Here is a 72,089-nt window from a genome sequence, read left to right as displayed (position 1 = left end):
TATGAGGTTACCATCTAAGCCTCTTGGTTAGGTCTGGCAATATCCAAGACCTTTTTATTTTTCTAAAGTGATACTTATAAAATACTTTCTTATAGGAGCTTTCAGCCACACCTCTTCATCTATTGGCCTGCTATTTTGTCATTCACATTTTTCTTCTATCCACTACATCATATAGCACAGGGCAGCAATGGGGCGTCCTGGCACTTGTACTCATACCGCTGTGGAACCCTTCCTGGCTTTCCCTGTGAAATGTCCACTCCTGGGCACCCCCAAGGTGAAGCCAGGCATCCCCAGCGCTGTTGGGGCCGTTGTGGAGATTAAGCAAGCTATTGCCCAGAGTTGCAGAGTGGGACCCATGATTAGAGTAGGCACCGTGGCGAGAATTATCAGGTCAGAGGAAATTGAGCCCACTCAAATATGGTATCTCAACTTATTATGCAGCCCAATACCATCACCTTAAACCTATTCTATTTTAACTTCTTTCAGAATCCTCTTCTCCATCACATAATCCTCAACCGTTTTCTTCCCCTCCGCATTTCTCTTTACAGACAAAGGCATCATACATAATGAAATTCCTATGTATTTCTCCTGTAAGTAGACCAAAATCTAAGATGGAGTTACAATGAGATATGGACTTTAATCAAGAATTCTCTCTCCAAACTTGGATATCATTATGGGCTACCACTCTGTTGCCACCACTCAAACATTATTTTATTTCTATAAACTGACTGCCTTCATCGAAGAGAACTCCAACCTGGACACCTCCCAGTCTGGGTTCCGCAGCAACCACAGCACCGAGACTGCCCTCCTCGCAGCCACCGACGACATCCGCATGTTACTCGACCAGGGTCACACTGCGGCCCTCATCCTGCTAGACCTCTCCGCAGCCTTCAACACCATCCCACATCACACACTCACAGCCAGACTCCACGACGCAGGGATACAAGGAACCGCCCTTGACTGGATCCAATCCTTTCTCTCTGGCCGAACCCAGAGGATCAAACTCCCTCCCTTCATCTCCGAACCCACTGATATCAACTGCGGAGTACCCCAAAGATCATCGCTCAGCCCCACGCTCTTTAACATCTACATGGCCCCCCTCACTGCCATCATCAGACAGCAGGGCCTCAGCATTGTGTCCTACGCTGATGACACCCAGCTCATCCTATCACTCACTAAGAAGCCCGAAGACACCAGACTCTGTTTCCAGGAAGGAATGAAGAACTTGGCAGCCCGGATGAAAGGCAGCTGTTTGACGCTCAACTCAGAGAAGACCGAGGGCCTCATCCTCGGACCCTGCACCTCTGCCTGGGACAACACCTGGTACATGGTGACCCTCCACCCTCTGCAATCCTCCCACCCCTACAGACCATGCACAAAACCTCGGCATCACCTTCGACTCCTCCCTTTCCTTGAACCGCCAGAGTGACTCACCATGCTGAGGTGAATGACTCTCAGGCTAATAGCTGTACAGAATGGCAGCATGGAAAGCTACAATGCTTAAATTACAGCATATCTCAACATGTATATGTGCTATTATACTATTTTTTAATGTGGGTGTGTTCTTTTATTATTTTTGGCTATGTAATGGGCTAAACTCTGACATGCATCAAAGTAGGAGTGCACATGTATCTGTTAAATAAATGCAGAAATATACAAGTTATCATCTCATCTGTTTACAAAACACAAAATAAATATGGATAAATACCAATAAGATAGCCAAAAAAAAAATATATGGATAAATACAGACAAAAATGTTCAAAAAATAAATACCATAAAACCGAGAGCCCAAATTATAACGTATGTATGTTTTGTTGATAAAACCTTTCGGACTTTAGCTGGTGTGCAAGCAGATTTTTTTTTAACAGTCCCAGAAGGTTTGAGGCACAGCACAGTTAGGTTAGCATACATGTGTTCCTGGGCACTACCTCTGGTTTTTCAACCTTTTGGGAAAAAGTTATTAACAGGCCTATGATCTTGCATTACTAAGTATGATGGTGGATTCTACATTAGTGTGTGCATGTCCTTATGGGTCTATGCACATATGGGATTGTTCTCTCTGCTGAGGGCATTGAGAGTCAGTGTGATACTAACGACATGATGAAATGGGGCCAGCAGTTGGATTTTTAGAGTTCTGAGCTTACTCGGTGGAGAACAGGATGGATTTCGATAACCCACATTTCAAAAGGTGATACAGGTGTGAAAGAGGGGGCTACGAGTATAAACCTTGAGTTTGTAGTGCAAAGTGTTTATTTCCAGTCTATTTTATTTCACTTGGTTTAATTGTTCAGAGAGTGTTTTTACGCCAGGTTTAGGTGATTTTCTCACATAAAATAGACGTTGGTTCAATTTATTTGAACTAGTGGAACAAATGACATAGCACCCCTTTACAATACCTGGTTCTCCCTTAAACGGAACCATGAAACTACTGGATTTTTCTATGAGTGCCCTTTCAGCGTCTTTGACGTTTCAGTACATTTAAGTGAAAATCAATCAGAAAAATGCTCTATTTAACACCATTTTTTTTTTTAAAAAAAGGTCTCCAGGTTTGAACGCCCCAAACCCTCAAGAAAAGCGAGTTTGCCTGCACACTGCCTGAATTTGAGTCCTAGATAAATTATACATGCTATAAAACCAGTACATTTCTTTATCTTTCGTGGATGACTATTTTGCTGAGGCCCAAAGCTTGCAAAATGTTATGTTGGCTGCAATTGTCCCTAGACAGGAATGGACAGCTTATTTGGCTATTTCCTACAACGGCTTTCTAAGGTCTTTTTCTCTTTACAACAACCGTGTACTGTTAAAATGTTTAACAAGGGCAACACCATCACTATTTACTCTGCAACTTCTCCATGCCTCTCCTTGGAAAGGTTACCTGCCAGTCTAAGTTCTTCTGTTTTGCATTTGATGCTTTGCTCATTAGCAAGTGTATGTGCCTTCTTTGTATTACAACTGTACTAATCAAATGTTGATAGATGTGTGCTTTTTGAGACCAAAAATATTTTAGCTTTTAGGATATTTTTTTTATATTGGCGAGGGCCAAGCAGCTCCCCCAGCAACAGAGTTTTACAAAAGCAGTGATGAAAAAAGCAAGCATTGTTAAAGCTAAAAGCCTGGCATGCAATGCCCTACCTATTGACTCTACCAGTGCTTGTTTAGTGTTGCGATGCCCATATCATTTGAGTTTTTTGTAAATGAATACAAACGATGCCATGCTGACATGATAACCTGATAATAGCCTGTATCCATGTACCACAGCTATGTTGAACGGGGTTAGAGAGGGAGGGAAGGGGTGTGAAATGGTATATTCAGGGAAGGTACAGAGACATGCTAATGTAAAATGAGGTGCTTATATTCACCAACTGTAAACTGTAATAGTGATATATCCCTAGACAATATGTGCCACTGTAATTGGATTGTTTTGAATACTTGCTCGAACAACCAATAAAAACAGTTTTGACGAAAAAGAATTATGGTGGAGGTTTGATAATATAGGTGAGCATGTGAGACAAGGCTTTTTCAACAACTAATATTACTTTCCGCAAGCTGGAATGGAGACAGCAAAAATATCAACCATACATAAATACCATACATAAATATTTATCTAAATTACTTAAATCCCAACTCCACAGTCAAGTACTTAACCCTAAATATGCTAGGACTTCGGTTAGAACAGTAAAAGAGTTCAGTTCTACAAAAGAAAGGAAGTGAATTTGGCTTTATTTATGAATTTAAAGCAGGCTGCCATTATTTAACATGGGGATTCGTGTGCAATGACTACTTTTGCAGCCTACAGTTTTGTGTTGCAACCTATACTTTTGAATCTATATTTTCATGGGTTATATTTTCCAGTACGTTTTCAAAGGAACCACATGAGGCATCCTTTAAATGCATGCGAATGTCAGAATTCACCTTCTGTTCTTTTACGATTTTGTATTGGTAATAATGTTGGTTCAATTCTCCAGCACACAAATGTCAAATAACATATTTGGATAAAATTGTATTGAACGTCTGAACCACCGTCATGCTCAATGTGTGCAATTACATCAGAAAATTATAACTTCTGGAAAAAAGTAAAGCATTCTACAGATTCAGAGGGCAATTGCCCAAACAGGTGAGTGATGCAAAATAATAAAAGAAAGAGGGAGCTAAATCCTGGTGAATTCTTTTTATTATGACTTTCTAGCCAACCTCATGAAATTCCAGGTGACCAGTTGCAAATGGTTTCTAAGGGAGTTATCCGCAACTGGGCATTGGACTGCATTTTTTTTTAACTTCATACACTATTAAACACATTATCTGAGCATTAAACGCAACTGTAATCAAATGTCATTCTCTGCATAGCAGTTTAATACATGTCCACAATTTTTCACGCCAGATACAAGGTCGAGTAGAAACCATATGTAACTGGTCAACCGAGATTTCCACTAGGGTCGCGTGCGCACATAAAACCTTATGAGCTTTTTCTCACTCAGTGCCCTTGCACATAAATTCGGCTAGGAGTGTCAAGCACAATGGAGCAGTGAGCCTAAATCTCCCACTTCTTACGGATATTCAGAAATATAATTCCAGGGTTGTGCTCAGCATTTATTGCAGATGTGAGATTCCATCAGCCTAAGTGGATATTACCAAGAGCTGAAAATGATTTCTGTAAGGCATTTAAATCCCACATCTAATCTAGACAGGAAAGAGAGCATAACAAAGCTATGTGGGTTGAGGGGAGGAGGGAGGAAGGAAAGAAAATAACGAACAGAGAGCAAGAGTAGATGAGAAACTAGGGGGAAAGGAATGGAAAAAAAGGACTCCGGAATATCATTGGCAGAACACCAATTCATCAAAATAATAGGGGTTAAGGGAAGTGACACTACACGCCCTTTGTAGATCGGGCCTAGAATGTGAAGCTGGTCCCTAGAGGGGACTGCGACTGATGCAAATGGAAGGGGCCGTCATCAAGGGAGGCTCACTGAAACGCGTGCTGATTGGCCTGCGTGTTACAAAGTGCCCAACCAGGGCCACTGGGCATGGGCAGCATTCAGGCAAAAAGAGAGGGCGGCGGAGGGATTCACCATTATTGCCACAATCATCCTCCCACCCACCCCACCAGACAATCGCAGGTGTCGCAGCCGCTAGAAGTTGGCAATGTAAGTAAGAGGGACTGGGGCAGCTACGAGTGCCAAATGACAGCGCATGAGGTCAGAAAGAGGAAATGTCCAACCTTGGGATGCCTCACAGCAGGGACACTGGAGGGCCAACGAAGGGCCAAGTGCTGGTCAGCGCAGGACAGACCCAGCACTTTCAGCACATGCAGGGCCACAGGGCTGCGAGCGCCAGACATTGGTAGCAAGGGAAGCCTCGAAGCAGTGGTGCTCTGTACTATGGGCTGCAGAGAAAGTGACATGAGATGAGTTATAGTGATGGACAAAAGTGATTTATGGCCATTCAATGAATGATACATGATGCTAGTTTTTACGACTCTAAGTGGATTGATGATTACCAAATTACCTGTTATGATGATAATCGCTTGATGTACAAGATGTTTACATGCCTGAGCATATTAATGACCAATGCTTTCATGACAATCTATGCCCCAGCTTATCAAGAATGTAACAAACTGCGGCCGTTCTCACACCAGAAAAAAGGTCTGTGGTGTCTTTTGTGAGCTCGTTAATTGGTTACGCAATGGCTAAAGGGCCCTGAAGAAAGCTTGCCCCGCTGGGTTGGGTTAAACCAATTTGTCCCCTGGCATTACACGAATGGACATCACACAGCCTTCATACTAGATGATGGGCAAGTGTACATTTTTTTAAAGAAAACCTTAGTTAAAAGCTCGAGGGTGCGTTAAGTTAACGAATGTTGGGAGAGGTGTGGCACAGTGGCCAGAGTGGCTCACTCCTGAGCGCAAGGCTCATGGTTCAATCCCCGGCGCTGACGGCAGCTCTTCTTAGCACCATGTGACTCTGGGCAATAGGTCACTTAATCTCCCCAACGGCCCACAGCGCCTTGAGACTCTTAGGGGTGAACAGTTTGCGCTTAACAAATCCCGGATATATAATCAGCTACAGTTATCTGAAAGCATTTTCAGTTTGAAGTTACTATTGCTTAGTTGTTTTACATCAGCAGGGAGTGCAGCAACTGAGTGATTTAACACAAATGGACCAGAATAAGTGAAAATGAGCAATACATTAATGGTGTATTGGGCACCCTATCTGTGAACGTAACCTGGGCCAATGAGTACAAGAAGGGCCTCAGCCAACACTATGGTGACCAAAATGACCGACTGGCTACCTGCCAATGACGATTTCTCTCTTAAGTGGCCAAAAACATATTGGCAGAAAGGAGCAGGTCCCACTGACCCAAACGAAAATAGTAGAAGCCATTAGGGTCTTCTATGTGACCGTTTGGTATGGTGAGAAAGATAAGCAACAACAAATTAAAGAGTGGCCAATTTGAGGGCACATCGGCAATAACCACTACTATCCTCCAGTGGTTAATTTGTAACAAAATAAGTGCCAGGGCCCTAGTCAGGAATTCACTGCAGCCTGCTCCACCCATGGACCCGATACCTCTGCCAATGGCAGTACCAACATAACTACTAACCATCACTCCCCTACAAGCTATAAGACTGTCTTGGGTGACAGGTATTTGCCATTTTTAATGTATACTCAACTAATAAGCAACTGCTTTTGTGCTCATCTCTGAAGTGGCAGACAGTCATGAGCGCAGGTGTTGACAATTAAGTGACAGTGCTGAGCACTGGAAACCATCGGCTCAAATTAAGCACTTCTTTCCTCAGCCCGAGCTCTCAAGATTTCAAGTCCATGCGTACATGCACGTGTTGCTCATGCTGTCCAGATATTTGCTCTCTATTGTGATTTTTGAAGTTCCATGGAGGAAAAGGTGGGCGGGGGCAGGGGAGCACTGCCACACAGCTGTGCCAAACCTAAACTACTGCACTCAATGTTGAGGTCGAGGTTGTAAACTAGGATGACAACTACACATATTTAAACCTAGAAAGGCTATCCAGGGTTTTGGCTTCCAGGACTTCCCATGGTAAAATTACCTGCATTGTCATAAAGTTTCCCCCAAGTCACCCTCCCTGCCCACCTTAATGGGAGACTCAGCCCATCCTTCATGCATTCTGGGGTGCCGGGAGATTCCTCACCTTGCACAAAAGGTTTAACGCAAACTTTAAAACCTTTAGTCGAACCTCCTTAAAAAAATTGGGGCTCAAAGCTGCACTCTCCAAACTCCCTTATCATTTCACCTAAAAGCTTTTCCCCTGTTGAGCTGTCTGAAATACTATGCAGTATACATTTAAATCTGGCAGGGCTAAACCTCCCTTCTCAGGCCTGCGACTCAACTTTTTCCAAGCCAGTCTTGCTCCACAGGAATCCCATATAAAGCTGGATATTTTCACCTGAATCTTTTTGATAATTGATCTTGGGAAAGTAAGGGGAATACAGTTAAATAGATACATACATTTGGCGAGTATTGACATCTTAATAAGGTTCACTCAACCATAGATTGTCAGTGGCAGGTTTTTCCATCATGACAACATGTTATCTATCTCCTTAGCCAAATTGTAAGCCGGTGTTTCTGCCACTGGGTTAGCAATAACAATACCGAGATACTTTACCTCTGAAGATTCTTTCCCCCGCATTCATCTAAAATCCAGCACATTACCCGTCTTCGATTTGTTAACCATGTACCCTGAAAAGCACCAAACTCTGTTACCAACCTCTCCACCCTAGGTATAGTTTGGGTGAGATCAGATGAATAGATTATCAGGTCATCTGCATGCAGCCCAATCTTATTGCTAAAAGGGGGGAGTTTAAAGGGATCACATGGTTATCTTTTCCAGGCATTTGTGCTAACAGCTCAATATAAATATCAAACAAGAGAGGTGACAAGGTGCACCCCTACCTAGTGCCCCTATAAATGTTAAAACTCCTAGTCAAAGAGCCAATAAGGAGAATTCTAGCTGATGAGTTTCATATAATATTCAGAGAGAGTAGAGATAAAACCTGAACTGAATCCCATTATCACCAGGACCATCCATAGGTAAGTCCTGCATACTCGATCGAATGCCTTAGCGGCATCAATTGTGACCACGGTCAAGGGAGTCGAATGAGCGGTGGTGAGACCAATAGCTCCAATTAGTTGCTGCGTAAGTTCTTGAATTTGCCTCTTTGGCACAAATCCTTTCTGATCCGGTTGCAACAATTGGGGGGCTAACTTGGCCAATCTCCCTGCCAATATGCTCATAAAGATTTCATAATCTGCATTTAACAGTGAGATTGGGTGATAGGAATCTGGCTTCCGAGAGTCCTTGACTGGTTTTAAAACCAAAACAGTTGTGGCCTCTTTCCATGAATTTGGAATCCGTCCTCCCCGCGAGTAAATTGAGTTAAATACTAATTCCCATTCGGAAATAATTTCTTACGTTAGGATCTTATAGAGCTCTGAGGGTATTGCATCGGGACCAGCAGCCTTTCCCCTCTTTAATCATTGGAGGTGCGTCCTAATTTCCTCCTCAGTTATCATGGTGTCCATGCATTCTCTACCTTCCTTTGTAAGCACCAAAAGCCCTACACTTTTCAGCCAAGCTCTAAGTCTCTCTGGCATTTCTTTAACCTTGTTCGCAGCATATTCCCGCAAATTGATTACCAATTCCCCAATGAAGTTTCTAGACCTCTCAACCGTAGCCTTCCATGCTAGCAGCGCCCCCGCTTTCTCCCCGTATTCAAATTGTTTCACACACCCGACTTGCCAATGCTCTCTACACCATGCTTCCAATTTGGCCTTATAATTTTTCCTGGCCTCCTCCAACTTGCTTGATAATCTCTCCCAGTCACTATTGGGTCATGCTTTTTGCTGCTGCATCTCAGCTTTCAATGTCCCCACTCTTTCTTTCAATCTATTGAGTTCAACTCTTTCAGCCCGATTTTTACCATATGCCAGACCTTTCAACATCCCTCTAGTATAAGCTTTAAATGTATCCCAGATTATATCCAGAGAGGCTGAGCCGGCATTGACTAAAAATAACTTTACAATAGCTTTTAACAAAGTTGCGACTACGTCTAGATCGAGGAGGATACACTTTTTAATGTTCACCAGGCATTACTTTGACCTCTAAAACACTTAAGTGTTATGTTGACTGCTGCATGGTCTGAGATCTGCCCTGGCAACAGGTTAACTTCTTTTACTTTCCTGGCTAGGGATTTATCGACCAAAATATAATACAGTCTAGAGAAGGGGGCATACTTACTACTATGAAAAGTATAACCCCTTCATGAACCCGTTAAGATTCTCAATAATTTCCACAAAGCCTATATCATGTAGCATGTTTTTAAGTGATTGCCTCGTCATAAGTGGTTGGGCATGGTACTTCCTAGTGGATCTATCTAAAAGAGGATCCAAGAGGGTATTGTAAATCTCCCCCTATAATTAGCAGAACTATTACCTTCACTAAATTCCACCCAAGATTTATTATATATTGGGGAACATTGAGGTTCAGTCCATAAAAACCAACATACATAAACTCTAAATCATCACATCTCAGGATTGCCATAACCCACCACCAGAGCTGCCTGTTTTTGGAGACATCGCCTCAACCCCAGCTCCCCTCCTTATTAAGATGTCTTCTCCCTTACAATCCACTGTCTACTCTGAGACAACATACCTTTCTATACATCTAAATTCAGAGGAGAGGGCTCTCCTCTCACTGGCCATTAAATAAGTCTCTTGTAATATAATGATATGGGGCAAACTATTTTCTAAATACATCATTACCAGTCACTGACAATTTTTAATCCTGAGGCCATTTACATTCCACATTATAAATGGAATCTCCCTACATCTCCCCATCATTGTCTGGGGATATAGGACCCTTATTAAGATAAATTATCATTGGGCAAGTGGTTGAGTCTATTTGGTTAGGTGACATTGAGGACTTATTTTTATTTTTTCTCCCACTGCTCCCCACCCTGTGCCCTACCCCATGGTGTCCCACCACCAACCCACCTTGGGGAACCCTCCCTTTGCTAACATGCTTGGACTAATCTAGTGTAAGGATACACCTAACTCAACCTGAACGGGAGGAAGGGAAACACTTTTTGTTTAATTACCCTCACACACCCTAGTGGTGTCATGCTTCATCATTGGGTCACCCCGACGCCTACAGGTCGGGGTGGTCTCAACCACAGTGTTGGGAGCTCTCGTAATACGTGAAGACCAGGGGGATTAAAGATTAAAAAACCTCAGGCAGACCCCTGGTTTTCCTTTATTCTTGGGTCTGTCAGGTTTGTTAAAAAATCTTAAAAAACGGGAGTGTTATGGTCCTATGACCCTAGTGCCAACATGTTTCAGTCCTCGGTCGGCCGTGTAGGTCCTGGACTTTCTTCAGGGCAAAGGTGACCCCCCCGGGAGATGCAAGAATGGGAGTCCCTATCCTGTCAGTAGAGTGAGAGCAGAGTAGCTGCTCTTCATTTGTTTGTAACAGATTTGTTATATGTTATGTGCGAGGAAATATGCATCGCATAGGACCGGAAGGCTAATTTGGGTGGTCTTAGCCTCTCAAACCGGTTTGGTCCCGGTCCTCGGCTTGTGGCTTGTATTTTGCTGGGGCTGTAGATACCAAGTGAGTCCAGGAATACTGCTGCAGGCTGTGGTAGGTTCTTCTACCCTTCTTGCCGCCCTGTACTGACTTTGCCATTGCAGACCCGAGTCTGAACACAGGCTACCCAGCACCTCTGTAGCTCCCTCACAGCTGTTTCCCAACGTGGGATTTCCCAAGCCTTACAGCTTAGTTCAGCTGAAGATGTGCCGGAGGGTTGCCAGGGCAGGCACATCGAGGATAGAGGGGGGGACGTCATGTGCAGGTAAGTGCCGGTCTGGGGATGGGGGGAGTGGGAGGCAGGGGTAAGCCGCCGACACGAAAGGAAACGCTTTTCTCCCTGGAGCTTGTAGCCATTCAGATAGCGGCTGCTATGTTCCCCGCCCTCACCGTCCTGTCACAAATGTTTTGTGCATGTTGGAATGTTTTGTTGTTTTGGTCTTGTTTAACTTAAATAAGTATTGGCTAGTATTATAAAGTGGTGTGGAGTACTTTTGCAATGTTTTCACAGTGTTACTCTGTGTGTGTATGAACAAATAATTTCCTCATTGCATCTTTAGGTTTGCCTGACTGTTCTGTGCCATAAGCACAGGTAAACTTTTAGTGTGTACTACACTTTCCCTGACTAGAGTCTGGGCCCCTACTTGGACAGGGTGCATACCTCTGCCAACTAGAGACCCCATTTCTAACAGTGGCTGTACTCGATGTGCAATGCAAACTTGGGCAGAAAGAAAAAGTAGGGATCAGCATATATTTCTTGGGGAAATGGTCCAGAGATGATGCAGCAAAAGTGTGGGACCCTTTTTGGATGTTCCTGTCAGGAAGAAGAGTTACAATGATCAAGAAGGCCTGAGCTTGCTTTGTTAGTGTGGGTAACAGGTGAGTACATAATTTCATGAACCCACCTGATCAGTTAAACTTGTCTTCCTCCAGTCGGGCTGAGGTTCAAAGACTCTAAGGTTAACAACAGACAATCACATCACTACTATCACTGAATTAACCAACGTATATGAGTATTTTCCATCAAGTACTTACATCACCAAACTCGTCAATGCGAGCGAAGGATAGGGTGAGCTTTAATCAAGTCAGAGCCATTTGAACCCAAGACCATTGTCGACCACTTGAAGACTACAAACTCTGTAGAGACAGGGTCCTCCTCTTCAGACCAATGCCCCTCCAGAATTTTGCATGTATGTCAATCAGTGTTTAAAATGTAAAATAATAAGTGCCGGTGCTCAAACATGTATGAATTGCTGAATAGCAAGGCTTCCATATGTCTCTTTTTTCAGACACTATACTCTCCATACCCATTTATTTCACTCTTGCAGGTTCTATTTGATCCTTACTTCTTTGTCACAGCTTTTCTTCCTCTTCCTCCTCCTTTTCTCCATTTGAGTTTTTCTCTCTTCTTACTTTGGATCCAAGTCTGTTGTGGAAAAATAAGTCTCAGTCAAAAAAGTAGTCCCCTGTGGGTAACTTTAATCGTCCTCATTCATGCACACAGTCACCTAAAAATATCACCAGAATATAACACCGTCACCATCAAAGGGCCAAGTGCTTCTAGTCTAGTAGAAGGATTATTTCTTGCTTGTTCTCCCAATATTGCACTGACTTGTTAGTCTTTTAACCTTTCTTTTATATTAATCGTCATGTATGATGTTCGTATTTTAATGTAAAGTTTTTAATGCTTGATGCTTTTCTTTGTGCGACCACATGTTTGGTTATTTTTAATAAAAAAAATAGTACACTTGAGTGTTGAGCACTTGGCCCTTTGATGGTGACGGTGTTATATTCTGGTGACATTTTAAGTGCCTGTGTGTATGAATAAGGACAATTTAAGTTACCCAAAGGGGACTACTTTTTTGACTGAGGTCTATTTGGTGCCCCACTCCTTTGGTGTTGAAGGGGCCCCTCTCATTTGTTTGAGATATGAGGAAAAATAAGTGTAAGTCCTAAAAAATGAGTGCCCGGTGGACCCCACCTGCAATCACTGGCTCACATGAAGCACTGATGCCAATGTCAATTAAGTATCAGTCTCTTCACAAGCAATAAATAGCACTAAATAGCATAGTTGATACTGCTACACCAAATTCTCAGCACATGGATATGGAAGACTGGTTAAATGAGTGAGGGATAAACTGATGTTAGTGGGCCAGTCTGTCCCTCTGATGCAAACTAAATATACAACTCTCAAATTTGACCATGTCAATGTGTCCATTTCCCTGTAGATAAAGATCCTGTGGGATGTGTCCACTCAAAGGGTTTTTAACTGGAATCCTCAATGACAACGTTGCTAGGGTCTGTAACTGTTATACTAAGATATCAAGAAGCTTCACCAATATCTGGTGTGAATAAGAGGGTGGTCAGTGCAAGCCCAACAGACACAAGCGTATTCAATTGATATTTTGAGTTTGTAGGAAGCTCAGAGAGAAAAGTTGACGGCCAGGTTTCCAATAATCTAAAAACTGCTACTCAAGGTATAGCATGAATATCAGCCATAGCTTCAAACATGAAGTTCAAAGCTAATGCTTCTCAGCTATTCAAACTTTTGCAGTTAGCTGGGCATCCAAAACGAGAATAAAGAGTGAGAAACACACCGCAGCCAAAAGCACAGTTTCTATGTTAGCAGAAATTATTTCACAGTGGCCTGCATTTACTATGGCCAACTTAACGTGAACAGCCCTTAACTATGGTTAACTATAGCATGGAAATCACTTTGCTCAAACTTAGCATGGAAACCACTCTTCAGATATGTGTATATAATGTGCATTAGTATAACTGTTAAGCTAAACAAAAATAGTGACAATGTTTCACCATTACCAAACATCCCTTACAGGCCTTTCACTCAACTTCTGTTCTTCTGAACCTCAGCTCTTCAACAGATTGTGCACAGTCAGAGCAATAAAGAAGCAAGTGCTTGGTGTGTAATGCATTAAGTGACAGGGATGCCGAATAGAAGACAGGCCAGTCTTCGTTCCATATCATGCTTCTTCCTTCGCCACCCTACGCCTCCTGCCTCTTTATCTCACCGTTGCAGGTTACTTTTTCTACCTTTGTCACTGTTTTGCTACTTTTCTCTTCCTTCTAATTTCTACCTTTTCTATCTTTCTCCCGCTTACTTTTTGTCAAAGACTGTTGATGAAAAATAAGATCTGGTCCCCAAAAGTTAGTGCCACTGCCCACCACCCACAACCAGAGGCATAAATTAAGCGCTGAGCGAAGCTGACAATTGACGGGACAGCAAACAAATCGTACCTCCTTTTACTATGGGCCAGAGGTACCGTCGTGCCTCATATTCCATATATTCAGGCATCTCTGAGAAAGCTTCAGCAATGAGGGGAGAAAGAAGCATACAAGTCACTGAAGCCGGAGTCCAGTCCCTGGCCCAGCATCCACTACACTTAGGAAATAGAGCCACAGAGGTCTCTCTGCTGTCTACAGTTCATTATCGAAAGATTCTGCTTATTAGAATGCCCCCGAGACTACCAGCTCATCTAATGAGGGCCTTTGGGGACCAGGAGCCAATTTATAAATCAGATAATTACCCACATACATCCCGTCAGCGCTGTCACATCACTCAGGTTTATGATTTCTACAGAATAATTACTCATGAATTATGCACACTTCATCGAAGCGGCGGTGGATTCGGTGTGTTGTATTAGGAAACCTTTCATTACGGGAACCAGAAAAAAATGTATGCAGTATTTCCCCACCCCTGCGCTATTTGATCTGCACATTGCCTCCACCTCTCAGCAGGCAATGACAAACCAGCACACCTTTTTCTCCCTCGGCAGCCCTACTTCCCTCGCTCCACAACTTTGTCTGTCCTTCCTCAACAAGTCTCCTTCTCTTCCAGTAGTAATGCAAAGCTTCTCCAGCTTTCAATCCATCTCCCAGCAGCCCTCTTGTATTTCCTCAGCAGCTCTTTTCCTTTCATCGAAGGCTCTTCCATCCCTCTTCAGCAATTCTACGCCCACCGCTTTTAGTTCCTCTTCAAATGTGCTTCCATCCCTCAGCAGCTGACCTCTGTAGTGTCATGAGACTGTGATCTAGGACCCTTGTGGTTTTGGGTGATCTGAACAGGGGAAATACGTAACCTGCTGGGAGATGTTAATGTCTGATTATTTATGGTTATGACATTATGAGTGTGCCGTGTGTGAGCATATGCTGAGGAATAAAGACGTCTGTTACAGAGCTCTGTGTGTGTCGTATTCCTTTGCATGCTCCTAGGCTGGGGAGGAAACTGCATCTGGCAAAGAGTAGGGAAAACGTGCCGCTAAGAAATTAGACTACTCTCCCTGAGAGTTTGCAATGGTATGGCAAACTGCTCTTGTATGCCATGTGTGCCCCATGTCAATACAAAGCAGTCTGAAGTTAGCGTCAGTGGAGTGAAAGCTCCACTCCGGCCCAGACACAGTCGTTAAAGAATTGTGGTGAAAACAACACAAAATCAAGAATAGAGGGTACCCAAGCACACGCAGATATATAGTCACCAAAATTTAAATATGTAAATAAGCATGTAAAACAAGTAAATCTTCGTCTCTGTCTTGTGAGTTTCTTCAATTTTAATATTCTTTTTTTAGAGATGGTTTCACAATCTTCACAGTGGTTCCCAAGCCAACACGTGTTTCGTCGCCTCTAGTAGTATTGTACATGCGACTTGTTCACGGCTATACCCTGTATTATAAGCAGAGTTTAAAGTATGACGATAATTCCAGGTCATACATTCAAGCGACGGGGGGGGCAAGTCTGAGTGGAGTAAAGCTCTTGAGTATCAGCTGTGTTCCGTTCAGTGGCCGCGATGTGTAGCTGCCCCCAAAACTGCGTCTGGCTCCAAATTCGAATTTGGAGCCAGACGCGGTTTTGGGGGCAGCTACACATCGCGGCCACTGCCGTTTCTACCCGGAGACGGGATGCACAAATACGGAACACAGCTGATACTCAAGAGCTTTACTTCACTCAGACTTGCCCCCCCCCCGTCGCTTGAATGTATGACCTGGAATTATCGTCATACTTTAAACTCTGCTTATAATACAGGGTTCAGCCATGAACAAGTCGCATGTACAATACTACTAGAGGCGACGAAACACGTGTTGGCTTGGGAACCACTGTGAAGATTGTGAAACCATCTCTAAAAAAAGAATATTAAAATTGAAGAAACTCACAAGACAGAGACGAAGATTTACTTGTTTTACATGCTTATTTACATATTTAAATTTTGGCGACTATATATCTGCGTGTGCTTGGGTACCCTCTATTCTTGATTTTGTGTTGTTTTCACCACAACTGTTTGGGGAGGCTGGTGGTTCTCCCCTACCCTTTAGCACCGTTACCGATTTGGAACTCCACAGATACCGGGTGCACTCACCACAAGCGCCTATTTTCTATTACAAATACCACTGCACAACACGTAAACAGTCGTTAAAGAAGTTGAATGGCCTACAGAGGGGCACACTCGAAAAGCCTGCCAGAATCTGCTGGTAAAGCTGAAAGAATAGATATTGCACTGTGCCATAATACAGAGACATCATCCATGCAAAGCAAACGCTAACGGCTGTGATAACCAGGTTTGGCAGTACAAACGCACTTACCAGCGAGTGCCACACGACCTTGAATCAGGTGTGATGACCAAGGCCCAGGTGAGAGGCCAATCCTCAGTGGCCAGAGGCATCCAGTGCAAAGAAAGCAAGCAGAATATTTATTTTTTTCAATTGCTGCAGAAGGGAGCAGGAATCATGATGCATCTGCGTTCCTAAAACCACCACTGCCATTCGACAATGCAAAGTTGCAGAATATTGGCCAGGTTGACTGCATGGATCGAGACATTTGGTGACTTCACAGATGCCCTAGAAGAAGTAGATGATAAGAAAATCATTAAGTATTTAAAGAACCTTGCCAATGACGGAGTGAAAGAAGTGCTGAAGGAAATCTCGCAGACTGATGCAATATTGTACCATCAGATCAAAGAACCATTGGGAACCAAGTTCAATCCTATGTCGACTATGAAATGTATATTTACAATCAAGTGAGATAGCAAGCTGGTGAAACGATGGATGAGTTTGTTGAGAGACTTGTCATGCTTATCAAACACTGCAAGTTCAGTGAATTTAATGAGGAAGTAGCCATGAGCATTAGAGTCATCAATGGTTTTCTTTCGGACTCGTTCAGAAGACATATGTTAAAGGAGATACTCAGTTTAGAGAACATGCTACTGGCCGCAAGGGCAGAAGAGCATGCAGATCGACAAGCCACTGATGTGGAAGCTGGAATAGCGCAAATGAATCAGCATTGATCATATAAAGCAGGCACAAGCACAAGATAGATGCACGCAAGTCGACATCTACAAAGTAAAGGTTGTGTTCCGATGTGGTTTTTTTGTTTCCCCAAGAAGGTAAGTGTAGGAAAGTGCTTCTTTTTCCATGGATACTCCCTAAAGTTTTGTCAGATACATGATGCCAACTTGACTGAGTGTACCCTGGGTGCCTGCCAATCAGGTTCCCAGGGCCTGTGTGCTTTCCCAAAACTGCATTTTGTCTCCACAATTGGCACAACTGTGGGCCACATGTAATTCCCTTGTCAAAGGTACCCCCGTTACTAAGGGATTTGTGACCAGAGGTGGTCTCTGATGGCTGCAGCACGTATTATGCCACCCTCAGAGACCCCTCACCTTAACACCCACACACTGCCATTGCAGGCTGCGTGTTTAGGTGCAGACCAAACTGAAGAGTTGACATGGCACACATCCCTGTGTGCCATGCCCACCAACACTGCCTGTGGTAAGGGTAAGTCACCCCTCTAGCAGGCCTCACATCCCTAAAGGCAGGGTGCACCATACCACAGGTGAGGGTATAGCTGACTGAGCAAAATGCCCCTACAGTGTCTGTGCCATTGACAGACATTGTAAGTGCAGTGAAGCCATTTTGAGTACATGGGCTGGACGTTTGTCAACATGACCTCCACAGCTCCATGATGGCTTTGCTGAAGACTGAGAAGTTTGGTACCAAAATTCTAGGCACATTAAACCAACACTGATGCCAGTGTTGGATTTAATGTAAAATGTACTCATATGGCATTATGCCCCCTGAAAAATAACCAGCCCTGGTGAGGTTTGTGAATGGCTACCTGCCATCTGCCACCACCGGACAGGTTTCTGGACCCCTTGGTAGCGAGCCCTCCACTCTGTGGGTCCTGAAACAAAGCACATCCTGGTCAGAGGTGTCATGCCTCCTCTCCAGGATGGGCAGGGTCCACGAAGAGGAAGCTTCAAAGGCTGGCTGCCTTTGTTAGCTACCCCCAGCCACTGCTGCTATCCACAGCTGGCTCCCACCTGTTCTGACCCCCATTTTGGGCAGAAGAATCGGTAGGAAAACCTAGAAAGATAGGGAGGTGTGCCCACCTTTGCCAACCCCACCCCTCAGGTGGGGGAGGCGAAATGAAACAAACATCTTAGCCCCCTCCATCTTGAAGATGAGGGGACTCCCCCAATCAGGACGATTATGCCACTGGAGGGTGGCATAAGAGGGAGTGTGGACACCCCAGAGAAGGGACCCATTGGTCCCAACCTGCACACCCCTGTAACGCCCATAAATCAGAGGTGGGGGGCATGGCCAAGATGGCGGCAGAGTAGCACCATTTTCTTGGGGCTCCGCTCGCCAAGGCCGATACAAGGCATCCACTGGCAGTTGGGGGACCCGAGAGGGGGCCAAAAGTGATCCCAGGCTGCGCTGCTGATGGAGGGCCGGGCAGGCTGGTGAGCGGTCCCTGTCTCCCGTTGAATCCGGCTGCGGCAGCTCAGACGTGGCGATCGGCCGCAAAGACAGTGACAGTGCAGGGATCGCCCTGGGGGACCCGGCGGTGGCAGAGGAGGCCCCGGTGGATGTGACGTCTGTCGTAATTGGAGCTGGCGGAGCCCTGACTACATTGCGGAGTGAGGTGGCACGGGAAGGGATGCCGGTGGGTCCGCTGCCTCCTACAGAACTGTGTGATGGCCTGTCTGAGGCCCGGGACCAGAGACCATGAGGCTGCCATAATCAGTAAGGCCTGGTGTCGAGGCCGGGAGTTGGCAGCGAGGCCCTCCCCTGGAGCTTCTAATCCAAGGAAACTAGCGACAGTGCCACCCTGGCTCTGAGGGGCAAGATCTAGATGGCTGAGGCAGCGGCTGGCGTGCAGCTCCGGGGCAGAGTGGCTGCGCCACATGAAGCGGCCTACAGCAGGTGAGTGCATGGCCTGAAACGTGCGAAGCAGTGTGTGCACATCGGCAGAGTGCGAGAGTGGTAAGGGAGAGGAGCGACACAGTGGCATCAGAGGAGCCGGAGTGAACGGCGGGAGGCAGATGCCCTGCGCGACACAGACTGGGGATGGTCCCCGGCTCGGCTTGACAGTGAAGCGACTTTGAAGGCCAGTCAGCTTACATGCCGAGACTTCAGGGGAGAGCCCAGACTCAGCTATCACCCTCGAGGGCAGTGGGTCCCTGCTTAAGATTGCAGCCTGAGCGACCTAGGCCTTGAGAAATGGTCTCTTTTCTTCTCGCTGCTGCTGGGGGCCCCAGCTGGGACATGATCCTTCTGCTCTGACAGGCCAGTCAAGGGAGGCCTTAGGTGCTAGTGACCGAGTACCGGTGCCACACGTCTGCAGTTGTGCCCACCCCAACTTGGAGCTGGAGGTGCCCAGCTTTGTTGCGGCAGCTGTCGGTGGATTTGGGATTTTGTGGTGAAGCCTCACAGGCATTGTCACGCACTTGGTGGAGTGGCTGTTTACCTGCCGTGACGGGGCCCTGATCTTGCGTCAACAAGAACAATACTACAGGGGCTTATTCAACGATCCTTAGCGGGGTGAGGTCAGACGTGTGACTGAGAGCCCCGTGTGGGGAGCCAGGAAAGACACCATGAGCAAGGATCCACCCATGAAAGACCTGCTCCAGAGAACGGATGGGAAAAAGACCGGCGAACCAGGGATGGATTCGGATGCAGGCCACGCTGCTGAGCCGGTCATGAAAGAATTCAAGAAACAGCTCTTCAGCTCCCTCCAGGATGATTTCGCTAGCCTGTGTCAAGAAATGGCCTCCGATGTCAAGCTGCTCCGGAGGGAGCTCAGCGAAGTGGTGGACAGAGTGGACACCCTGGAACGCAATGGGGACAGACGAGAGTAAGAGCTTACAACCCAGGCCCGGGAACCTGGGCTATACCTCAAGATAGAAAATCTTGAAAACCGGCTCGAGACACTCTAATAGTCGTATTAAGGGCGCGCCACTTCTGGCAGATGGTGGAAAGCTGGAAGAATGGGTTCTTTGCCTCTTTAAACACATGGCCCCGGAGTGGTGAGACAAGGAGGTCACGTTGGATCGCACACATCGGGCCAGACGACCTGCCTCGGGCCCCGGCCAGCCACAAGACATCCTGAGTTGCCTGCATTCCTACCGACAGAAGGAGATTATCATGGCCACCACACAGGATCAATCGACGGTGGAATTCGAGGGCTTCAGGTGGGGCTCTTCCAGGATCTCTCGCCCCTCACCCTGCAGCGGCGTAGGGAACTGTGACCAGTCACATCCCTCCTCTACGAGCAGGGAATACGGTACCGGTGGGGGCACACATTCCGCCTGTCCTTTGTCTGGAATAATGAAACGCATGGTGTGCGGAACTTACAGGAAGCGAAGGCCATACTTGGTGGTGCTCTGACAGTGGCAGTAGATTCCGAGGCGGCGGAGGGAGGTCCATCAACCGGGAAGCTGCAGAGAGTGGGCAGAAGACGGGGCCCTAGGAGGTGCACCCAGAGGAAGCCGTCAGAGGAGGAGCGTCAGCAGGAACGGAACGCCTTGCTCAATCAGTTGCAGAGCTGGGAGAGCTCCGGGGACTGAGGCCATCGATTGCCCCTGGTAGTTGATATCCCGCTTCCTGATGATAACACGAAGGGTCCGAGACCAGCGGTTTGAGATATCGGTCTTGGTGGGGGAGCCCCACCTTCTGGATGGTGATGACCGACTGCCAGACACATGGACCTTTGCACGTTGGTGCGGTTTGTTCCTGTCGGAAGACGTCATTGATGTTTTTCTGTGATTTTCACTTTTTCTCGCTGCTTCTTTCTTCTCTCTTTCTTTTCTTTCTTTCCTTTTCCACCAACAAGAGATCTGCAGCTCTCCCACGGACAGGTAGGGTGCACCTTCGAATTTGGTGGCCAGGTGTGGCAGGTGAGATCGGGGAAGACGGGACCACCTGGGGGCGGTTGGGCTCATTGGAGGTGCGCTACTTGTGCATCTTCCTAGCGTTTCCCCATCCCCGGTGCGCTAGATGCTCTGCCAGATGCCCTGGATTTACCCCATATATACGCAGAGGACCTGCCCCACCAGGATTGAAGACACAGTGCGGCGCTGCGAGGGAAGGAGGGAGTGCTTGGAAGGTGGCCCAGTGGTGGGGTGCGGAAGGGGGGGAGTGAATACCCTCTCACCCTTGGTTTTTCTTTGCGTCAGGCTCGGTCGGTGCGCAGATGTGCCTTCTCATAATGGCCCATGACTCGTCCTCAAGTAGTAATCATGAGGTTCAATGTGCAGGGCCTTAATTCGCCGGCAAAGCAGCAAGCGCTTCTTGCCTTGTTGAGAGTTGCTAAGTGCGATATTTGCCTCCTACAGGAGACCCACCTCATGCGGGCAGACTGGAGGCGACTTCGATCCAAATGGTTCAATAGACAATATTTTTCATCAGGGCCGAGGAAGAAGGCTGGGGTGGTGATCCTCCTGGCCACACATTTCCAGGGGACTATAGTGGGGAACTTTGCAGAAGTCGCTGGGTGCCTTCTGGCCATGCGAATGTTAATGGGAGGGCGAGTGCATACGATAGCCTCGGTCTATAGCCCCAATGAGCCCCACTAAGAAGGGGGACCCCTGAAAACTAATACGGGCAGGTATACCAGGGGAATAGACAAGTACCAAGGAAAACAGAGTACCTGCCACAAATAAATAGTGAGTACGGCCCTACGGGGGGTCCGGATACTTTAAGAGCTTCAACCAACGGGCAAAACCAGGGCACAAGAAGAACAAACAGACAGAGTCTAAACAGGTTAGGATATTTTTAGAAAAGAATCTTTTTATTTCATCGTAATTCGTTGTGTGCATATAGAATTCATTTTTTTGGAGGGAGTTTATAGAGAGGGTTAAAGAAAGTTAACAAAGTAAATTCAACAAGGAGGTAAAGAGGATAATTGGGATAATACAATTTCCAAATAACAAATCATTAAAGGTCCCACGAACCACTCCTTCAGACAATCTTACACTCAGATTCTCTCACATCCAACAATATCAACAAACAACAAACAACATAAATGCATGTAGATTAAAAACATGTACAAAATAGCGATAGTCATTTTAACATATCAAATTGGAGGGAATGGACTTTCTGCAGCCCATGCAGCTAAAAAGCACCAATAGGTACGTTTACAATAACAAAAAATGAGGTGACAGAGTGCCGACGCGCGTTTCGGTGAACAAGCCCCAACAGGGGCTGCACCTTCATCAGGGCGAAGGAGGGCAGGGATGGTGGGACAAGCACACCTATAAACAGACAAAAATATAAAACAATAAGGGGAAAGTTATAACAGGGGTAACCAGTGCGAGTTTTATATACATCTGGGGCTCCAGTTGCAGAAAAACATTAGCAATTACATTGAAGTACAAAATACAATGTTAAACTCTGGACAGAGGTTTATGGAGAATTAATCTTATCAAAATAATTTAGGTCTAGATAGAGTCAATCATAAGTCATGAACTGGTTAGCCACAAATGGTTGAAGCAATAATATAAACATATAAGCGATATAGATATAAATATGGGAACATCAGAATAAGGTGCAAACATGGAGATCTAATCTCCAAACAATGAAACAGGGTGAGAATATATAATAGACATTTAGTACATATGACTCAACATATCATAATAGTGAGGAAAAGATAAAATGAAAATAGAGAGTTATTCTCTAGATAAATGATGAATAAATGCATGCTGGGACAGCAGAAAGAAAGAAACGTGAGCCATAGAGCGTGGTCTCATAACACTTAGAATCTATCAAATTAGGAAGAACAATAGAGAGAGTGCCAAAAAGAATAGTGCTCTCCTTACAACCCTCGGTGATCGTGAGGGTTAAAATGGCCTCCTCAGAGTATAGGAAACCATCAGTGTACTCCTCAAGGAGAAAAGGCCAATACCTAGCGGTCAGTGGATCTCAGGCTAAAAGTGGTAGCCAAGGTCTGGTGATAAGATGATCAAAAGCCGGCCAGCAGTGGCGGGGTTTCTTCACAGAAATAATCAGCGTCTATGAATGTGGGAAAACCTGAAAGTTTACAGAATATATATATGTCAAGATGGCAATGGTTAAATAATCGTTATAAACCCCCTCGCTGGTAGCTATACAACCAATGAGCTGAGCCAACATGTGGGGGAGGAGGGGATCACCTACCCGAATATAATCGAGTATGGTCATCCAATGAGGGAGGTATTCCTTTAGGGCCAGGCAGCGGCTAGCCGCTCGATGACATCCTCCATACGAGGGACCACGTCGGGAGAAGGAGATATCGGCGGGCCGGGCAGTCAAGCCTAAAACGAGGCAGAAAAATAAAATTATAATACCTGTAACGAAACAGGTATTGAAAGAGGGGAACTATTTCAATACGGGCGAGGGGGTTTTTTAAAAGAGGGATTGCCGCCGGCGGCGGGAGGATAGGAGTGCGAAAACGCTGGGTGGACAGGACTTACCCGAGCTACTTCAGTACAGCGATAATCAGGCACGGCTGCCGGCATACGTCCTGGCGGGAGCACGATGAGAGGAATGTCTTCCAAGATAGGCGGGGACAAGCAAGGTATAGCACCTCCTTATAAGAAAGGATAGGGGGGTAAACTGGCCAATAGGTCGCTAGGGGTAGGGTGTGCTAATCAAGAAGAAACAGCAAAGGATGGACATGGAAGGAGGACTAGAGGGGAGGCAAATGCGGAGGGAGGGGAGGCAAATGCGGCGGCCATCTTGTAACGGCCGAAATGGACGTATCTAGAGATAGGAAAATGATAAAACTGAATCAAAAGGACAGGGACGAAAAACGGGAGACCCCACAAAATAGACAGACAATTAAGGGACTAAGATGCAGAGACCCAAATACGGTAATATAAAAGGGTGAAAACCGGGAGAAAGGTCCGAAAAATGAACATGGACCAACAGAAATAGGGAATACATCACGCATATGTGAGAGCTCAGGGATGGCAAGGGGGGACAAACAGGAAAGCTTCTACTAAAGAACTTTTTAAATAATGGCATTCTCCCAGGGACAGTGCTCATTGAGCCCTTTGTTTACTGCATTCAGGAAATAAATCCAGAATACCTCTCTTTTCTTACGGATCTGAGTGGGATCTTTTCCAGGGGGGGTAATGATTCTCTCAAGGATGGACCACTTGAGGTCATGTACAGAATGGTTCATGTCAAGCCAATGCTGAACCAGTGGAGCCGACAATTTCCCATTTCGGATGTTGGATTTGTGTTCTCCTATCCTGATTCTGCACTCTCGCCCAGTTTCTCCAACATATACCAATGGACATGGGCACATGATCAAATATATAATGTTGGAAGTGCGACAATTGGTCATGTTAGATAGTTGGATTTTGCGTTCTGGGGTATCAATAGAGTCTCCTGTGATGGCATTAGGGCAAGCGTGGCAGTTGCCACAGTGGTGATTGCCTAGAATGGGACCAAGATTGGTGATGCCAGTTTGTTGAGGGGAAGGAGCTCCCTGAAGTTTACCTTTGACCAGATAGTTTTTGATGTTCCTGTTCCTTTTAAATGCAAAAATGGGCTTGGGGAGAATAGAATCTTCATTGCCCATGTTAAGAAGAAACCAACACGAGTTTATCGTTTGCCTCAGTTTGTGATTGATGTTTGAATGTTTGGTCACACAGACCAATTTGTCAGCCAAAGATTTTTCTTTTGGGAGAAACATCGACTCTCGATTGTAATATCTGGCCCTTTTGAGGGAGTCCTTAATGAGTTTGGGGGGGTAACCCCGATGGATCAGCTTACTCCTAAGTACACTGGCCTGGTCCAGGAAATCATTGATGTTGGAGCAGTTTCTTCGAATTCGAAGAAACTGGCTGAATGGGATGCTGTCCCTTTGGCAGCGGGGGTGGTAGCTGCCATACTGCAAGAGTGTGTTCCTGGCAGTAGGCTTAGTGAATAGGGACACATAGATTTGATTTTCCCTGTGTTTAATCCAAACATCAAGAAACTCCAATTGGAGATTGTTAGAGTGGGCCGTGAACTTCAAGTTGGTATCAGCCGCGTTAATCCAAAGAAGAAACGTATCCAAAGAGGTTTGATCGCCCTCCCACACAAAGAAAATATCATCTATGAATCGGACCCAAGAGCGAACGTTTTCGTAAAATGGGGCCAATTCATTATAGATATTAGTATGTTCAAAATGTCCCATGTAGAGACAGGCGATGCTAGGAGCACAGGAAGCCCCCATGCTAACTCCCTGGATCTGTTGGAAGTAGCGTTGGTTGAATTCAAAATAGTTCTCATAGAGAACTATTTTGAGACATTCGATGATAAAGGGTGCATTGATGATGTCGGGTTCAGCGGCCAGGACCTCTTGAATCACCGAGAGGTCCCATTCTAGGCAATCACCACTGTGGCAACTGCCACGCTTGCCCTAATGCCATCACAGGAGACTCTATTGATACCCCAGAACGCAAAATCCAACTATCTAACATGACCAATTGTCGCACTTCCAACATTATATATTTGATCATGTGCCCATGTCCATTGGTATATGTTGGAGAAACTGGGCGAGAGTGCAGAATCAGGATAGGAGAACACAAATCCAACATCCGAAATGGGAAATTGTCGGCTCCACTGGTTCAGCATTGGCTTGACATGAACCATTCTGTACATGACCTCAAGTGGTCCATCCTTGAGAGAATCATTACCCCCCCTGGAAAAGATCCCACTCAGATCCGTAAGAAAAGAGAGGTATTCTGGATTTATTTCCTGAATGCAGTAAACAAAGGGCTCAATGAGCACTGTCCCTGGGAGAATGCCATTATTTAAAAAGTTCTTTAGTAGAAGCTTTCCTGTTTGTCCCCCCTTGCCATCCCTGAGCTCTCACATATGCGTGATGTATTCCCTATTTCTGTTGGTCCATGTTCATTTTTCGGACCTTTCTCCCGGTTTTCACCCTTTTATATTACCGTATTTGGGTCTCTGCATCTTAGTCCCTTAATTGTCTGTCTATTTTGTGGGGTCTCCCGTTTTTCGTCCCTGTCCTTTTGATTCAGTTTTATCATTTTCCTATCTCTAGATACGTCCATTTCGGCCGTTACAAGATGGCCGCCGCATTTGCCTCCCCTCCCTCCGCATTTGCCTCCCCTCTAGTCCTCCTTCCATGTCCATCCTTTGCTGTTTCTTCTTGATTAGCACACCCTACCCCTAGCGACCTATTGGCCAGTTTACCCCCCTATCCTTTCTTATAAGGAGGTGCTATACCTTGCTTGTCCCCGCCTATCTTGGAAGACATTCCTCTCATCGTGCTCCCGCCAGGACGTATGCCGGCAGCCGTGCCTGATTATCGCTGTACTGAAGTAGCTCGGGTAAGTCCTGTCCACCCAGCGTTTTCGCACTCCTATCCTCCCGCCGCCGGCGGCAATCCCTCTTTTAAAAAACCCCCTCGCCCGTATTGAAATAGTTCCCCTCTTTCAATACCTGTTTCGTTACAGGTATTATAATTTTATTTTTCTGCCTCGTTTTAGGCTTGACTGCCCGGCCCGCCGATATCTCCTTCTCCCGACGTGGTCCCTCGTATGGAGGATGTCATCGAGCGGCTAGCCGCTGCCTGGCCCTAAAGGAATACCTCCCTCATTGGATGACCATACTCGATTATATTCGGGTAGGTGATCCCCTCCTCCCCCACATGTTGGCTCAGCTCATTGGTTGTATAGCTACCAGCGAGGGGGTTTATAACGATTATTTAACCATTGCCATCTTGACATATATATATTCTGTAAACTTTCAGGTTTTCCCACATTCATAGACGCTGATTATTTCTGTGAAGAAACCCCGCCACTGCTGGCCGGCTTTTGATCATCTTATCACCAGACCTTGGCTACCACTTTTAGCCTGAGATCCACTGACCGCTAGGTATTGGCCTTTTCTCCTTGAGGAGTACACTGATGGTTTCCTATACTCTGAGGAGGCCATTTTAACCCTCACGATCACCGAGGGTTGTAAGGAGAGCACTATTCTTTTTGGCACTCTCTCTATTGTTCTTCCTAATTTGATAGATTCTAAGTGTTATGAGACCACGCTCTATGGCTCACGTTTCTTTCTTTCTGCTGTCCCAGCATGCATTTATTCATCATTTATCTAGAGAATAACTCTCTATTTTCATTTTATCTTTTCCTCACTATTATGATATGTTGAGTCATATGTACTAAATGTCTATTATATATTCTCACCCTGTTTCATTGTTTGGAGATTAGATCTCCATGTTTGCACCTTATTCTGATGTTCCCATATTTATATCTATATCGCTTATATGTTTATATTATTGCTTCAACCATTTGTGGCTAACCAGTTCATGACTTATGATTGACTCTATCTAGACCTAAATTATTTTGATAAAATTAATTCTCCATAAACCTCTGTCCAGAGTTTAACATTGTATTTTGTACTTCAATGTAATTGCTAATGTTTTTCTGCAACTGGAGCCCCAGATGTATATAAAACTCGCACTGGTTACCCCTGTTATAACTTTCCCCTTATTGTTTTATATTTTTGTCTGTTTATAGGTGTGCTTGTCCCACCATCCCTGCCCTCCTTAGCCCTGATGAAGGTGCAGCCCCTGTTGGGGCTTGTTCACCGAAACGCGCGTCGGCACTCTGTCACCTCATTTTTTGTCATTGTAAACGTACCTATTGGTGCTTTTTAGCTGCATGGGCTGCAGAAAGTCCATTCCCTCCAATTTGATATGTTAAAATGACTATCGCTATTTTGTACATGTTTTTAATCTACATGCATTTATGTTGTTTGTTGTTTGTTGATATTGTTGGATGTGAGAGAATCTGAGTGTAAGATTGTCTGAAGGAGTGGTTCGTGGGACCTTTAATGATTTGTTATTTGGAAATTGTATTATCCCAATTATCCTCTTTACCTCCTTGTTGAATTTACTTTGTTAACTTTCTTTAACCCTCTCTATAAACTCCCTCCAAAAAAATGAATTCTATATGCACACAACGAATTACGATGAAATAAAAAGATTCTTTTCTAAAAATATCCTAACCTGTTTAGACTCTGTCTGTTTGTTCTTCTTGTGCCCTGGTTTTGCCCGTTGGTTGAAGCTCTTAAAGTATCCGGACCCCCCGTAGGGCCGTACTCACTATTTATTTGTGGCAGGTACTCTGTTTTCCTTGGTACTTGTCTATTCCCCTGGTATACCTGCCCGTATTAGTTTTCAGGGGTCCCCCTTCTTAGTGGATTTCTAGTCACAGCCCTCGTGCTGTGGGGGCTTTTTGGTCCTCTTCATCGGAATATTGTGCTGTAACTGATCACGTTGTTTCTGTGTTATCTGTCTAATCGCTCTATTATCCAAATCTTTGTATTTTTTGTCCTTATTTTCTAACCTGCACCCTGTTGGACCATACCTGAGCCGTGGTCTATTCACTTTTTAGTTGTGATATCTCTTGTATTCTCACCATGGAAAGCATTAAAACATTTGGGTTCTCCGATGAGGACTTTGCCAAAATGATTGGTTTAGCTGTGGGTAGTGATCAACAATTTACCCTCAATAAAGGCCTCGATGGGGAATGGACAAAACTCCTCAACATGAAGAAAAAAAGTAAACGCACTGAATTCCATGCCAAATTTATGCTGGAATACCTCAAAGCTGGAACAATCCCTATTGGATTAAGGGTCAGGAACATACCTGGCCTCTTTATAGAGATTAGACAATTTTTAGAAAGATGGGCACTAATATCCAACAGATGCTCCAGAGACTGGATGATGCTGATTGTTGAAACCGCTAGAGAGGTCTTAGCCATCCTAAACAAAGAGATAGAGGAGCTGGAAGAAAAATTGAAAAAAGATAATCCAGTTGAAAAGGGAAAGAAAATATTGGAAGAAATTTGTCTAGAACTTGACTCCTTCACCGAATATCTCCTGAAGAGAAAGACAGACAAACTCAAGAAAGACATTCGCGCATTCTCCCAAGAACGCGCCTATCCCTATCTAACCTCTAACTTTTACAACTCCACAGAAGACCCCTCGTCAGGCAACAACACCCCGAGATGGGGTAACAGGCGGGTCACCACCTTCTCGGACACCACTGACTCTGAAGGTGAGAGTTCCAGCAACTATGACCCCAATTACCAACATAGACCAGATTCCTTTGAAAGACCTAACATGCCTAATCGTTTTTTAGGGAACCGCAGGGGGAGTTTCCGCCCAAGAATGCGGAACCCACAGCAAAGGAACTACCGTCAGGATCAACCTCAGCCACAAATGTACATCCAGACACGCCAACAACAATATTGGAAAACGTGAAAAACATCCCCGTTTTCAATCTGTCTAACACCTGTATTGGCCCCGATGCTCTGACCCTATTATCAAGAGGCCTTTCGTTTGTCCCCACCAATAATTTCAGCAAATTTGAACTCCTAAAAGACCTCAATCTGTTCTTTCGGAAAATCAGGCTAAAGAAATATTTCTTAAATAGACCACCTGTGGACACGGAGGAAAACCTTTCTGGCCTGAAGCCCCCATCCAACTTCACTCCCTCGTTGGAAGTAGTTGGCCCTGAAGTGGGCATCTTTGAAAAAGCTGTTACCAAAAAAATCGGTAAAATAATCAAATATGTGCCCCAACCGTCTAGCAACCTCTCTAATGAGGAAACCAACACCCTGCTAGCACTTAAATCGAACCAAAAGCTCACCATCAAACCCTGCGATAAGGGTGGGGGTATAGTGATCTTTGATACGCCCACCTATATCGACAAGATGAACACCCTTTTGGCTGATGATAGGCACTATAGACAAATCAAAAGAAACCCGGAGGCCCCCCTAAAAAAACGCATTCTCATTCTGGTAAAGGAAGGCATTGATAGGGGACACATATGCCCTAAAGAAGCTGAGTTTTTAACTCCCAGCTATACCCGCATCCCTATCATCTATGGAGTCCCCAAAACTCATAAGAACACCTTGGACCCTCCTTTGAGACCGATAGTTTCTACTATCGGCTCAGCAACAGAACCTCTCTCCAAATACGTCGACCGCTTTCTCCAACCGTTGGTCAACAAACTGGAGTCTTTTGTTAAAGATACTGGCCATTTCATCTCCAGAATTGAGGGAACCCCATTTTTTGCGGAGAGAGAACTGTTGGTAACCTGTGACCTTGAGTCATTATATACCAATATTCCGCAAGAGGGAGCCCTCTCGGTGATTCAAGAGGTCCTGGCCGCTGAACCCGACATCATCAATGCACCCTTTATCATCGAATGTCTCAAAATAGTTCTCTATGAGAACTATTTTGAATTCAACCAACGCTACTTCCAACAGATCCAGGGAGTTAGCATGGGGGCTTCCTGTGCTCCTAGCATCGCCTGTCTCTACATGGGACATTTTGAACATACTAATATCTATAATGAATTGGCCCCATTTTACGAAAACGTTCGCTCTTGGGTCCGATTCATAGATGATATTTTCTTTGTGTGGGAGGGCGATCAAACCTCTTTGGATACGTTTCTTCTTTGGATTAACGCGGCTGATACCAACTTGAAGTTCACGGCCCACTCTAACAATCTCCAATTGGAGTTTCTTGATGTTTGGATTAAACACAGGGAAAATCAAATCTATGTGTCCCTATTCACTAAGCCTACTGCCAGGAACACACTCTTGCAGTATGGCAGCTACCACCCCCGCTGCCAAAGGGACAGCATCCCATTCAGCCAGTTTCTTCGAATTCGAAGAAACTGCTCCAACATCAATGATTTCCTGGACCAGGCCAGTGTACTTAGGAGTAAGCTGATCCATCGGGGTTACCCCCCCAAACTCATTAAGGACTCCCTCAAAAGGGCCAGATATTACAATCGAGAGTCGATGTTTCTCCCAAAAGAAAAATCTTTGGCTGACAAATTGGTCTGTGTGACCAAACATTCAAACATCAATCACAAACTGAGGCAAACGATAAACTCGTGTTGGTTTCTTCTTAACATGGGCAATGAAGATTCTATTCTCCCCAAGCCCATTTTTGCATTTAAAAGGGACAGGAACATCAAAAACTATCTGGTCAAAGGTAAACTTCAGGGAGCTCCTTCCCCTCAACAAACTGGCATCACCAATCTTGGTCCCATTCTAGGCAATCACCACTGTGGCAACTGCCACGCTTGCCCTAATGCCATCACAGGAGACTCTATTGATACCCCAGAACGCAAAATCCAACTATCTAACATGACCAATTGTCGCACTTCCAACATTATATATTTGATCATGTGCCCATGTCCATTGGTATATGTTGGAGAAACTGGGCGAGAGTGCAGAATCAGGATAGGAGAACACAAATCCAACATCCGAAATGGGAAATTGTCGGCTCCACTGGTTCAGCATTGGCTTGACATGAACCATTCTGTACATGACCTCAAGTGGTCCATCCTTGAGAGAATCATTACCCCCCCTGGAAAAGATCCCACTCAGATCCGTAAGAAAAGAGAGGTATTCTGGATTTATTTCCTGAATGCAGTAAACAAAGGGCTCAATGAGCACTGTCCCTGGGAGAATGCCATTATTTAAAAAGTTCTTTAGTAGAAGCTTTCCTGTTTGTCCCCCCTTGCCATCCCTGAGCTCTCACATATGCGTGATGTATTCCCTATTTCTGTTGGTCCATGTTCATTTTTCGGACCTTTCTCCCGGTTTTCACCCTTTTATATTACCGTATTTGGGTCTCTGCATCTTAGTCCCTTAATTGTCTGTCTATTTTGTGGGGTCTCCCGTTTTTCGTCCCTGTCCTTTTGATTCAGTTTTATCATTTTCCTATCTCTAGATACGTCCATTTCGGCCGTTACAAGATGGCCGCCGCATTTGCCTCCCCTCCCTCCGCATTTGCCTCCCCTCTAGTCCTCCTTCCATGTCCATCCTTTGCTGTTTCTTCTTGATTAGCACACCCTACCCCTAGCGACCTATTGGCCAGTTTACCCCCCTATCCTTTCTTATAAGGAGGTGCTATACCTTGCTTGTCCCCGCCTATCTTGGAAGACATTCCTCTCATCGTGCTCCCGCCAGGACGTATGCCGGCAGCCGTGCCTGATTATCGCTGTACTGAAGTAGCTCGGGTAAGTCCTGTCCACCCAGCGTTTTCGCACTCCTATCCTCCCGCCGCCGGCGGCAATCCCTCTTTTAAAAAACCCCCTCGCCCGTATTGAAATAGTTCCCCTCTTTCAATACCTGTTTCGTTACAGGTATTATAATTTTATTTTTCTGCCTCGTTTTAGGCTTGACTGCCCGGCCCGCCGATATCTCCTTCTCCCGACGTGGTCCCTCGTATGGAGGATGTCATCGAGCGGCTAGCCGCTGCCTGGCCCTAAAGGAATACCTCCCTCATTGGATGACCATACTCGATTATATTCGGGTAGGTGATCCCCTCCTCCCCCACATGTTGGCTCAGCTCATTGGTTGTATAGCTACCAGCGAGGGGGTTTATAACGATTATTTAACCATTGCCATCTTGACATATATATATTCTGTAAACTTTCAGGTTTTCCCACATTCATAGACGCTGATTATTTCTGTGAAGAAACCCCGCCACTGCTGGCCGGCTTTTGATCATCTTATCACCAGACCTTGGCTACCACTTTTAGCCTGAGATCCACTGACCGCTAGGTATTGGCCTTTTCTCCTTGAGGAGTACACTGATGGTTTCCTATACTCTGAGGAGGCCATTTTAACCCTCACGATCACCGAGGGTTGTAAGGAGAGCACTATTCTTTTTGGCACTCTCTCTATTGTTCTTCCTAATTTGATAGATTCTAAGTGTTATGAGACCACGCTCTATGGCTCACGTTTCTTTCTTTCTGCTGTCCCAGCATGCATTTATTCATCATTTATCTAGAGAATAACTCTCTATTTTCATTTTATCTTTTCCTCACTATTATGATATGTTGAGTCATATGTACTAAATGTCTATTATATATTCTCACCCTGTTTCATTGTTTGGAGATTAGATCTCCATGTTTGCACCTTATTCTGATGTTCCCATATTTATATCTATATCGCTTATATGTTTATATTATTGCTTCAACCATTTGTGGCTAACCAGTTCATGACTTATGATTGACTCTATCTAGACCTAAATTATTTTGATAAGATTAATTCTCCATAAACCTCTGTCCAGAGTTTAACATTGTATTTTGTACTTCAATGTAATTGCTAATGTTTTTCTGCAACTGGAGCCCCAGATGTATATAAAACTCGCACTGGTTACCCCTGTTATAACTTTCCCCTTATTGTTTTATATTTTTGTCTGTTTATAGGTGTGCTTGTCCCACCATCCCTGCCCTCCTTCGCCCTGATGAAGGTGCAGCCCCTGTTGGGGCTTGTTCACCGAAACGCGCGTCGGCACTCTGTCACCTCATTTTTTGTTATTGTAAACGTACCTATTGGTGCTTTTTAGCTGCATGGGCTGCAGAAAGTCCATTCCCTCCAATTTGATATGTTAAAATGACTATCGCTATTTTGTACATGTTTTTAATCTACATGCATTTATGTTGTTTGTTGTTTGTTGATATTGTTGGATGTGAGAGAATCTGAGTGTAAGATTGTCTGAAGGAGTGGTTCGTGGGACCTTTAATGATTTGTTATTTGGAAATTGTATTATCCCAATTATCCTCTTTACCTCCTTGTTGAATTTACTTTGTTAACTTTCTTTAACCCTCTCTATAAACTCCCTCCAAAAAAATGAATTCTATATGCACACAACGAATTACGATGAAATAAAAAGATTCTTTTCTAAAAATATCCTAACCTGTTTAGACTCTGTCTGTTTGTTCTTCTTGTGCCCTGGTTTTGCCCGTTGGTTGAAGCTCTTAAAGTATCCGGACCCCCCGTAGGGCCGTACTCACTATTTATTTGTGGCAGGTACTCTGTTTTCCTTGGTATAGCCCCAATGAGCACCAGGAGGCTTTCTTACACGATACATTAAACTTACTTCTGGAGTCTCCTGATGAAGACTTGGTAATCGTGGGTGACTTTAACTTGGTCCTTGGAGTGGGACACAGGGTTTGATCTCTGACACAACACTTCAAAGATTGAGGGAGGCTGGCCTTACGGACGCCTGGCACCATTGCTTCCTGTCTGCGCGGGAGTACACCTTCTTCTCCGCGGCTCATCAAACGTACGCCCATATCGATCTTTTTTGGATCTCACCCAGGGTCACAGCATCCACCGAAGACATCTCTATTGGGGTGGCGGCATACTTGGATCATTCCCCCATCGTCTCATCGCTGACCCTCCGGGGCTGCTCCCCGAGGCGGAATTCGTGGCGCTTAAATCGTACTTTGCTCACATACGTTGCTAATATTATCGAGTTACAGGGCGCTATCAAAACCTACCTGGAATTGAACGACGTGGGCTCGGTTGAGGTTGACACGCTCTGGTACGCCCTGAAGGCTGTCCTCTGAGGGTGTTGTATCGCAATTGCGGCGAGACTCAATAAGGACCGTGAAGCTAAAAGGGGGGAATTGGAGCCTCAAATCTGGGAGCTGGAGAGGGTTCATCGCCGTACGGGGGCGGTCCAAACACGGAGACAACTCACGAAGCGAGGAAGCAACTGAGGGCGCTAGATCTCGATCGCGCTGAATACGCTTTGCCGCACCAAGCAGCACTACTACGAGGGTGGGAACAAGGCTGGGAGACTCCTGGAACACGCTCGTCGGGTGGAGACAGTGGCATGTTGGGTCACGGAACTTACAAATGCCCGGGATGAGACCCTGCGGGCGGATGGGGAAATTGCGTCCGAATTTGAGGCCTTCTAAAAGGCGCTATATTCAGCTGAAAACCTGGATCCTATTGCGACCGAGGAGTACACGCAAGCGGCACCAGTGACACCGCCGCTGGACTCCATCACGACCAACTTGGAGGCAAACATCCACCCTGAGGAAGTTTTATGGGCTATTCAAGGACTGTCGGTTGGCAAGGCTCCAGGAGAAGATGGCTTACTGCTCGATTTTTATAACGTTTTTGCATCGATGTCCATGGCAGAGGTAGTGGTCATTCCCAAACCTGGGAAGGACCCTCGAGAGTGCGCCTCATACCGCCCCATATCCCTGCTTAAAGTGGACCTAAAGATTTTTACCAGTATCTTGGCGTCCCGACTTGCCCCGCATATGCAAGGTCTGGTGGACCCGGATCAGTCGGGATTTATCCCAGACCGCAATTGTGGAGATGGGACTCGACGACTATCCCACCTATTGGATAAGACGTAGTGCACCCAGACCCCAGCGATACTCCTATAGGTGGATGCCAAAAAGGCATTTGACAGGGTTCACTAGCCCTATTTGCAACAGGTCCTATGCCGAATCGGACTCGGGGAGCGATTTCGGAAATAGGTGAACTGTGTTTACCAAGGGCCGCTACCCGCATTCGGGTCAATGGATGGTCTCCCGGTCCTTCCAGCTTGGGCGCGGCACGAGACAGGGGTGTCCACTCTCCCCTCTCCTCTTTGCGCTTTATATGGAACCGTTTGACGAAAGTGTCCGCCAACTCCCTACGGTCACCAGGATCTGGATGGGAGATAGGGAGCAAAAGATTTCGTTGTACGCGGATGACGTGCTCCTTGTCTTGTCCCATCCGTTGCTCTCTCTTCCCCCCTTGCTGGCGGAGGTTGCAGCCTTTAGTGAGGTGTCAGGATTCAAAATTAACTTGAAGAAAACTCAGGCGCTGAGTCTCATGATCCCAGCTGCGGACCGACTCCAACTGTCACAGCACTTCCCATTCTCTTGGGCTGTCAGCGATATCACGTGCCTTGGGCTCCGGGTTTTCTCGACTACCGCAAAGATGGCCCAGGTGAACTACTCGGAGATGCTGGCCAAGGTCCGCCAAGAACTGAACAACTGGAAGAAACATGTCCTTTCATGGTTGGGCAAGATAGCTGCCATTAAAATGACGATTTTGCCATGTCTGCTTTACATAATGCATACACTCCCCTTATGTCCGCTGCCCATGATACTGGCCCAAATGCAGCAACAAATTAAGGGCTTCATTTGGGGGGGTAGGAAACCGCACATGGCTCGACACCTCACTTACTTGCGACAGGAGTATGGAGACCTTGGGGTCCCCCATCTTAGCCGCTACTATGAGGCGGCGCAACTGCGCTGGATGGTGGAATGGTACCAACTAGAGCCAGAAAAGCACTGGCGCTTCATGGACAGGGGAGTGGCTGGGATTCACATCTGGAAGGTTCCCTGGTTCCCCAGGTGACATCGCCCACAGGGCGTGTACCTCTCCCCGGTCCTGCGCGCTACCATGAAGGTATGGGACAAGGTTCAGGAGAAATGTCAGCTGTCTACAGCTATGTCACCCCTGACCCCTTTCATTGGGAACCCAGACTCCCCCCCTGGTTCTCATAGGGAAAGCCTACCCGAAATGGCAAGAAGCAAACTTTAAACGTTTTTGATGTGCGGGGAATTATGGACCTCCCCCAATTGGTGACTTATTATGGGATCCCCAAGGAGGCGTACTGGCAGTACTTAGCGCTGCTCCATTAGGTCACGCAGCCCCAGGTCCGTATACATGCAGGTCGGCTCCTTACAAAATTTGAGATCTGGTTCATTACTCGCACCTGTAACAAATGCCTCCTGTCAGACATTTATAGCTTTCTCAACAAGGCTAAGAATCAAACTAAGCACCCAGCACAGCGTAGGTGGGAATCGGAGCTCAGTCAGGAATTTTCCCCCGAAAGAATGGGAGGACACTATCCACAGGGCCCGGGCATCATCGTGCAGCACCTCAGGGATGGAGATGCTCCTAAACATTGGGCACTATTGGTATTATACCCCTGCACGTGTTGCCAAGTGGAGGCCCCGCAGCAGCGATCTTTGTTGGCGCAAGTGAAGTCAAGTGGGCACACTGTCCCACATTCCATGGCATTGCCCCAAGATACAGACATTCTGGGATTCCATATTGCCCTTAGTTGACCACATATACCAGACAGAACTTCACATATTCCCCAGCTACATCCTGTTGGGACTTCCTAATCCCCTCACATATCCTCTCCGCTCCTGTAGGGGTAGGACGATCACCCTAGCGCTGGGAGCAGCTAAGCCGGTCCTCCTGGCAAAATGGGGCACAGATGCTATCCCAAAAAAACTAGACTGGCTGGACAGATTGTGGGAGGTGGTCAGGATGGAAAGGATCACTGCGGGGATCAATCGCACGTTGCCTAAGTTTGATAAGACCTTGGGGTCCACTGTGGCATACCTATCCTCCAAGTTCATCGAGCTTACTTGCCCCCAGTACCTAAGGGTCCTACGATTCCCCAAGACTCCCCCTGCGGCCCCACCCCCCCTTCAAAGGAAACTCAGCCGTAGATCCCTACCATGTCATACCTTGAGCAGTGGGTGGATTCCTGTCTCTACTCTCTCCTATTGATTTCATTCTCACCTCTGCTTTACTCTACTCTTCTTTGACTCTCTCCTTTGTTTTTCTCTTTTGTTATTGCTTGTGGTCGCATTAATAAAACTTGAAATTGACTGCAAGGTTCCCAGCCGGCAAGTGGTTGTAGGTGAGTGCAATGTTATCCTTCACAGCATATCCAATAAAACGATTTAAAGCATAACTCAGGGGTGGGTGGAGCTTGCGGAGTTGCACTACGCAGAATTCTGCAGAGTTGCCTAAAAACTATGTGGAATTCCAAAGAGTACTGCACCGCCCTAGGGATATACGCTACAGCCCACTGTGCTGCCTGACCGTGCTGCGATACTACTGTATTTTTTTTTATACTGGGCTAATTCTTGATTGAGTACATAAATATGGCCTCCGATTCACTTGATTATCCTTTAAATCTGTGTAAGAGTATGCTAGGACTGGAGTTGCGCAGCGATTATTCCGCCAGATTAAATCAAATGCGGCAATGAAAGTGTTCTGAGGCAAAGGCAGGTCGAGAGTAAGACAAAGAGCACTGGTGACAGCCCACTTCTTGATCTTCTTGGATTGGCTGTGTACGTGACGTGAGCAGTGATTGGTGAAGAAGGATTTGTGAGGGACAGGGGAGACAGAATGGGCTGTCTGCCCCCCTTTTGATGTAGAAATGGGAAGCGGGTCTTGCGACTGGGTTATGGGTTAGGAAATGCGGCTGCCCTCGGCCCACGCAGGGGGCCACCTCATAGGGCGGCCACCCCTTAGTTGCATTTGGGCACTCCCCTACCCCCCCCCCCACTCTCTTCTGCGGGACTCCAGGAGGAGTCTCCTTACAGGGCGCGCCAGACACGTCATGTCCGGCGCGCCGGGGGATGGGGAGGTGTATTTAGGCCTTCCTCCTCCATTTTTGTTCCTCTTTGCTGCCCGTCACACCGTCTCCCACCCTACCGCGTACCCGGCATGGGGCAGGCAGGGGAATTTCAGAGGACGTTGTAATGTTTTCTTTGTCGTTGCAGGCGGAGTTACAGGGCGATCCGGAAGCAGTTTGTGTACAGAAGGATACCTCTGCAAGAGCACAATAGGGGTGCCAGAGCCAAATCCCTGGAGCCTCATGGGAGGGTCCTGGAACAATGACGTTGGCGCCCTGTTAGTCCGTTAGGGCGGTTGTGGGCCTGAACAACCGGGGGCTTGCTTGCTACGCTCCGCCCTGAAAGGGGCGTGAGTAATAAGGGACCAATGTGTCACGTGATCCAGTAAGGGGATCACCCCTATAAGGGTAGCGCTGATTGGGTTCTCCACAGTGCTTGGCTCATGAGGTGGGCAGGGCAGCAGAGGTTAGTACGGCTGCCTGCCCTTGGATCGCCCGTAAGATAACCCACAGTATGTTGCATACTTTTGTATGGAATAAACCTGCAGCAATATTTCTCCAAACAAAAAAGTTGTGTTGTGTATTTATTCATGCATGCTTATTCTGCTGTGGTGTGGGTGGGGTCTTGTGCCAATAATGGAACTAAGGAATGGATACACCAAACCCTGCGGAATCCTTCACCAGTTGGAATCGGTCACATAGATGCGCTACCACTGTGAAAGAGTGAGGCACGGGGCTAGAACAAAGATGGGCTAGTTAAAAGGTGAGTGGTGATCACATGGTTAAGCCATAAAAGTTGTGTGCAATGGAGCCAAGAAAGAGGCAAGACCGCAGGGAAGGTGCATGCTTGCGTTGCAGGTCCCTGTCCCAGGAGACGTGCCTTTGATCTGCCTAAAACGTAAAGAGTAAGAGTTGTAATTAGGCAATCATAAACGTGCAACATAGCCAAGGCCTTCACTAACTACTGGTGGAAATTATTGAAGTATTTCTGTGTATTTTACAATGAAGGTAGAATTAACATGCACTTACTACGATATACATTGTGGGAAATAGCAATTTCCTCTGCTTCAGCGCTAATCAGTTTACATCAGTCACTGGCTAGTTGTCTCCGCATGGTTACTGCCTTTAAGCCCCATGCCTCACAGAACACAGAGTTTAAAATAAGTGGCATGTTAAACATGACACAATGACTCAGGCGTTACAACAAACAAATGATGGACGGAATGCTGACAATGCAAACATTCTCCCCCAGTCAAGAGATCTGGGTTAAATCCATCGTTCTTTTGCCCACTACGCCACCCCAGTTCAGACATGGCCATATGAAAATCAGTCTTGACCCTGTGCCTCATGGGAACAGTCCAGCCCGAACTGCCAAGCCATGTCTTCCCTGGACCGGAATCAAGCATCCTAGGACCGGTTTCTGGCTATCAGCCGTCATCAGCCAGAATAGCTTGACTCCAGTGGCGTAGTGAGCACGGGACCCACGTCTGGGCATACACATCCCACTTAGTGCGAAAAGCGTTACAACAAACAAATGATGGACGGAATGCTGACAATGCAAACATTCTCCCCCAGTCAAGAGATCTGGGTTAAATCCATCGTTCTTTTGCCCACTACGCCACCCCAGTTCAGACATGGCCATATGCAAATCAGTCTTGACCCTGTGCCTCATGGGAACAGTCCAGCCCGAACTGCCAAGCCATGTCTTCCCTGGACCGGAATCAAGCATCCTAGGACCGGTTTCTGGCTATCAGCCGTCATCAGCCAGGATAGCTTGACTCCAGTGGCGTAGTGAGCACGGGACCCACGTCTGGGCATACCCATCCCACTTAGGGCGAAAAGCGTTACAACAAACAAATGATGGACGGAATGCTGACAATGCAAACATTCTCCCCCAGTCAAGAGATCTGGGTTAAATCCATCGTTCTTTTGCCCACTACGCCACCCCAGTTCAGACATGGCCATATGCAAATCAGTCTTGACCCTGTGCCTCATGGGAACAGTCCAGCCCGAACTGCCAAGCCATGTCTTCCCTGGACCGGAATCAAGCATCCTAGGACCGGTTTCTGGCTATCAGCCGTCATCAGCCAGGATAGCTTGACTCCAGTGGCGTAGTGAGCACGGGATCCACGTCTGGGCATACCCATCCCACTTAGGGCGAAAAGCGTTACAACAAACAAATGATGGACAGAATGCTGACAATGCAAACATTCTCCCCCAGTCAAGAGATCTGGGTTAAATCCATCGTTCTTTTGCCCACTACACCACCCCAGTTTAGACATGGCCATATGCAAATCAGTCTTGACCCTGTGCCTCATGGGAACAGTCCAGCCCGAACTGCCAAGCCATGTCTTCCCTGGACCGGAATCAAGCATCCTAGGACCGGTTTCTGGCTATCAGCCGTCATCAGCCAGGATAGCTTGACTCCAGTGGCGTAGTGAGCACGGGACCCACGTCTGGGCATACCCATCCCACTTAGGGCGAAAAGCGTTACAACAAACAAATGATGGACGGAATGCTGACAATGCAAACATTCTACCCCAGTCAGGAGATCTGGGTTAAATCCATCGTTCTTTTGCCCACTACGCCACCCCAGTTCAGACATGGCCATATGCAAATCAGTCTTGACCCTGTGCCTCATGGGAACAGTCCAGCCCGAACTGCCAAGCCATGTCTTCCCTGGACCAGAATCAAGCATCCTAGGACCGGTTTCTGGCTATCAGCCGTCATCAGCCAGGATAGCTTGACTCCAGTGGCGTAGTGAGCACGGGACCCACGTCTGGGCATACCCATCCCACTTAGGGCGAAAAGCGTTACAACAAACAAATGATGGACGGAATGCTGACAATGCAAACATTCTCCCAGACGTGGGACCCGTGCTCACTACGCCACTGGAGTCAAGCTATCCTGGCTGATGACGGCTGATAGCCAGAAACCGGTCCTAGGATGCTTGATTCCGGTCCAGGGAAGACATGGCTTGGCAGTTCGTGCTGGACTGTTCCCATGAGGCACAGGGTCAAGACTGATTTGCATATGGCCATGTCTAAACTGGGGTGGTGTAGTGGGCAAAAGAACGATGGATTTAACCCAGATCTCTTGACTGGGGGAGAATGTCTGCATTGTCAGCATTCCGTCCATCATTTGTTTGTTGTAACGCTTTTCGCCCTAATTGGGATGGGTATTCCCAGACGTGGGACCCGTGCTCACTACGCCACTGGAGTCAAGCTATCCTGGCTGATGACGGCTGATAGCCAGAAACCGGTCCTAGGATGCTTGATTCCGGTCCAGGGAAAACATGGCTTGGCAGTTCGGGCTGGACTGTTCCCATGAGGCACAGGGTCAAGACTGATTTGCATATGGCCATGTCTAAACTGGGGTGGTGTAGTGGGCAAAAGAACGATGGATTTAACCCAGATCTCTTGACTGGGGGAGAATGTCTGCATTGTCAGCATTCCGTCCATCATTTGTTTGTTGTAACGCTTTTCGCCCTAATTGGGATGGGTATTCCCAGACGTGGGACCCGTGCTCACTACGCCACTGGAGTCAAGCTATCCTGGCTGATGACGGCTGATAGCCAGAAACCGGTCCTAGGATTCTTGATTCCGGTCCAGGGAAGACATGGCTTGGCTTTCGGGCTGGACTGTTCCCATGAGGCACAGGGTCAAGACTGATTTGCATATGGCCATGTCTAAACTGGGGTGGTGTAGTGGGCAAAAGAATGATGGATTTAACCCAGATCTCTTGACTGGGGGAGAATGTCTGCATTGTCAGCATTCCGTCCATCATTTGTTTGTTGTAACGCTTTTCGCCCTAATTGGGATTGGTATTCCCAGACGTGGGACCCGTGCTCACTACGCCACTGGAGTCAAGCTATCCTGGCTGATGACGGCTGATAGCCAGAAACCGGTCCTAGGTTGCTTGATTCTGGTCCAGGGAAGACACGGCTTGGCAGTTCGGGCTGGACTGTTCCCATGAGGCACAGGGTCAAGACTGATTTGCATATGGCCATGTCTAAACTGGGGTGGTGTAGTGGGCAAAAGAACGATGGATTTAACCTAGATCTCTTGACTGGGGGAGAATGTCTGCATTGTCAGCATTCCGTCCATCATTTTTTTGTTGTAACGCTTTTCGCCCTAATTGGGATGGGTATTCCCAGACGTGGGACCCGTGCTCACTACGCCACTGGAGTCAAGCTATCCTGGCTGATGACGGCTGATAGCCAGAAACCGGTCCTAGGATGCTTGATTACGGTCCAGGGAAGACATGGCTTGGCAGTTCGGGCTGGACTGTTCCCATGAGGCACAGGGTCAAGACTGATTTGCATATGGCCATGTCTAAACTGGGGTGGTGTAGTGGGCAAAAGAACGATGGATTTAACCCAGATCTCTTGACTGGGGGAGAATGTCTGCATTGTCAGCATTCCGTCCATCATTTGTTTGTTGTAACGCTTTTCGCCCTAATTGGGATGGGTATTCCCAGACGTGGGACCCGTGCTCACTACGCCACTGGAGTCAAGCTATCCTGGCTGATGACGGCTGATAGCCAGAAACCGGTTCTAGGATGCTTGATTCCGGTCCAGGGAAGACATGGCTTGGCAGTTCGGGCTGGACTGTTCCCATGAGGCACAGGGTCAAGACTGATTTGCATATGGCCATGTCTAAACTGGGGTGGTGTAGTGGGCAAAAGAACGATGGATTTAACCCAGATCTCTTGACTGGGGGAGAATGTCTGCATTGTCAGCATTCCGTCCATCATTTGTTTGTTGTAACGCTTTTCGCCCTAATTGGGATGGGTATTCCCAGACGTGGGACCCATGCTCACTACGCCACTGGAGTCAAGCTATCCTGGCTGATGACGGCTGATAGCCAGAAACCGGTCCTAGGATGCTTGATTCCGGTCCAGGGAAGACATGGCTTGGCAGTTCGGGCTGGACTGTTCCCATGAGGCACAGGGTCAAGACTGATTTGCATATGGCCATGTCTAAACTGGGGTGGTGTAGTGGGCAAAAGAACGATGGATTTAACCCAGATCTCTTGACTGGGGGAGAATGTCTGCATTGTCAGCATTCCGTCCATCATTTGTTTGTTGTAACACAATGACTCAGGCAGCATCCCTCATAGCTGTGGAGGAGTGATGGGTGGCGGCTCCCTGTGCATCTCCTGCGTGCTTGTTTACTAGAGGGAGTTAAGGGTTAGAGGTGGGGAAAAGGACAGCATGAAAATAAATGGGCAAAGTACATGACAAATGACAGGAAAGAAACTGAGATTGAGACAAAAATAGATACAACAGTGAAAATATTTAAAGTATAAAGACAGAGCAAGCCGTAGTGACACAAAGCGTCGGAGCGGAACACCGTGGCACTCGGAGGCAGAGGGTTTAATAACCATGAAAAGCGCACGGTGATACAGAGACACAAGCTGAAACTGACTGGGGAGACGGGGAAGTCAGAGAGAGAGAGAGAAAGACTATGGACAAATCAAGAGATGATGGATGCAGAGAGACAGGTAACTCTAAGAACGGTGGACTGGAAAGAGGCAGGGCAACACAGAGAAATGGAAAGGCTCGGGGTGATTGTCGGACAATGTTACATTCAAAGAGAGGCACGCTAAAATTAAAAGAAAGGCGGAGATGGACAGTGTGATGCTGTAAGGAAGACACCTAGAAGTATGATATCTGGGGATGGGCCGACTGCCGGCACCGGTAAACTCTGCTACGTGGGAGGCTGTTTTATTCCCAAACTCTGCGTTCTAAGCGGAACAGGAAGTAAAAAAACTTTGCAAGCTCCGCCAGCAGGGCGGAGTTCATTGTCCAGCCCTACCCTAAATCTAAGCATTTAGAGGCACCGCTGAACCTTGCTCCTGAGATACGACAGCCCAAGAAGAAGATGGACCGAAGAGCCATACTGCAGAGAAGAGGACAATGACAACGGCTTTAGTGCCAACCCTACCGGCCTGTCTTCTGCTTCAGAGACCCTGCGAGCTCAAAGTGGTGAGTTCTGCAGCCAGAAGCCTCCAAGAACCCCGTAGATGTGCCCTGCCTTTGAGAAAGACTCCAGAGGACACAGATTTTCCAACAAAGAAATTCCAACTTCAAGGACTCCGGATCCAGGCGGATCTGCGTTCCCTGCACACTCTGCACCAGACACCCATGGCCTGAGTTCAAGTGACTCACCTATCCTGTGAAGTCTCCCCAGTGATCCTGACCTTGTCTGCAATGGTCGCTGACTTCTTCAGGAACCACCCTCCATGTCTGCAGTCTCTGTTCGAAGGGTCCCCCTGACCGCGACAGGAACCAGCTGAGAAAACTCGACACCAAAAGGCACCCCTGCATCCTCTGCCACCCGACTTTGGGAAGCCCAGCCGACAGTGCCCAGGTGTCCCCCAGCTATCCAACTTACCTGCCCAGCCATTGATCGCCTTCGTCCAGCCTCTTGGTCCAAGCATGCAGCCTCTTTCCAAAACCGACGACATCCATTAAAAAGTATTGGGCGCCGATGAAGATTTGCCCCAGCCCCCGGCCATCCCTGTGCCGCTGGTGGTGTAACTTTGGTGTTGATTTGTGGCCCACCTTGTGGTCACCTCAACCCCCGGAGCATTTTCTCTAAGACTATGGGTACCTACCTGCAATCTGTGCCTCCTCGAGGTACCCCCGGCTCTATTGGATAACATTGGCCCCGGTGACCTCTAGTCCTGGCCCCCACACTGCCGCTGGTGGTACAGTACCTACCTGGTCTTGAACCTTGGCCTGTGTTGTCCTAAACCCCAAGCCTATAGAAGTAAGTTGAGTACTTACCTGCAAACTATTTAATATTGTTTTTCTCAAAAGGATTGCATTGTAAGTCTATCTATTGCATGAAACTGTCTAACTTTATCATTGTCGTCTATCATCTTCTTGTGTTTTCTTTGTTCACCCTAAGTTGGCAGGGTATGCCCAGACATGGCTCCCTTGCTCACTTTGCCACTGGATTCAAGCTAGTCTGGCTGATGAGTGGTGTTACCCCAAAACCGGTCCCAGGAAGCTTATTTCCGGTCCAGGGAAGACCTGGTTTGGCAGTTCGGTCTAGACTGGTCCCTTGAGGCACAGGGTCAAGACTGATTTGCATATAGCTGCATCTGAACTGGGGTAGTGAAGTGAGCTAAAAAACAATGATGGATTCATCCCAGATCTGTGACTGGGGGTGAATTTCTGAAAAGTTTCAGCGCTCCAGCCATCATCTTCTTGTGTTTGCTTTGCGGAAAAGAAAGACACTTTATGAAAGTCTGGAAAGCAAAGGAAAACCCAAATGCATCACAGTGAGAAGAGAAACTGGTCGCCAAAAGGTTCCAGAAGCATTCTCGCCGTGCCCACAAGGCCAAACATCAACATCATTTACAACAGGTAGAAACCAGACAATGTCGATCGCAGTGAAGTTCTTCCTAAAAAAGCTCTTCAACTTAATTATCAAGTGCCTGTGAAGAAGATAGATATGCGAAGATGATATCGACTGAGGAACGACAGGCACATGTAGGTTTGGCTGCCTGCAAGGAAGAGCAAAAGACAAATGCAAACCACCAAACAAAACAACTGAATTCATTTGGACACTGCCCTAAGATTACAATAAAAATCTACGTTTGCCCCCATAACCTTTATCATAGACAGTGATGCGCCTATTAACATCATGCCAGTTGAGAAGTTCAATAGCCTGTCTCCTGTGCCACTCCTCAACCCATCAAAAACAAAGCTATATAAGTGGGCAGCTTCTAAATCATTGCAGAGTCCAGGGTCATTCACAGCGACAATGTGACGTAAAGCAGCATCAATGCATGAATGCAAGTTGCAATCCACGTTCTTGAAGGAACTTCATCCAGCTCATGCTACTCAGTTTTGCTATAGCTGCTGACATGGGACAGATATTGCTCAATTGCAACCGCCACACTCAATCTGAAATTGTGGGTCAGTTCCCATTGCTGTTTAAGGGCCTGGGAAGGCTCAAGACAATGAGCTGAAAGAGAACTGTGGGTACATCACAACTTTTCTGGCTCATGTTGGTTTGTCCAGATACAAAAGGTTACAGTTTGGGGTTTCATCAGCTGCAGAAATATTTCAGGATGGTATACGTCGAATAATTCAACCTGTCACACATGCTTTTAATTACAGTAGTAACATACTGGTATTTGGGGCAATGCAAAAGGAGGATGACAAAACTCTTACACAAGTGTGACAGTTACTTGCTGATCCAGGTATCACTCTGAATGCAGCAAAGTGTGAGTTTCCCAAAAGTCCAAACTCTGATGGGGCTCCGACTCCTAAGCCATATAAAGTGCAAGCACTGTCAGCTACCCCCCTTCCATAAGATGTTAGCATTCTGCAATACTTCTTAGGCATGGCCAGTTATTGTTCAAGCTACATTTGTGACTTTGCTACTGTAAGTGACCCATTAAGAGACTTAACAAAATGAAATGTTCCTTTCCAGTGGTCTACTGACTGTCATAAAGTATACAAGTAGAGTTATGCATGAGACACTCAGAGAACAAAAAATAATAAGATGGATCATCCTTTGCTTGTGCCTTTTTTTTAATTATATACTTCTTAAAAAAGCATGCACACACAGCCAACACGTTTTCGACCAATCGGGGGCTTTCTCGGGGCTGAAAACATGCAAAAAACACATGTAAATTCTTTGCTATTTGACCTGCTGTTGGTACATGAGGTGTGTTACATATTTACAGGGAAAGATCCAACAGAAAACATTGTGAGAAACAAAGGTCACAAGAGACAAATTACCTCTAAGATCTGACGACTCTAAAATCAAAATAATAAATAAAAGGTAGTAATAAAAAGTTTGCCCGTAATGTAAAATCTCAGAGGGTCTAAACAGATTAAGCCATCTCCCAGCGGTGGTATCAGAAAAGTGTAAGGCGATACAAAGAAACCCCTGACCTCAAGTGAAGGATATTAGAGAAGAGAAGTACCTTTTAATGGAGCTTAATGGAGCTCAATGTAGACTGCGTGGTCAGTGCTACTGAATGATCCAATTTGAGAGCTCAGGGTCCAATGAGCAACCATAACATCAAGATTGAATAACTGTGACGGTATTTCCTGCGCCGTCGAATGACAACTGTCACAAGAGCAACTTGAAATAGTATACGAGTCTTTATGCATCAGTCGTTCATATTTGGCTGCAAAGTAAAACAAATACAAATAAATATGTATAAAAAACATCATCCAGTGTCAGTATGCAGAATGAAATATTGTGCAACAGTACACGCCATAAATAAGCAGTACTGGGGTGACATAACTTAGTCCAAGGTACAGTGTCCAAAGATGGTAGGATGTGTTAAAGATATGGCGACTGTTTGTCCTTTTTGTGATGTTGGCTCTTTTTAAACTCATTAATGATACCGGTCTTTACCATTTCAGTAAGATTTTGGTAATACGGTTGCTTCTGTTTGCATGCTGATGGTGGATTTCTTATGATCTCATCACGAAGTTTGTGCAATCATAAATGAGGAGACCCCGCCTAACAGTCCAGATCAAGCACACCCATCTCATACCACTTGATCTGGCCGACTAGTGCGAGCGTATCAACGACTTATTGAGTAAATGTAATGTGACTGTTCGGACTTTATATTTAATAAAGGAGGAGATGTAATGTCATGAGACTGTGCTCTAGGATCCTTGCGGTTTTGGGCGGAATCAAGAGAGGAAGAACAAAACTTTCTGGGAGGTGTTAAGGTGTGGTTATTAACAGCCATGACGTAATGTGGGTGCAGTGTGTGATCGTATGCTGAGTAATAAAGGCGTCTTTTACAGAGCTCAGTGTGTGGCTTATTCATTTACATGCTCCCAGGGTGGGGGGGACGCTAAAACCACTACATTGACAACTGATTTCTGTCTCTCCCACAGTAGTGCTTCTTCAGGAGTTAAACACAGCAGCGTCAAACATCATCCCCCCTTAGGAGCTTATATCTGTTCCATCAGTCATAAGGTTACATCCTTCCAAAGAAAACTCCCTACTCTCCTTCAGTTTTAATGTACCTCTTAATAAGCAGCTTTTATTTTCCCCTTGGAGATCCCCACTTTTCCCTCTCACAGTAGCTATCCATTCATTATTCAACACCCGTCCTGCAACTTTCATCCCCTCTTGAGCAGGTCTCCGTGCCTATCATAAAAATGGTCCTTGCTTTAAAAAGCATCTCCTGGGACGTGGCGAAGATGGTGTGCTGATAAAACATCTTTCCCCGTCTCTCCGTCCCCACCGCCGGCCTGAGCTATAAAAACGCTATAACCTCCCAGAAGACAGTCCGCAAGGGTGCTGGGGTTCACTTGGAGTTAAGCATCTCATGAATGGCCGTTGTGATCGACACGCTGACCTCCTGCCTTGCTCGGAGTCAGTCGACTGAAAGTGTCCCAGAAACTGCAAGATGGCGGCCACGCCTCAGCCCTGGTCTCGGAGCTGAGACCTCACCACAACTGTCCATGGGGCCCAGACTTGGCTGCACCACCGGACATTAGAACACACCCTCCCTACAAGTGAGGAGAACCCGGCTATGTGAGGCGCGGTGGAGCCCGGCCCTGCACAGCCGTCTGGCCCAGTCCCAGTGACCTAGAACTCAGGCCCAGAGAGGAGGATTACAGGAGCAGGGAGTGTACTGGGGGCCTCTACAGGTAAGCAGAGACCCAGGCAGGGCCTGGGGGTGTGCAGTGACCTGCTCTCTGGCCAACCCTAGGGCCTAGACGGCAGTGGTCCCGGCCCTTTTATCTCCTGGCTATTTCAGTGATAATCTCTGCTCAACCCTGGGGCCTGCAACATGTCAACTCCTGCCTATGATTTTCCAGTAGACTAGTTAAACACTATCTCCTGGAACCTTCTGAAGTAGGGTTTTTTCTATTAGGGGCGCAGACCTTTGGAGACTCCTCTTAGTGGGAGCTGATTACGCCAAACACCAGGCGCTTATAGAGACCGGCACTAACTCATAAATGGCCCAATGTTTGTGCCTCGGGGGAGGAAGATTAGTCTGTGCTACTCATACCATCACCACTGATGCTTCATTGCCTGATTTAAGTGCGGGGGTTGCTGACCCAAAGGTCTCCACATGCCATACTCCTTGTACTCGCCACATCACAAACTATAATGGCGAAACCCCCAGGGCACCTAACTCCAAAGCAAACTGGGCTCACCTCCATGGTCTCCAGCTACTTACCTTGAAACTTGAGAGGCGAAGGGCAAACCACAAGCCATGCGCACAAACATCAAAAGTAAGAATAAGACCACCAGGAGAGCCTGTTTGAGACACTTATCCACCTGGATCCTTGTAGATGAGAGTGCATAGGGTAATGGCTGCCCCATTACTATTACCTGCACTAAGACCTAAGCACAGCAGACTCCCAAAGTCCTAGCAGCTGAGTAGAAACAGACCTGGGAGATGACCCCTTGAATTCAAGAGAAATGGGTGAAAAAAGACCGCAACCTAAAAGACATGCTGACCAAACCTGCGAATGCCCCAGATGGAGACTGCCTGTCGATGTCCGGCTCTGGCCATGTCGCGGAAGCGTCAGCGTGTCAGCAGGATACACTACCCACTAACCTGAGCCAGCCAGCAGGAATGATGCTTGCGATGAGAATCCCCCCTCTTCTCCCCTTCGCTAACGCTTCCCCCAGAAAGGCCACCAGAGTAGGGAGAGAAAGCGGTTGGGAGAAGGGGGAGGGAACCAAAGATGACCACCGGAGGATTTGCAGGGCAACCTACGGTCCAGTAGGTGGGTCAGGTAGAAGTTCTATGAGGGTTCTTGCGGCGGAGACTAGGGACAAGAAAACAGAGGACACGTAAGCCACTACCGTTACCATGAATATCCCCACCCCCTGCCCCACTCTCTAGAACTCACAGTTTTCAATGAGGGTGGTCCTACAACTGGTATCCGGTAGTCGTCCTCTGGGAGTACTGGGTAGTCGGTCGTGGTTCAGTTTAAAACGTACAGAGTCTCCTGTGGAAAGGGTAGGTCCTGACTCCGTGTTCTGCGCGGTGAAAGTAGATAAGGAGTGACTGTCTGAAGGGAGACAAGGGAGGGCTCGCTGACCCCCTACAATCCTGCGTCTTGTCTACCTTATGTAAATCAAAATGAATGTGTGCTCTCCACTGTTACGTCACAGCAGGGCACCCTGGTCATGAGGAGAGAATTCCCTTCTCCGTTTGCTGGCATACGCTGTTGCGCTATCCCGGCAGTCGTGCTCGGTTCTCTCGGATCCATAGAGTTCGCCAGGTCTGATTGCTTCTCCGCGGTTACGTCACCGCGGAAGCCGTCTCCGAATTTAGGGGCTTAGTGAATACTTACTCCGGTTCCTGTTGATCCGGTGAATCTAGCGGGACGCCGTAGTTCTCCCACACGGCTCCTGCTGTTGTCGGCGCGAGGGGTTGTTTCTCCGGTTTCGGGGAATCCGCGAAGTCCAAGGGTTAGCGCGCGCACGGCGCTCGTAGCGACGAAGGTCTCGGAAACAATACCGGAACTGGGGCGAGATTGTCAAGCGCCTCCTCTAGGGGGAGGCGGTCTTTTATTGCTGCGAGATCTGTGACCCTGGCTGACGCGAGTTCTGTTCGCCAGCCCCAGGGTGTTCTGGGCAATGTAGTTCCTGGCCGGTGTTCGCGTAACCACGACAGGCCATCTCCGAGACGATGACAGCATGAAGGAACCGGTTAAACGCACCTTCCTTGAAACTCTGTTCACAACTCTGCTGGACGACTTTCGGGCAGTCATGCAAGACCTCTCCAGTGACATTAGGGAGATCCGAAGAGACCTGGGTAATATCGGGGACCGAGTTGCAGCTCAGCAAGAACACAGAAACAGCAGTGAGGAGGAAATGGAGCTTTTGCAGCAAGAAATCATCCGTCTACGGGAACAACAGATCAATTTACAGGCCCATGCTGAAGATTTGGAAAATAGATCAAGATGGAACAACATTCACATTAAAGGTGCACTATTGAAAGCAGAAGGTTCCAAAATCTCTCTCTACTTTAAAGATCTTTTCCTATACATTCCGGAAGCCCCCTCAGACTTTACCATTAAAATTCACCGAGTTCAGACAGTAGGCTTACTGAGAGCGGTGACGGTCCCCCCCCAGCCGATATCCTCGTGTACATTCTTGACTTTCAGCTGAACAAGAATATCTTACCCAAAGCCTGTATGAAACATCCAGTGCAATTCAAGGAGCACTCACCAATGCTATAACAGGATATGACAGCAATCAGACTGCATAAATTGCGTGCGCTTCGCCCCGCTACCTCTCACCTACGGAGCATGGGGATCAGTTATTCCTGGGGCCACCCATTCTGCCGTATCTTCCACTCAGATGGAAAATTGCATCAGCTGAGATCCTTGAAGGAAACATGTTGGATCCTGGGCATTGATGTCTTTACCACTCAAGATCAACCTATGAACACCGAAACTCGCTCGACCACTCGACAACTAAGGCAAAGGTGCAAAACATCTTCTGGTAACACATGGCCTGATCCAGTGACAATTGCACTTGAACAACAGGCGGTGCTGGAATTGCTGCCCGGAGAACTGGCCCAAACAGAGATACCATGAGACTGCTGGGCAAACCACAATGAACGTCAAAATAGACCCACTCTCGTCAAGCACCAAAGGACCTGTAAGTTAACCTATTGATATTCAACTTGATGCTTTCATCACTACTGTTGTTAATTGTTGTTTTTTATGTTTCTACCTGGGGAAAGTACTCACGATCGATGCTGGTTCATCTTAGATCAGAGATGTTTTCATGGGAACTGGAAGGGGCCTGGAAGGATGGCAGGTTCCCGCAAACGGGACAGTGCCCATTATTACACTTCTCTTATATTGTAAATCAAAATAGCCCAGACTTCTATCCAACTCCTCACATGGAACTTAAAGGGCCTCAACAACCCATTAAAGTGCAGAGGAGTACTATCCTATCTAGATCAAACAATACTAGACATATGCATGCTCCAGGAGACACACCTCTTATCTACCGTCTCCCATCGACTCCGATCACAAACTTTCCCCCATCAATTCTTTTCTTCTCCCTCTCCTAAATCAGCAGGTGTGGCCATACTAGTAGCCCACACCTTCAAAGGTGGAAAAGGGTCTAAAGTAGCAGAAATAAAAGGTAGACTCCTAGCTTACAATGTGACCATTTGGGCTCGCTCCTTCATAGTTGTCACTCTTTATGCCCCTAATGAGGGACAGGAAACCTTGCTTCGAAGAGCTGTGACTGAGCTCATGTCTACACCAGAGCAAAGGGTTCTTCTGGCAGGTGACCTCAACTTAGTTTTCAATAATGACATGGATAGAACTGCACACAAGCATGGCCAAGCGGGGGTGCTGTACTAGGGTTGGGGTCATCAGTGGTTACAGGACTTGGGACTGTTGGATATAGGGTGGGATCTTTACCCACACTCACGAGAATATTCATTTTTCTCACTGACCCATAAGATGTATGTTCAACTATATTTCTTCCTAGGGACAAAGATATAAGTACACTGATTGCCATGTTCGAGATAGAGCCCTCTGCTCTTTCAGACCATGTTGCAGTCTCTCTTATTTAGAGGTACCTCCAATGGCATTCCCCACCCGAACGTGGCAATTGTGAGAGACCCTTTTACACAGCCCAGCAGTAGTGAAGCAGATTCACCAAGCCATAAACACATACCTAGAATTAAACGATACTCCAGACATCTCTATCGGCATACTATAGGAGGCCTTAAAAACAGTCATAAGGGAAGAGCAGATAGCTATTTCTGCTGCAGCTAGCAACATTCACAAGGAGAAGAGAGATTACCTATCTCGCCAGGTGAAAGAGTTAGAAACGATCCATCAACATACCAGGGCACTGAAAGTTTGGCTCAAATTAATGGCTGCCCGCTCGCAGTTGGCGAGTATAGACTTGAATAGGACAGAATACGCTGCACTCTCATTAAAACACACATATTATGTATGGGGGACAGATGCGGGCACCTCCTGGCTAATAAGCTCCGAGTACAAAGACAAGTAAATGGGGTCCACGTCCTGTGATCAGTGGACAGTAGCGAAATACTCAATGATATATCAATAGCTTTTACTTTTAGAGATTTCTACTTGGAACTTTACACTGGACAAACCCTTGATCCGGTACACCACCTTACATATCTTCAAGAGGCAAACACAACATGACACTCTCTCTGGCACAAGCAACCTCTCTGGATAGCCCTATCCGTCCAGAAGAAGTCATGTTGGCTATCGCCCACCTGAAAGCTTTGAAATCTCTGGGACCAGATGGGTTCCCAACTCTCTTCTACAAGAACTTTTGCCAGGTTCTAGCTTTGATTCAAGCTAGAATGTTTAACTCATTTTCTGGGCCGGATCCGTACCTGCCTCGATGCTTACAACATCTATTGTGGTTATAGCTAAACCAGGAAAAGATAAACAGCCATGCAGCTCATATCGCCCAATATCCCTCTTAAAAGTAGATATAAAACTCTTTACTTGCATACTCACCACCAGATTGAGTCCTCATATGTCGCACATCATCGACCCTGATCAAGCAGGGTTTATTTCCAAAAAAACAATGCCATGGCAACACTAAACGCATATTGCATATCATTGACAAAGCTAAATGCTCGTCCAGGAAGATTATGTTCCTGACGATCAATGCCGAGAAGGCCTTTGATTGAGTGCACTGGCCATATCACTGAGTATCCTTAGCCCACTTCTGGTTTGGAGAGAGATTCAGAGCCTGGATACTAAGCTGCTATGACCACCCTAGAGTGACAGTCAGAGTGAATAGCCAAATCTCAACTCATTTTTCATTAGCAGAGGTACGTGGTAGAGGTGCCCATTGTTGCCTCTGTTGTTTGTTGTCTACATGGAACCTCTGGCCCAGCCGGTTTGAGACAACCCTCTCAACACCGGTGTCACCTTTGGTGGGGAACAGCACATCATCAGCTTATACGCAAATGATGTCTTAGTTTCCGTAGACAATCCCACTTCAGCTCTCCCAGCCTTTTTAATGGAATTGACAGATTTTGGCCACACCTCAGGTTTTCGGGTTAATGTTAACAAATCTCAAGCTCTTAACTTAATAATGTCCTTGACACTGGTGCCCCAACTTAAAGCACTATACCCGATACAATGGGCAAACACAGTTATTCCATACCTGGGAATCCAGCTGGCCTTCTCAATTCAGACAACTCCCATCCTATATTGCGGTTCTATACTTCAGCAGCTTAGGAGTGACTTCTCCCACTGGAAGCACCACCAGCTATCTTAGCTTGGTTGTGTGGCATCACTTGAGATGACGACTTTGCCTAAAACCCTGTACCTTTTCCAGACCCTCCCTGTGACACCCCCTACAAGGATGATACACACCCTACCAAATGAAATGAACCAATTTATCTGGTTGGGAAAAGACTGTGAAGGAGACCTGTCTACCCCCCAAATGCAGGTGGCCTTGGACTATCAAGTGGTGCAACCGCGCTATCTTGTAGAGTGAAATAGAGATGAGCCTGAGAGATGTTTGTTCCAGGATACAGCACCAGGAGGATCACATTTATCGAAGATTCCTTTCTTGAAGAGAACACATCGACTCAAAAGCCTCTACGTATCTCCCATCACTAGAGCAACCATAGAGGTCTCACACCACTGTTCGATAACCCTGACTTCTCCCCACGTCTGGATCCTGGAACATTTACCGCATGGTGGCAGACAAAATGCAACTGAGTTGGCCACATGTTCATTTGCCCAGATATGTTCCGACTACACACTTCCACAGACAGAGAGAATTCACTACATGCAATTATGCCATTCGCTCCTACACCCGGAAAACTGCATTGGAATGCAGAGACATCTTACACCATATGAGAAGTGGCTTGTAACCAAAACATCCGATAAGCGACTTATCTCTGAACTGTACTCCATTCTGGGTCAGTCCTATAAGCCATTACCGAACGCGAGTCAAAAACGCTGGGAGAAAGAGCTCGGCAGACAATTGTCCCCATAGGAATGGGGTGAGAATTACTACAGAGCATGACATACAGCACCCGAAACTACTAGCATTGAAACAGCCACCAAGGTGGTTACCTATTGGCATCCTACGCCACAGAGCTTGCATGAAGGTAATCCGGAGCATAGCCCGGACTGTTGGAGGGGGTGTGGTTCTCATGGCACGCTATTGCACATATTGCGAGACTGCCCCAAAATATAGGAGTATTGGACCCAGATACTGGACTATATAGATTTGCATCTCAACACACAACTCCCCAGATTCCCTGCTTATATGACCCTAGGTCCACTGAATCCCCTCAATTTCCCAATAAAATAGACACAGGCAACAGATAGGATTAGTCCTTGGAACTGCTGTAGGAAGCTGGCTCTGTATATACTATACCAAAGAGAGGTATAGTGTGCACAGAGTCCAGTGGAACCCCAAAGGTAGACAGAGGTAAAAGTAGATAGCACCTTACTCTCTATTTGTGGTAGTGTGGTCGAGCAGTAAGGCTGTATCAGCAGACAGTGTTAAGCATTTGTTGTACACACTCACTCAGCAAATGAATTCACACACTCAAAGACTGAACTTCAGACCAATTGTTGTAGTGTAAAAAAATATTCTTTTAGGTATTTTATTTTCTTGAACCAAGCAAGCCTGGAACAGGTAAGCAATAAATCCTTTACAGTAGTAATGCAGTTGTAACACAGTTTGGTTTGCAATTGTATATGCACTTTGTTTTGATTACAGTATTTTTACTGAAAATGCAATGCTTTGGAAATACAGTACATTTACTTTGTATAGGCTTTTTAGTAAAATGACCAGTAGATTACTTTGCAGATGACTTCTCTTATACAGTACAGTATGCCTGGATACTGCACTGGGACATTTCCGGTGAGTAAAAGCGTTTTCTGTTATTTAGTACAATTCTAAAAGGATTTCTTAGATTTTCCAACTCCACACTTAGAAACGTTTCACAGAAAAACAGTCAGGTTATCCTAGGGAGGGAAATAGTGTTATCTGTTAGCAGGTAAGTACTTCGTTGTGGGAGTTGGTATTCTGTGGTTAGGCTCAGGGGTCCCCAAAAGTCAAGGATACACTCTTGTTACAAACTCAGCGGCACTAGGGCGACAGGGAGCAAAATGCTGAGGCCCATTATTATACCAATGGGCACAGGGGGCCTCTGGTTGGTGGCTGCTGACGAGCAGGCCACTGGGTTGAGGGAGCAAAGCTCCTGGACTTAAGCTTAGGGCAAATGTGGGCTCAAGCCAGCACAAAAGGTGCACCCTCAGCTGCACTGGGGTGGCTGAGTGCAGAGTGTTGTTTTGGCGTCTGATTCCCTGTAGCTTTTCCGGTTTGCAAACACACTGCAGGCTCAGGAACGAAGGTCTTCTGGGTGTGACCAACACTTGGAGAGGTAAGTTGGTATGCTTGGGGCTGGTTAGGCACCATCGGTTGGGCCATTTAAGGCCGTGGGATGTCAGATGCAGGGGGGCTTTTTCAGGTCAGATCTTCTTACCAGGTCCTGGTCGCGGTTGGAGGGACCTTCTGGTTTGAAGCTGCAGGCGTCGGCTGGAGACTTGAGTAAGGTCAGGGATCACCGGATCTTGGGTCAGGATCACCGGGGAGACCTCCTCTTGGTGTTTGGCCACTCGAACTCGGGCCTTGGGTGTCGTGCACAGAGTGGTGCAGACCCGCAGATTCTTGCGGAGCTGGAGTCTGTTGCTAAACAAATTCAGTGTTCACGGGAGACAGAGTCTTTGGGATGGAAGACAGGCAGGTCCTCCGGTTTTCTTGAGGTTGCTGGCTGCAGGACACACAGGGATTTAGCAGGAGCAAGTTCGAGGTGGGGACAGGCCAGTAGGGCTGCGGCCAAGTCAATAGGCGTCCTCTTCTTGTTAGCTTTGGCACGGCTGTTCAGTCCTTCTTCTTTTCTTCTTCTGGTTTCTTGTCTGAGGAAGCAAGGTTCAGGGGTGCCCCTAAATACTAGATTTAGGGGCGTTACAGGTAGGTAAAAGGGTTGGGACCAATGGGTCCCTTCCCTGGGGTGGGTACAACCCCTATTATGCCACCCTCCAGTGGAAGGGGACATAAGCCTTTCCCTGGTTGGCTCGGTACCCCCATATGCAAGATGGCCTCGACTGAGGGTTTTGCTTCACCTCGCCTCCCCCACCTGAGGGGTGGAGTTGGCAGAGGTGGGCACACCTCTCTTCCTCACTTGTTTTTCCCACCGGTTCTCCCGCCTAAAGTGGGGGTCAGAACCAGTGGGGACCAGTTGCTGAAAGCAGCAAGTGGCCTGGGGAACCTCACAAAGGCGGCAAGCCTTTAAAGCTTCCCCTTTGTGGACTCTGCCCATCCTGAGGGAGGAGGCTTGGCACCTCGTCCCAGGATGTGCATTGTTTCAGGCCCCCAAAAGCAGCAGGCTTTCGACCCAGGGATCCAGAAACATGTCTGCTGGTGGCAGCTGAAAGCAGCCACTCAGCCTGGACATTAGTGGTAGGTCGTTTTTTCAGGGGGCATCGCTAAGATGCCCTCTGTGTGCATTTTTCATAAAATCCCACACTGGCATCAGTGTTGGTTTAATGTGCTGAGAAGTTTGGTACCAAACTTCTCAGTTTTCAGTGTAGCCATTATGGTGCTGTGGAGGTCATAATGACAAACTCCCAGCACCCTATCCTAGTGGCAGCATTGCACTTACAATGTCATAGAATGGACTTAGACATTGTAGGGGTACAGGGCTCATGCACCTGTACCCTCACCACTGGTATAGCACACCTAGCTAGAGGGGTGACTGATCTATGCCAGGGCAGTGGGCTGTCGGCATGGCACACAGGGATGTGTCAGCAAAAACCAAAGGAAATGATGGACGGAGTGTTGAACATTGCAAGCACTCACCCCCAGTCAACTGATCTGGGTTTAATCCATCACCGTTCTTTAGCCCACTCTGCCACCCCAGTTCAGACATGGCCATATGCAAATCAGTCTGACCCTGTGCCTCATGGGAACAGTCCAGCCCGAACTGCCAAACCATGTCTTCCCTGGACCGGAAATAAGCTTCCTAGGACCGGTTTCTGGCATTTCAGCCAGGCTTGCTTGAATCCAGTGGCAAAGTGAGCAAGGGACTCACGTCTGAGCATACCCTGCCAACTCATGGCGAACAAAGCAAAAACCAAAGGAAATGATGGACGGAGTGTTGAACATTGCAAGCACTCACCCCCAGTCAACTGATCTGGGTTTAATCCATCACCGTTCTTTAGCCCACTCTGCCACCCCAGTTCAGACATGGCCATATGCAAATCAGTCTGACCCTGTGCCTCATGGGAACAGTCCAGCTCGAACTGCCAAGCCATGTCTTCCCTGGACCGGAAATAAGCTTCCTAGGACCGGTTTCTGGCATTTCAGCCGTCTTCAGCCAGGCTTGCTTGAATCCAGTGGCAAAGTGAGCAAGGGACTCACGTCTGAGCATACCCTGCCAACTTATGGCGAACAAAGCAAAAACCAAAGGAAATGATGGACGGAGTGTTGAACAGGGATGTGTGCCATGTCGACTCTTCACTTTGTTCTGCACCAAAACATGCAGCCTGCAAAGGCAGTGTGTGAGTGTAATGGTACAGGGCCTCTAAGGGTGGCACAATAAGTGCTGCAGCTCTCAGAGGTCTTCCCTGGTCACAGTGCCCTGGGTACCTGTGGTACCATTTACCAGGGGCTGACCTGTGGAGAGAGGTGCCAATTGGGTTTTGTTTTCAAAGCAGTTTTAGGGATTAACATAGGCCCTGGGTACCTGATTGGCAGGAGCCCAGGGTACACTAAGTCAAAGCACATCAGCAGTTCAGTACAAAGTGGGGGCAGCCATGCAGAAAGAGTGCACTTATCTCACTGCTGCTCTCCAATATATCCTTACACACTGGCGAGCAAGCCGTATTTCCACAGACCTGGGCTGGCTCCACCATCTATGGCACATATTGGGAATGGAAAAGATCACGCTCTCACTTATAAAGCAAACCGCCTCGCTTGAAGAGCTCTGACGCCCATTCCTTCTCTCCTCTCGAAGGAATTTCAGGAGCTTACTTGCCCCAATTATCTACGCATACTCTGCTTGACTAAACCCATCCTCCATTCCTGATGACAGATATAACCTAAAGATCCAATACCAGAGTTTTCTCTTTCTTGACATTTGTCTTGTCTTTTACCGAGTGTGACGGTGGGTGGGTGTGGGGGTTCTGTGTTTGCAATAACTTTTGTGCAAATCCTTATGCCGATGCTAATATATATGACTCATAATGAGTGCTGCGACGCTCCTGTGTTTCTATACGTGGCATGCAAATTTGAATAAAAAGATCTGCACCATAAAAAGCATCTCCTTGATCTTTGCACCCCATTCCGCATCTATCTACGTCATCTCAAGCAGCTCAAAGTTCTTCTCTTAGCAGTTGCCTGTTTCTTCCTAATCCTCTTTCTCTCTCCTCGTCATCAGCCCTCTTTACCCTACTCTTGCAGGTGCATTAATGCCCTTCTTTGGCAGCTTTACTCCCATCAATTGGTCACTCCCTTTAATTAGAGAAGCAGCTTTCATTACTCCCACCAGTAGCTCTCCTGTCCATCAGCAACTCTCCCTTCCTCTCTCTGCAGCAACCGGCTAGCAAAACAGCTCCCATTCAGTCCATTTGAAGTCCGCATCCCTCGGGGGCTCTTTCCCAATTGGAATAAAGTTCCTTTTCCCTCACCTTTTCCTTCTGCACCCCTCTGTTCCTTGAAATGCAGCTTCCATTCTCTTGCACCAAAGCGCTTGTTTACTACATAGTTCCATTTCTCCCTCAGATTATTTGTCCTCAATAGCTCTCAGTCTTATTTATGACTATCTCACAATTAGCCTACATACTTTTTACACTCCCACACCACCTTTCCTCCCTCTGCAGATCTGCCGCATTCCCTCCCTCAGCAGCCATTTTTCGTTTTCTCTGCAAATCTTCTTGCAAGCCTTAGGTGCTCCCTTTCCACCCTTATGCAATTCTCTGTGCCTCCATTTCCTTTGGTGCCTCTCACTCTAAATCCCTTCTGCAGCTCTCAATGTTACTTCAAGCAGATCAACATACATAGCTGAGCAGATCTAATTATCACCCATCGCACCTTTATATCACTCACTGAACGGCTCCATCATCATCTTTCAGCAACTCTTCTCTTCCCCTAAGCCACTTTCCATCTACTTCCCAGAACATATTCATTATCTCGCTCAGCAGATCCCTTCCCTTAAACTGCAGCTCTCCTTTCCCTCAGTGGCTCTCCATTGCGTTCTCATATTCTATTCCATCTGCCTCCTTCCTTACCAGCATCCTTCTACATGTACCTTCCCCATTACCACTCTTGGTTTGCTTTGTCCTAGCAGCCCTCCCTTGTTACCTAGAAACGTCAAGTCCAATCCCTATGCGCCACGCTTTTCACACCCTAGCATGTTTCCTTTCCCTTCCTGCAGATCTTCAGCACACCCTCAACTGTTCTCTTTAGCAGCAGCAACTCTCATTCGCTCACATTCCCCCTTATCAGGATTCCAGGTGCTCTGCATCCCCTAAACTCATGGTCAACTTCTCTCTCATTCCCACAAATACCTACCAATTAATCTTCACATTGTACTATTAGTCTCTCAAGAATAGCTCTCCTCTTGTGTTCGCCACCTCTGGTAATACTAATTTTTCCCTCTTGTAATTCCCTTACTCTACTTGCTATAACCCTTAGTTCCCCTCTTGCTACTATGCTTTCACTGTCCACTCGTTTCTCATTTCCATTTTACTCATAACTTTTCCATACTTCCACATCCATCATATCAATAACTTACCCAGTTCGCCTTAAACTCATGCAGGTCAGTGTGGTAAACTGAAATAGTCCTAAAAACTCAAAAGCAAAAGGTGGCCATAGCCTCTTTTGGTCAAAGGCTCACTTTTGGGGGAATATTTACAAACAAATGTTGGAGTGCGGTGTTACTCTAAAATTGGTAACGCCACCCTCTGACATTTTTTAAAGGCAGGGAAGCGTGGTATTTACAAAAATACCGTGTTACCCTGCGTTTGCCCTAGCGCTGGTGTTAGATTTTGGGGTCTCTAGTTGGCAGAGGTAGGTACCTTTGACCAAATAGGGACCCTTGCGTCTAGTCAGGGTAAGGGGCTACACTCCTAAAATAACCCCCTGCTCACCCCCTCGGTAGCTTGGCACGAGCAGGTAGGCTTATCTCAGAGGCAGTGGGTAAAGCATTGTGTATAAAAATAAGTATTTTTATAAAGACTTAACACAAGACCAAACAACAAAAACCCACAATACTGTACTCAAAAATAGACTTTAAAATGGTAGGAAATAGCTCAGTTCTCTTAAGTTGTAAATGCGACACTTTACTCTCAAAGAACCTTGGATGCGTAATTCAATTCAAACAAAAGGGTCGCAGGGAAGGTGATGCGTTGGTTCCTTACACTCAGGGGACTGGATGCGTCGGTTCCTTACTGCTGCGCAGAGGAGATGATGCTCGCTTCCTTACTGTGTGGGGAGGTGATGCATCGGTTTCTTCCTGCTCTCCGGCACGATGCGACAAGATGGCACCTCGATACGATACTCTTCTCTGGTGCGATGCGACAAAATGGCGTCATGCTCACGATGCGACAATGTTGATGCAATGCATGCACGCCCGACGGCCGTGCGGCGACTCGATGGCCTTTGGAGCCGTGACAGGCCCTGCGACGCCCTTCTCTGGTGATGCGATGGCGACCTCTGTGGCGGTGGCACGCTTCTCCGGTGATGCGCCGTGCTTCGGCGATGCAATAGCGGCAGCGGCGGCACGTTTCCTTGTCGATGCGACGGCAACTGCTGCTGTGGCGACACGCTTCTCGTAGTTGAGTCGCACTTCTAGCTCCCAGAGACACACAGTCTCTCAGAAGGTCCAGCACAACAGCAGGCACTTCAATTCCCAGCAAGAGAATTCAGGGGGGAGCTAGTTGGTGAAGTCTTGTATTCCTGAGACTGCAGGCAGGAGGCAAGATCAAGTTCAAGCCCTTGGAGATCTTCTGCAAGTTGATGAAAAGCCCACTCAGTCCTCTTCTCCTTTCTTTGGCAATGAAGCAACCAGCATGTAGCTATATACTTCCTGTGGAGGTTTTCTGGGAGATTGCTCCCAGCCTTCCTTGACCAAACTCAAAGGTCCTCTCACTGTGTGACCATAGAGAAATTCAAAGGGGCTGAACCCTAAGGACCTCTGTGGCACCTCACGGTAAGCAAAGAGAAGGCATGGTAAGAGGACGTACCACTTACGCCTCAAAGGTTCCTCAAGACCCATAATCATGCCTTTGAGGGTCCGGTTGAACCTTTCAACCAGCCCATTACCGTGGGGGTGATAAGGAGTGGTGAACTCATAAGTTACCCCACACTCCTGCCACAGGGACTTCATATACTTAGAAATTAAGTTTGTATCTCGGTCTGACACCACCTCTCTGGGAAACCCCACGTGGGAGAAAATCCCCATCAGTGCACGTCCCACCACGGGGCTGTCACTGTCCTGAGAGGGATGGCTTCCGGGTACCGGGTGGCATGGCCCACCAAGACCAGGATGAACCTGTTGCCCATGGCTGTTTTGGGATCCAGAAGCCCCACAATGTCAATGACCACCCTTTCAAAGGGGGTGCTGACCACAGGGAATGGCTGGAGAGGAGCCTTGTGCTTCCTCCCACTCTTTCCACTTGCCTGGCAAGTCTGACAGGTCCTGCAATGAGTGTCTGAACTCTTGCGGATTTGGGGCAAATAAAAGTGGGAGACAAGCCTTTCAAAGTTCTTGTCCTGGCTCAAATGTCCTGCTAACAGCACATCATGTGCCAGCCCAGTAGGAAGTCTCTGAAGCACTGGGGTACCACCAGCACATGGGCTGACCCAGGCTCAGCAACCTTAGACTCACTATACAGGAGACCATTCTCCTAGTAGATCCAATGTGATCCAGACTGATCACCTGCTGCCTGGTTTGTAGCCTGTTGCCGCAAACCTACAAGAGAAGGGCACTTCTTCTGCTCCTCGCAGAACTCTTCCCTGGAGGGTCCTCCTTCCTGCTGCCAATGGGTCAGCTCAGGCAGGTCCCCCAGTTCAGTTACCAGTTCCCCTGTAGGTTCCAGGGCATTCCCCTCAAGGTCTGCCTCCTCCTGGACCGTGGGAGCTATGGGTTGGGTTTCCCTTGCCCCCGGCCTCTTCTCTTTAAGGCAGGCACCTGGGCCATTTTCTCAGGCTCCAGGTCCTCTTGAAACATCCTTATTGGCTGCCATAGACCGAGTGGCCACGCAGGTCCACTAAGGCAAACCCATCATTTCTAAATGAGCACTTCGCTCCACCTTAGCCCAAGGGGAGCTCTCCAAATCGTTACCCAACAAACAATCAACAGGCATGGCTGGCCTCACAGCTACTTGAAGAGTCCCTGAGAGCCCCCCACTCAAAGGGAACCTGAGCCACTTTGCAGTGGTTCTCTGTGTTGTCAGCAGCAACAACTGGGTAAAATGCATTGGAGATTACCTGCTCTTCAGACACCAGCCGACAACTGACAGCTGTCACACTGGCTCCGGTGTCTCTAAGAGCTTCCACCCTATGACCATTGATGGTCACCCACTGCTTGTACTTCTTAGTGTTATCAGGGAGCTGGGTCCTGGGAACCACCTCACAGTCTTCTAAAGAGTCTAGGGACATCTCTGCAGGACCCCACCCACCTTGGGCACCCATCTCCTCCCCCAGGGCTACACTAGCCATCTGCCGGGGTGGTGCACCAGTGGGTGCTGTCTTCCCATACAAGGGACATCTAGCATCTTAAGAGCAGTGGCCCTCTTTACCACACTTAAAGCAAGTCTTAGGTCCCCTGTGAACAGGCTTATCTGTCGGGCCCCTGGCTTCCTCTCAGGGGGAGTCTGGGAACCTTTCCCTTGGTTCCCTTGGGAATTACTTTGGACACCTTTCTGGAACTCCCTCTGTTTACCCTTGTCACACCCACTTCCCTGCTGGGGACCCTGTCCACCTTTGGCGAAGTCTCCCACATGACCTTTCTGGACCCGGGTGCTCACCCAGCAGTCCGCCTCCTCAGCAAGCTTCCTAGGGTTAGTCAGCTTGCTATCAATAAGGTGCTGGCGTAGCTCTGGAAAACAATTATTGGACAAGTGCTCCCATGCAAACAAATCATAGAGCGCCTCAAAATTATCCACTTTGCTACCCTTCACCCAACCATCTAATGCTGTGCAAAAGAAAGACACATATTCCACCCAAGTGGTAGACTCCAGTTTTCTGCAATTCCTAAGCCTTTGTCTGCATAACTCTGGGGTCAAACCATATCTGGGCATTAGAGCTCCCTTCATGTGGGCATAGGACACCTGCTCCTCTGTAGGTCAATTTAATATAGTGTCCCTCCCATCACTAACAAAGCGGCCCTACAACCCCGCTCCCCAATCCTTCTCAGGGACCCGGTGGGCCAACATTGCAGCTTCATAAGCCCAAAACCATTGACCAATATCCCCATTTTTTTTTTTTTTTTAAATATTTTTATTAATTTTTGCAAACACAAACACCTCTCATCTAGCATCAGGCCCAGCAGGAAAGTACACCAAAAGGATACCATCAGTTCAGTACTGGCACATATGAGACACTAACCCAATCCAAACGGATCATACCGTCATTCCCATCCCCTCCCACTGGTAGCAATAGGACGTCTATTCTTGGTCACTGAGTTCAGATTCAGAGATATCTGGCAGGGGTTCACATATATTTCCCCGGAATACGTTCCACCCACCCCATACCTGGGACCATTTTTTGGGGCACCCTCTATGCATGTATACCGTTTTTTCAACCACCATCACATAGTCCATGTCCCGGATCCATTGTGCCAGGGTAGGCGACTGTCCCGATCCCCATCGCTGGGCTATATTACGTTTTGCCAGCATGAGCCCCAGCGTCACCCAGAACTGTGTCACTCTTTTGTGGTCCGTTTGTTCCCAGATATTGAGGAGACACCTCCGAGGCTCCGGGAGCGTCGGGATTTTGGTTACCCTGGAGAGCGTGTGCAACACTTCCTTCCAGTAAAGCGCTACGACTGGGCAGTCCCATAAGGTGTGAAAGAAAGTTCCCTCGTGTCCACAGTTCCTAAGACAGTCGGGGGAGTCCGCCCGTTGCAATTTGAATAGTAGTGTACGGGTGTAGTATGTGCGGTGTAGAATTTTAAGTTGGACCAGCCTTAGTTTGGACGAAATACCCACCTCTTTGGGGGAGGAGAGCGCGGATTGCCACTCCGCCTCATCTAAGTCTCCGAGTTCCGCCTCCCATTTACTCTTAAGGGTTAAGAAAGGATCCGGACGATTATTTATTATTTTCCGGTAGGTTAGGGACGTCGCTCTTTGGATTAGGTGTTCTGTGAGGAGCCGGTCTTCCAGGGGCGATGACTCCGGGAGCCGTGTCCCAGGAGGAATCGCCGCCCGAAGTGCGTGGTGGATTTGCAAGTATCGGAAACGTTCGGTGTCTGCCAGTTCGTAGTCTGCCTGTAACTGGGTAAAAGTGACCACCTCTCCCTTTTTCCAGAGGTCTCCGACCCTGGAGATGCCAATTAGATCCCACTGGTGGAACCCCTTGGTGGTGCGTAGTACCCCGAGCTGTTTTGCCTCCCAGAGAGGCGTAGCCTGGGTAATCCTCCCCGCCCACCCCATTGTCCGCTGCGCCGCAAACCACAACCTGAGGGTGTGCGCCGCGGGCCCTGCCGGAACGCGACCACGTTTGGGGTTATAAAGTGCTCCCATTACCCCTTCCGCCCCCAGCAGTTGCCTATCCATGCGGTACGCAGGGTCGTCTCCAGGCACATGGAGCCATTGATTTATAACCATAAGTTGCGACGCCCAGTAATAGGTTTTGATGTCTGGGAGGGCTATACCGCCATCGTACCACCCTCTGGTGAGCTTGTGAAGAGCTATCCGAGGCGCCTTGTCCTCCCACAAGAGGCCGGTGACCTCTGCGTTGACAGCAGCAAAATACGAGGGCACCACCGGGAAAGGGGTATTTTGCAATGCGTAAAGGAATCTAGGGAGGGCCAACATTTTGAAAAGTGAAGCCCTTCCCAGCAGTGTCAGGGGCAAGGAGCGCCAATGTTTGACGTCGGTACGAAGCCTGTGCAGGGGCTTCATTAGATTTTCAGCCACAAATTTGTCGTGATCCGCAGTTACATATATGCCGAGATATTTGAATCCTTCATTGGCCACCCGGATATTGCAGCCCTTCGGGAGCCGAGGCGGGGAGCCGTGAAGCATATAGACGACGGATTTCTCCCAGTTGATCTCATAGCCGGACCTCTTCCCGTACGACGCACAAATGTCGAGGAGGCAGGCTATGGAGCGTGCCGGCGAGACAAGATATAGCAGGACGTCGTCTGCGTAAAGGGAGATACGATCCTCCCATCCCACCTTCCACTTGAGGCCCCGGATCACCGGGTCCTGTCGCACCCACGCCGCCAAAGGCTCCAGAGCCAGAGCAAAAAGGAGCGGGGAAAGGGGGCACCCCTGCCTCGTCCCCCGACCCAACGGAAAGGCGTCCGAGACGTGGCCGTTTACTACCACCTGTGCCAGTGGCTGGGTGTATAGAAGCCGAATCCACGCGCAAATCTTGGGTCCAAGTCCCATGTGGCGGAGGACAGCAAATAGGAAAGGCCATTCTACCCTATCGAACGCCATCCGCGCATCCAATGACAGGATGGCCGCATCCTCCTCTAACGAGGAGCGGCACGCAATAATCCCGTGGAGACGCCGTATATTCAGAGCCGTGTTTCGGTGAGGCATAAATCCCGACTGGTCCGGGTGGACTAGGGTCGAGAGGTATGGCTGTAGTCTTGTCGCCAGTACCTTGGCTAGAATCTTCGCCTCTGCATTCAACAATGAAATCGGGCGATACGAGGAGCACTCGTGCGTCGGTTTGTTAGGTTTCGGGATCACCACTATCGTAGCCATCCTCTGATCCCGAGGGAGGATCCCGGCTGATAGACCCTCTCTATACATGGCAAGTAAGTGTGGGACCACTAGTGAAGAGCTTTGCTTATAGAATTCAATCGGAATTCCGTTTGGCCCCATCGCCTTCCCGGTGCGAAGGGCCAGAATCGCCAGTGTGATCTCCTCAGCCGTGAGGTCTGTATCCAGGGCCTCGACCCCAGAAGGGGTCAGCCTCGGCATTGCTATGTCCCGAAGAAAGATCTCATTATCGGCCACGGTAGAGGAGGCCTCCGGCGTATATATCATTTGGTAGTGGGCCGCGAACGTCCCCGCTATGTGACGCGGCTCCGAGGTAAATTCCCCGGTGTCTAGCCGAATCCGAGCCACCCACCGCGCCGCACGGTCCCCTTTCTCCAGCCATGCCAGCAGTTTGCCTGCTTTGTCCCCAAGTTCATAGACCGTATGTTGAGTCGCCACCTGTTTAGCACGTGCTCCCTCCCAAAGATGGGCCCTGTATTTATGCTGTGCAATGCGGACTTTATGTGCCGAATCATCGTCTGCGTGTGTTGCATGGATTGCCTCGGCCTCACTCACCCCTCGCTCTGGCTCCAGCACCTCGCGTCGCTGGGTTTTCTTATGATCAGTAATTATGGAGATGGCCTGTCCGCGGAGGACTGTTTTAAAGGCCTCCCAGAGGGTCGTCGGGCTCCTGACGGACTCGGTATTTTCTGCGAAATATTGTTTAGTAGTCGCTTTGAGGGCCTTACTGATTTTAGGGATTTTAAGGTATCCGGGGTGGACCGGGAACACAGTGCGTCTACGCGGGTCGACGGTCGCAAACGTGATGACCACTGGCGAGTGGTCCGAGATACCCCTCGGGAGGTGCGACACTTCGGTCATCCCTTTGAACCCCGCGGGTGATGTGAAAATATAATCTTTGCGGGAAAGGGTGTTGTGTGCCCCCGAAAGAAATGTGTATTGTCTCTCCTCTTGCCAATACGCCCTCCAAGTGTCTACGAGGCCCAATGCCTCCGTAAATTCTCGGAGAATGGAGGTGGCGCCGCCGTGCTCCCTGTGTGATTACCTATCCAGTGTCGGGTCCATGGTCGCATTAAAGTCTCCGCCCAAGATTAGTTCCCCTTGTGGTAGCGCCAACAGGAATTCACCGAGTGCCCTAAAGGAGGTCTGATGTAGTGTCGGGGGGATATAAACGGTCACCAAATTGTAGACTTTCCCCTCCCACTGGCAGGTCAGTGCCGCAAACCGGCCATGCTCCTCCGGACGAGAGTCAAGAAGAATCAGGGGAGAACGTTTGTTGACTAATATGCCCACCCCTCTGGACCCCGTCGTGAACTCCGAGTGTATCGCCATCTTGAACCCCCATCTATCTAGGGCTTTGGTGGTTGTGCCCACTAAATGCGTTTCTTGCCAGAGTGCAACCGCAGGTCCTCTACGCTTAAGATATTGCAGCACTAGTCCCCGTTTGATCTTGTCCCCTAACCCGTTGACGTTCCAGGACAGAACACTGAAAGAAGGACAGCGCTGCTGTGTATGAGCGTCTAGTATTCTATCAGAGGCCCCTTGAGTCGTGTTATGTGATGCCGTCTTCGTGGGCAGATGTGAGAAGTGCTTACGGTCGTGTGTCTCCCTTGTGTTCCCGTACCAGCCTAGCCAGCCCAATAGCCCAATGAGTAGGTGATGAACCTGAAACAAAACACAAACCAACATTACAAAACTGCCCCCGTCCCCCCACCCCCCACCCTGCCTCCCTGCCCAGCGGATTTAGAACTACCCGCCACCCCAACTCAGCAGAGTCAATATCCCCATTTTTGTGGAAATCTTTAACTACTTCTTTGGGGATTTAGGCTCTTGCTTCTACAGGCACTAGCATTGCGCTGCCACCTGAGGGAGGAATCTCTAAACTTTTGGCCTTGAGTTCCAATTCCCTCAACCCTCTCTCATGTTCAAAATGCATTTTCTTTTCCTCTAAGGCTAACTTCTTCATTTCTAATTCCATCCCAAGCTCTATTTTCTTGCTCTCTTTGTCTTTCTGACCCTCCATCTTGAGCCTAGCTAGCTCCAACTTGTGCACCCTCTCCCTCTCTCTGACCTCCAGCTCTCCTGGGGACAGACCCTTGGATGGAAGAAACACTGCTGCCTGCCCTTGAAGGTACTTTCTCCATGGTTAGGCCCACTGGCCTCTCAAGCTGCTCATCTAAATCATCTGCCTCTACCACTGGCTCCTCAGGATGCTCACTGGCATTCCTAGATTCCAACCAGGCCCTCAGCGCCTTTTGGTATTCCTCTTTCCTGGTGAGGCCTTTCACAGAGATTTAAAATTTCTTGCACAAAGCTTTGAGATTAGGCATGGTGTAAGCATCAATTCTCTCTTCTTCCAATTCAATGTCTACAGATGCAATGGATGCTGGTTTACTCGTGGTAGAAAAGACTGGCAGTTCTCAAGAATCAAAAATAGAAAAGAAGTTCCAAGGAAAAAACTCTACCAAAATGTATGTGGTTGCGTTATGGTCTGCACTCACTAGTAGTGTACACCAATCACAGTATATAAGTCACAAATGCAAGTCCAAATCCTCACCACTGACCACCAATGTTAGATTTGGGGGTCTCTAGTTGGCAGAGGTAGGTACCTTTGACCAAATAGGGACCATTGCGTCTAGTCAGTGTAAGGGGCTACACTCCTAAAATAACCTGTGCTCACCCCCTTGGTAGCTTGGCACCAGCAGGCAGGCTTAGCTCAGAGGCAGTGTCTAAAGCATTTGTAAACTCATACAGTAATACAGTGACAACACTACAGATAGACACCACACAGGTTGTATTATAAAAAAAAAAGAATTTTTATATAGACTTAACACGAGACCAAACGACAAAAATCCACAATGCTGTACTCAAAAATAGACTTTCAAATGGTAGGAAATAGTTCAGTTCTCTTAAGTTGTAAATGCGACACTTTACTGTCAAAGTACCTTGGATGCGTAACGCAATTCAAACAAAAGTGTCGCGTGGAAGGTGATGCATCGGTTCCTTACACTCAGGGGAGTGGATGCGTTGGTTCCTTACTGCTGCGCAGGGGAGTTGATGCTCGCTTACTTACTGTGTGGGGAGGCGATGCGTCAGTTTCTTACTGCTCTCCGGTATGATGTGACAAGATAGCGCCTCAATGCGATACTCTCCTCCTGTGCGATGCAACAAAATAGCGTCTTGCTCACGATGCGACAACGTTGATGCGATGCTTGCACGCCCAACGGGCATGTGGCGACTCGATGGTCTTTGGAGCCGCGACAGGCCCTGCGACGCGCTTCTCTGGTGATACGACGGCGACCTCTGCGGTGGCGGCACACTTAACCGGTGATGCGCCACACTTCGTTGATGTGATGGCGACAGTGGCGGCACGCTTCCTTGGCGATGCGACGGCAACTGCTGTGGTCGCGACACGCTTCTCGTCATTGAGTTGCACTTCCAGCTCCCAGCGAAATGCAGTCTCTCAGAAGGCCGAGCACAACAGCAGGCACTTCAATTCCCAGCAAGGGAATTCAGGGGGGAGCTGGTTGGTGAAGTCTTGTATCCCTGAGACTTCAGGCAGGAGGCAAGCTCAAGTTCAAGCCCTTGGAGATCTTCTGCAAGTTGATGAAAAGCACACTCAGTCCTTTTCTCCTTTCTTAGGCAATGAAGCAACCACTGCAGGCCAACCCCCAAACACTCAGCACAGGGGTAGTCTCCTCCTTCAGCTTCCTGGTTCTTCTCCTAAGCAAAGGTTCATCTTGATTCCCAGAAGTGATCAAAAGTTCTGAGATCTGGGTCCCCCCTTTTATACACCAACATCCTTTGTCTCTGAAGGCAGAGAGTATCTTACCTAGTCCCAACCAGTTCTGTGCTGTCCTGGAGCACTTTGTTTATAGGACTCCTTCTTTCCTTTGACAGTGTGGGCCAGGGTCATCAGACGCACCACAGGAGGTGGAGCCAGCATTGTGGAAGGCAGGCACAGCCCTATTCAGGCCCAGGTGCAACTTCTCCCACCACTCCCAATGAAGATAGGTCTATTCAGCCTTGTGCTGACTCAACCTGTCTCCTGGAGCCCCCCAGCCCCTGTCACTCAGAAACCAGACATGGAATACTCAACCTAGCAGTGGCAGGCTTGGATTGTTAGGCAAGAAAATACCTACTTTCTAAAAGTGGTAATTTCAAACACAGAATGTTAAAACCAACTACACTAAAAGATGTATTTTATCATTCTGAGTTCAGGCATAATAAACTCGAATTTCTACCATGTTCCCTGGGTCAGTTAGGATTATAAGAAGTTAAAATCAAACTGCCCATTCTGGCCTATGGGGAACAGGGAGCCTTGCAATAGTGAAAAACGAAAATGGCTATAATTCACTATCAGGACATGCCACACACATCATGGCATGTCCTACCTTTTATATACAATGCACCCTGCCCTTGGGCCTACCTTAGGGGTGGCAAACATGTAGAAAATGGAAGGTTTAGGGACTGGCAAGTAGGTGCACTTGCCAAGTCAACATGGCAGTGCCAGACTGCACACAGGCTCTGCAATGGCAGGCCTGAGACACACTTTACAAGCTGCTCCGGTGGGTGGCACAATCAGTGCTGCAAGCCCACCAGCAGCATTTGATTTACAAGCCCTGGGCATACGCAGTGCACTGTACTAGGGTCTGATAAGTAAACCAAAGAAGACAATCATGGAGTCACTGATCCATACACCAATTTTAACATAGGGAGCACTTGCACTGTGGCACTGATTAGCAGTGGCACAGTGCCCAAAGCATCTACAACCAGCAAAAACATAAGAGGCAACAGCAAGAAATGGTAGGGAGACCCACGCCAATAGTGCCAGGTCTAACAGCTGGCATTAAATAAGCTGCCTAGGGCCAGCGCTGGCACCCTAGCTCCATTTTGCTAGGTTGCCTGTGATGTAGGGGTGATTTGCTCTATTCATGTGTGCTACAGAATGCAGGACACATGGAAGGAGCAATATACAAGGAGAAATAAAACAT

Source organism: Triturus cristatus, chromosome 3_2 (assembly GCF_964204655.1).
Source record: "Triturus cristatus chromosome 3_2, aTriCri1.1, whole genome shotgun sequence".
In the NCBI taxonomy this organism is placed as follows: Eukaryota; Metazoa; Chordata; class Amphibia; order Caudata; family Salamandridae; genus Triturus; species Triturus cristatus.
This window is presented reverse-complemented; position numbering follows the sequence as displayed.